Source organism: Oncorhynchus mykiss, chromosome 18 (assembly GCF_057628025.1).
Source record: "Oncorhynchus mykiss isolate SJ-2025 chromosome 18, ASM5762802v1, whole genome shotgun sequence".
NCBI lineage: Eukaryota > Metazoa > Chordata > Actinopteri > Salmoniformes > Salmonidae > Oncorhynchus > Oncorhynchus mykiss.
Window position 1 is genome coordinate 7,275,171 of NC_143039.1, and position 57,330 is coordinate 7,332,500.

General features: G+C 51.8%; 1 protein-coding gene across 7 annotated transcripts; it reads left to right on the forward strand.

Annotated features, from left to right (window-relative positions):
- Positions 1 to 2,573: 2,573 nt before the first annotated feature.
- Positions 2,574 to 33,731, forward strand: LOC110515393 (RNA-binding protein 26). 7 transcript variants are annotated; one of them, XM_090207024.1, is made up of 22 exons: positions 2,574 to 2,992; positions 3,287 to 3,405; positions 4,299 to 4,441; positions 4,711 to 4,799; positions 7,366 to 7,583; positions 7,798 to 8,064; positions 10,623 to 10,874; positions 11,302 to 11,427; positions 11,918 to 12,061; positions 12,826 to 12,931; positions 14,681 to 14,864; positions 15,398 to 15,534; positions 15,574 to 15,631; positions 19,002 to 19,196; positions 19,996 to 20,118; positions 20,804 to 20,878; positions 22,039 to 22,206; positions 27,850 to 27,954; positions 28,650 to 28,853; positions 29,989 to 30,075; positions 30,231 to 30,350; positions 32,915 to 33,731. In XM_090207024.1, the coding sequence occupies exons 1-22, from the start codon at positions 2,934 to 2,936 to the stop codon at positions 33,002 to 33,004; spliced, it is 3,069 nt and encodes a 1,022-aa protein (XP_090063150.1). In that variant the 5' UTR covers positions 2,574 to 2,933; the 3' UTR covers positions 33,005 to 33,731. The 7 variants fall into 7 exon arrangements, with proteins under 7 accessions (XP_090063150.1, XP_090063151.1, XP_090063146.1 ...); XM_090207025.1 differs by having other exon boundaries at positions 19,005 to 19,196; XM_090207020.1 differs by having other exon boundaries at positions 15,398 to 15,631.
- Positions 33,732 to 57,330: the final 23,599 nt, after the last annotated feature.

A 57,330-nucleotide genomic window follows, 5' to 3' on the forward strand; every position in this document is an offset into this window, starting at 1 on the left:
TGGCTTGTTAATTGAGGCAGATGGCTTGTTCATTGAGGTAGGCTTGTTCATTGAGGAAATTGAGGCAGATGGCTTGTTCATTGAGGCAGATGGCTTGTTCATTGAGGTAGATGGCTTGTTCATTGAGGAAATTGAGGCAGATGGCTTGTTCATTGAGGCAGATGGCTTGTTCATTGAGGAAATTGAGGTAGATGGCTTGTTCATTAAGGCAGATGGCTTGTTCATTGAGGTAGATGGCTTGTTCATTGAGGCAGATGGCTTGTTCATTGAGGCAGATGGCTTGTTCATTGAGGCAGATGGCTTGTTCATTGAGGCAGATGGCTTGTTCATTGAGGCAGATGGCTTGTTCATTGAGGCAGATGGCTTGTTCATTGAGGCAGATGGCTTGTTCATTGAGGTATATGGCTTGTTCATTGAGGAAGTTGAGGCAGATGGCTTGTTCATTGAGGAAATTGTGGCAGATGGCTTGTTCATTGAGGCAGATGGCTTGTTCATTGAGGAAATTGAGGTAGATGGCTTGTTCATTAAGGCAGATGGCTTGTTCATTGAGGCAGATGGCTTGTTCATTGAGGCAGATGGCTTGTTCATTGAGGCAGATGGCTTGTTCATTGAGGCAGATGGCTTGTTCATTGAGGCAGATGGCGGGTTCATTGAGGCAGATGGCTTGTTCATTGAGGTAGATGGCTTGTTCATTGAGGCAGATGGCTTGTTCATTGAGGCAGATGGCTTGTTCATTGAGGCAATTGAGGCAGATGGCTTGTTCATTGAGGAAATTGAGGCAGATGGCTTGTTCATTGAGACAGATGGCTTGTTCATTGAGACAGGTGGCTTGTTCATTGAGCAAATTGAGGCATATGGCTTGTTCATTGAGGAAATTGAGACAGATGGCTTGTTCATTGAGGTAGATGGCTTGTTCATTGAGGCAGATGGCTTGTTCATTGAGGAAATTGAGGCAGATGGCTTGTTCATTGAGGCAGATGGCTTGTTCATTGAGGTAGATGGCTTGTTCATTGAGGAAATTGAGGCAGATGGCTTGTTCATTGAGGTTGGCTTGTTCATTGAGGAAATTGAGGCAGATGGCTTGTTCATTGAGGTAGGCTTGTTCATTGAGGTAGATGGCTTGTTCATTGAGGAAATTGAGGCAGATGGCTTGTTCATTGAGGTAGGTGGCTTGTTCATTGAGGCAGATGGCTTGTTCATTGAGGTATATCGCTGACGACTCAAATAAATAACTGACAACCTTAACATAGAGCTCCAGTTAGTTTTAGAACGGGTAACTAGCAATAGGCTGCTGCCAGATAGATATATATATATATATTTTTAAAGTATAAGCATAATTTTTGGAACAAATCCCTCGCTCAACACTAAACCTCGTTTTAGATCTATTATAGAATAATGTGGCTATTGAGCAAGTTGAGGAGACTAAACTGCTGGGTGTTACCGTAGATACCAAGCTGTCATGGTCAAAACACATAGATTCAATGGTTGGTATAAAATGGGAAGAGGTCTGTCCATGTTAGGCCGTTGCTCTGTCTTCTTGACATCTCATTCCACCAGACAGGTCCTACAGGCCCTAGTTTTGTCCCCACCTGGACATAGGTGAATTGCAGTTGGTCCGGAACAAAGCAGCACGTGCCACACTTAGATGTACATGGAATGCAAGTGTCAGTAACAGGCATGTCAGTCTCTCCTGGCTAAAAAAGTTGTGGAGAGATTGACTGCATCACTATTGGTCTTTGTGCGAGGTGTTGATGTGTTGAAGGTACCGAACTGTCTGTTGAAGCAGTTGGCAACACAGTTCAGATCGCTCATCGGTACAACACAAGAGATGTAACCAGAGGTGCTCTTCACAGTCCCCAGGTCCAGAACAGAGGCTGGGAAACACACAGTATTAAATAGAGCCATGACTACATGGAACTCTCTGGTAGCCCAGGTAACATGACTACATGGAACTCTCTGGTAGCCCAGGTAACATGACTACATGGAACTCGCTGGTAGCCCAGGTAACATGACTACATGGAACTCTCTGGTAGCCCAGGTAACATGACTACATGGAACTCTCTGGTAGCCCAGGTAACATGACTACATGGAACTCTCTGGTAGCCCAGGTAACATGACTACATGGAACTCTCTGGTAGCCCAGGTAACATGACTACATGGAACTCTCTGGTAGCCCAGGTAACATGACTACATGGAACTCTCTGCCACTCCAAGCAATACTACCAGTTAAAAAAACACATAAAATAACACCTTACTGCACAAAGGTGACTGTGAAGAGACACCGCCATTTTGTATATCTTGTTTTGTAATTTGCACTGTACTATGTATAAGACCTAGATATTGTGTGTATGTACTGATATGGAGGCTGTGTGTGACATTTTAAATCTATGTATTTCAGTCCTTGACTAATAATGTTCTGTACTATATATTATGTCATGTTTCGTGTGGACCCCAGGAGTAGTAGCTGATGCTTTTGCAGCGGCTCTTTGGGGATCCTAATAAATACCAAGTACGCCAAGTTACAACGTGACATTTCAATTCTCGCGATATCTGCCAGCGAGAGTTCCCCGGAAGTAAATATTCTCAATTTATTTGCAATGAGGGAAGGCCTGCACTGCCTGAACATTCAAACTAGTTGAGGGAATAGTTTACAGTGAACAAATTGTCTTCCCCCCCTCTTTCTATTTGCAATAATTTAAAAAGCAAGAAACACGCTCAAGGCAATCTAGTCTTTTCAACCAAGTCGTTGGTCTTTTTAGTGTTGAATAGCCATGCAGGTTTAATAAGAGAGAGAAGGCGGTAACTAACAGCTAATGTTAGCTTGATGACTTCTTGCCTTTGGACATACAGTATTTTTGTCATTAAGAAACATTACCGAGTGATTATTAACCCTGGCCACCGAGTGGAAGAGAAGTTAACCGGTGTCTGAAAAGATGATTATTGAAAACCTAGATTCATTGAAAACGTGGCTTTTTAAAACCCTCGAACCAATGTAAGTAGCTAACTTAGATGGCTAACGTTTAGCAACATTAGCTTGCCAGCATCAAGATGCAACAACATGACTGAAGACAAGGCTAGTATCATTTGGATGCTAGTTTAATGTTTATATCACGTGCCTAGTTATTTCAAAACAAAATAGCAGTTTTTATAGTTGAGAAATTGTCTGTTATCTTGTAATCGATTGGTCTTAAGGATATATATATATTCTAGCTAATGTGTTGTTGTTGTATAGCTAGAGTTAGCATGGCTAACGGTGTGTTTGTGTTGACACTTTCCCCTGTTCTAGTTGTGATGCGGATCCATCTGCCCTCGCTAAATACGTCGTTGCCTTGGTGAAGAAAGACAAAAGTGAGACGGAACTCAAAGCTCTTTGTGTCGACCAGTTGGACGTATTTCTACAGAAAGGTAACGATACTTATTAAAACACATGTTTATAGTTTTGACAGCAAGTGGTGGTGGTGGTGGTGACGTTTTGTCGTCATCTGCCTCGAAAGTCGAAGAAAATCAGAAGTACTTTTTGACTGACTGTGACTGAATCCTATTCTCTTTTTATCGTGCGTTACTTTAGTCTAAAGTAGTGTACTATATACGGAATAGGGTTCTATAGGGCTCTGGTCTAAAGTAGTGCACTATATATAGGGAATAGGGTTCTATAGGGCTCTGGTCTAAAGTAGTGTACTATATACGGAATAGGGTTCTATAGGGCTCTGGTCTAAAGTAGTGCACTATATAGGGAATAGGGTTCTATAGGGCTCTGGTCTAAAGTAGTGCACTATATAGGGAATAGGGTTCTATAGGGCTCTGGTCTAAAGTAGTGTACTATATAGGGAATAGGGTTCTATAGGGCTCTGGTCTAAAGTAGTGCACTATATAGGGAATAGGGTTCTATAGGGCCCTGGTCTAAAGTAGTGCACTATATAGGGAATAGGGTTATATAGGGCCCTGGTCTAAAGTAGTGCACTATATAGGGAATAGGGTTCTATAGGGCTCTGGTCTAAAGTAGTGCACTATATAGGGAAGATGGTTCTATAGGGCTCTGGTCTGAAGTAGTGCACTATATAGGGAATAGGGTTCTATAGGGCCCTGGTCTAAAGTAGTGCACTATATAGGGAATAGGGTTATATAGGGCCCTGGTCTAAAGTAGTGCACTAAATTGGTAATAGTGTTCCATTTGTAACTATACACAGTGACTGATACTCATTAGTTACCTAATGTGTCGGTGTCGGCCCCACTAATCATGCCCTTGTCCTCCTCCCCTCATCAACCGCCCCTCGTTCCCTACTCCCGTCTTCTCCCAGAGACGCAGACCTTTGTCGATAGACTCTTTGAAGCCGTCAACTCCAAAAGCTACCTACCTCAGCAGGACCATCAGCCAGGTTCCGCGGGCAAAGCGGAGGGTCACCTGACCAGGACGGACAAAGACGACCAGAGGAAAGACGAGGTGACTGGTTGAGTCATGTTGACAAGGCACCAACACTTATAGGGAATGTTTACTTTTTACAGTGATGCTACAGGAAACCGCTGTGGTAGAGTTTTAGTGCCTCCGCATAATTGGCATGGAAGGTTACACACCACAGTCTGACAGTAGAGATCTATTGTCCAATAGTATTCTTTGTAATCGGGAAGTGGGGTTATTTGTAAACAGGATGAGATCAATGCAGTTCATCTAGTGCTACTTTCAGGATCTTAGTTCAAACTTGTGTTTTCCAGCCGAGTCGCGAGGAGGACCGGGACAAGAAGTTCTCCAGGAGAGTGAACTACAGCCCCCCGTCCAGCTCCCGCTACAGTAGGGACAGCAGGTCAGTGTGAACTACAGCCCCCCGTCCAGCTCCCGCTACAGTAGGGACAGCAGGTCAGTGTGAACTACAGCCCCCCGTCCAGCTCCCGCTACAGTAGAGACAGCAGGTCAGTGTGAACTACAGCCCCCCGTCCAGCTCCCGCTACAGTAGGGACAGCAGGTCAGTGTGAACTACAGCCCCCCGTCCAGCTCCCGCTACAGTAGGGACAGCAGGTCAGTGTGAACTACAGCCCCCCGTCCAGCTCCCGCTACAGTAGAGACAGCAGGTCAGTGTGAACTACAGCAGGTCAGTGTGAACTACAGCGGGTCAGTGTGAACTACAGCAGGTCAGTGTGAACTACAGCAGGTCAGTGTGAACTACAGCGGGTCAGTGTGAACTACAGTAGAGACAGCAGGTCAGTGTGAACTACAGTAGAGACAGCAGGTCAGTGTGAACTACAGTAGGTCAGTGTGAACTACAGCAGGTCAGTGTGAACTACAGTAGAGACAGCAGGTCAGTGTGAACTACAGCAGGTCAGTGTGAACTACAGCAGGTCAGTGTGAACTACAGTAGAGACAGCAGGTCAGTGTGAACTACAGCGGGTCAGTGTGAACTACAGTAGAGACAGCAGGTCAGTGTGAACTACAGCCCCCCCTCCAGCTACAGTAGAGACAGCAGGTCAGTGTGAACTACAGTAGAGACAGCAGGTCAGTGTGAACTACAGCAGGTCAGTGTGAACTACAGCAGGTCAGTGTGAACTACAGTAGAGACAGCAGGTCAGTGTGAACTACAGCCCCCCCCTCCAGCTACAGTAGAGACAGCAGGTCAGTGTGAACTACAGTAGAGACAGCAGGTCAGTGTGAACTACAGTAGAGACAGCAGGTCAGTGTGAACTACAGCAGGTCAGTGTGAACTACAGCAGGTCAGTGTGAACTACAGTAGAGACAGCAGGTCAGTGTGAACTACAGCCCCCCCCTCCAGCTACAGTAGAGACAGCAGGTCAGTGTGAACTACAGTAGAGACAGCAGGTCAGTGTGAACTACAGTAGAGACAGCAGGTCAGTGTGAACTACAGCAGGTCAGTGTGAACTACAGCAGGTCAGTGTGAACTACAGCGGGTCAGTGTGAACTACAGCAGGTCAGTGTGAACTACAGTAGGTCAGTGTGAACTACAGCAGGTCAGTGTGAACTACAGCAGGTCAGTGTGAACTACAGCAGGTCAGTGTGAACTACAGCGGGTCAGTGTGAACTACAGTAGAGACAGCAGGTCAGTGTGAACTACAGCCCCCCCTCCAGCTACAGTAGAGACAGCAGGTCAGTGTGAACTACAGTAGAGACAGCAGGTCAGTGTGAACTACAGCAGGTCAGTGTGAACTACAGCAGGTCAGTGTGAACTACAGTAGAGACAGCAGGTCAGTGTGAACTACAGCCCCCCCCTCCAGCTACAGTAGAGACAGCAGGTCAGTGTGAACTACAGTAGAGACAGCAGGTCAGTGTGAACTACAGTAGAGACAGCAGGTCAGTGTGAACTACAGCAGGTCAGTGTGAACTACAGCAGGTCAGTGTGAACTACAGCGGGTCAGTGTGAACTACAGCAGGTCAGTGTGAACTACAGCAGGTCAGTGTGAACTACAGCGGGTCAGTGTGAACTACAGCGGGTCAGTGTGAACTACAGCGGGTCAGTGTGAACTACAGCGGGTCAGTGTGAACTACAGCGGGTCAGTGTGAACTACAGCGGGTCAGTGTGAACTACAGTAGAGACAGCAGGTCAGTGTGAACTACAGCAGGTCAGTGTGAACTACAGCCCCCCAGAGACAACAGGTGAGGGACATAGTTCCCTATTAAATTACTCTACTGGACCTGGTCAATAGTGTATAGGGTGCTATTTGAGATTGATCCATAAATGCTCCTGTCTCTGTTCAATGGGATGTCTGCTTAGTGACTTTATTCTGCCTCCTCTCTCTCTCTCTCTCTCTCTCCCTCCTCTCTCTCTCTCTCTCCCTCCTCTCTCTCTCTCTCTCCCTCCTCTCTCTCTCTCTCTCCCTCCTCTCTCTCTCTCTCTCTCCCTCCTCTCTCTCTCTCTCCCTCCCTCCTCTCTCTCTCTCCCTCCCTCCTCTCTCTCTCCCTCCCTCCCTCCTCTCTCTCTCCCTCCCTCCCTCCTCTCTCTCTCCTTCCCTCCCTCCCTCCTCTCTCTCTCTCCCCCTCCTCTCTCTCTCTCCCCCTCCTCTCTCTCTCTCCCCCTCCTCTCTCTCTCTCCCCCTCCTCTCTCTCCCCCTCCTCTCTCTCTCCCCCTCCTCTCTCTCTTTTCCTCTCTCTCTCCCTCCTCTCTCTGCCTCCTCTCTCTTTCTCCTCTCTCTCTTCCTCCTCTCTCTTTCTTCCTCCTCTCTCTTTCTTCCTCCTCACTCTCTCTTTCCCTCCTTTCTCTCTCCTCTCTCTCTTCCTCCCTCCTCTCTCTCTCTTCCCCCTCTCTCTTCCCCCTCTCTTCCTCCTCTCTCTTCCTCCTCTTTCTCCCCTCTCTCTTCCTCCTCTTTCTCCCCTCTCTCTTCCTCCTCTCTCTCCTCCTCCTCCTCTTCTCTGTCGTTTGTCAGACGAGGGGATGACCGTAAAAGGGACGACCGTACCAGGAAACGGAACGATTACGACCGCATCCCCCCGAGACGGGACTCGTACCGGGACCGTTACAACCGGAGGAGGGGCCGTAGCTACAGCCGCAGTAGGAGCAGGAGCAAGGACCGGGCCAGGGACCGGGAGAGAGACAGAGACCGCGGTAGCAGGAGTCACAGCAGGAGCCACTCCAAGAGCAGAGGTGAGAGGGGAGACCGACAGAACAACTCTGGTTGTGTGCAGGGTTATGCTCCTGGTTTAGACAGAAGACTTATGATTGGTTGATTCATTTTGAAAGTCAGTATGTCTGGCTGTTAGACTAGTGTTGGGTTGGAACAAAAGCAAGCACATCCAACGGCTCAGCTCTAGATATCATGACTGTTTCCTTCTTCCTGCCCTTATCCTTCTGATCACAGAGCGGGATGCTGGGAGGTCAAAGTACGAGCCCGATCGAGGAGACCGGGGGACGGAGGTTGGAGCTGGAGAAGGCCTCCTGCCGATCCCCACGGCAACCGCCACGTTCCCCGTGCCGACCCTCAGCAGCACCATCACGGTGATCGCCCCTCAAGGTAACCACAGCAACAGCATCGCCTCGGTGACGGACAGCTGGTCGGACTTCCACCCGGATCAGTCACTGGACCGGCCCCTTCCGCCACAGAGGAAACGTTGCCGTGACTACGACGGTAAGCAGGAAGGAAGTTGTTTTTTTTTACACCGAGACTGTCTTTTAGTGGCCCGGGATCAGTATGACCGAGAAGGATAATGTTTGGAGTGATTTAGTTTTCTTTCTGTCTGTTTCTGGCCTGGAAAAGGCCTTTTGTATCGAACTGTCCTCTAGCTGTGTTACTATACCGTATTGTGTTGTCTTCCTTCTGTATATCTAACTGTCCTCTAGCTGTTACTATACTGTATTGTGTTGTCTTCCTTCTGTATCTAACTCTCCTCTAGCTGTGTTACTATACCATATTGTGTTGTCTTCCTGAGAAAGCCTTCTGTATCTAACTGTCCTCTAGCTGTGTTACTATACCGTATTGTGTTGTCTTCCTTCTGTATCTAACTGTCCTCTAGCTGTTACTATACTGTATTGTGTTGTCTTCCTTCTGTATCTAACTGTCCTCTAGCTGTGTTACTATACCGTATTGTGTTGTCTTCCAGAGAAAGGCTTCTGTATCTAACTGTCCTCTAGCTGTGTTACTATACCGTATTGTGTTGTCTTCCAGAGAAAGGCTTCTGTATCTAACTGTCCTCTAGCTGTGTTACTATACCGTATTGTGTTGTCTTCCAGAGAAAGGCTTCTGTATCTAACTGTCCTCTAGCTGTGTTACTATACCGTATTGTGTTGTCTTCCAGAGAAAGGCTTCTGTATCTAACTGTCCTCTAGCTGTGTTACTATACCGTATTGTGTTGTCTTCCTTCTGTATCTAACTGTCCTCTAGCTGTTACTATACTGTATTGTGTTGTCTTCCTTCTGTATCTAACTGTCCTCTAGCTGTGTTACTATACCGTATTGTGTTGTCTTCCAGAGAAAGGCTTCTGTATCTAACTGTCCTCTAGCTGTGTTACTATACAGTATTGTGTTGTCTTCCAGAGAAAGGCTTCTGTATCTAACTGTCCTCTAGCTGTTACTATACCGTATTGTGTTGTCTTCCAGAGAAAGGCTTCTGTATCTAACTGTCCTCTAGCTGTTACTATACCGTATTGTGTTGTCTTCCAGAGAAAGGCTTCTGTATCTAACTGTCCTCTAGCTGTGTTACTATACCGTATTGTGTTGTCTTCCAGAGAAAGGCTTCTGTATCTAACTGTCCTCTAGCTGTTACTATACCGTATTGTGTTGTCTTCCAGAGAAAGGCTTCTGTATCTAACTGTCCTCTAGCTGTGTTACTATACCGTATTGTGTTGTCTTCCAGAGAAAGGCTTCTGTATCTAACTGTCCTCTAGCTGTGTTACTATACAGTATTGTGTTGTCTTCCAGAGAAAGGCTTCTGTATCTAACTGTCCTCTAGCTGTTACTATACCGTATTGTGTTGTCTTCCAGAGAAAGGCTTCTGTATCTAACTGTCCTCTAGCTGTGTTACTATACCGTATTGTGTTGTCTTCCAGAGAAAGGCTTCTGTATCTAACTGTCCTCTAGCTGTGTTACTATACCGTATTGTGTTGTCTTCCAGAGAAAGGCTTCTGTATCTAACTGTCCTCTAGCTGTGTTACTATACCGTATTGTGTTGTCTTCCAGAGAAAGGCTTCTGTATCTAACTGTCCTCTAGCTGTGTTACTATACCGTATTGTGTTGTCTTCCTGAGAAAGCCTTCTGTATCTAACTGTCCTCTAGCTGTGTTACTATACCGTATTGTGTTGTCTTCCTTCTGTATCTAACTGTCCTCTAGCTGTTACTATACTGTATTGTGTTGTCTTCCTTCTGTATCTAACTGTCCTCTAGCTGTGTTACTATACCGTATTGTGTTGTCTTCCTGAGAAAGGCCTTCTGTATCTAACTGTCCTCTAGCTGTGTTACTATACCGTATTGTGTTGTCTTCCAGAGAAAGGCTTCTGTATCTAACTGTCCTCTAGCTGTGTTACTATACAGTATTGTGTTGTCTTCCAGAGAAAGGCTTCTGTATCTAACTGTCCTCTAGCTGTTACTATACCGTATTGTGTTGTCTTCCAGAGAAAGGCTTCTGTATCTAACTGTCCTCTAGCTGTTACTATACCGTATTGTGTTGTCTTCCAGAGAAAGGCTTCTGTATCTAACTGTCCTCTAGCTGTGTTACTATACCGTATTGTGTTGTCTTCCAGAGAAAGGCTTCTGTATCTAACTGTCCTCTAGCTGTGTTACTATACAGTATTGTGTTGTCTTCCAGAGAAAGGCTTCTGTATCTAACTGTCCTCTAGCTGTTACTATACCGTATTGTGTTGTCTTCCAGAGAAAGGCTTCTGTATCTAACTGTCCTCTAGCTGTGTTACTATACCGTATTGTGTTGTCTTCCAGAGAAAGGCTTCTGTATCTAACTGTCCTCTAGCTGTGTTACTATACCGTATTGTGTTGTCTTCCAGAGAAAGGCTTCTGTATCTAACTGTCCTCTAGCTGTGTTACTATACCGTATTGTGTTGTCTTCCTGAGAAAGGCTTCTGTATCTAACTGTCCTCTAGCTGTTACTATATCGTATTGTGTTGTCTTCCAGAGAAAGGCTTCTGTATCTAACTGTCCTCTAGCTGTGTTACTATACCGTATTGTGTTGTCTTCCAGAGAAAGGCTTCTGTATGCGCGGGGACATTTGCCCGTTCGACCACGGTATCGATCCAGTGGTGGTGGAGGACGTTAATCTACCTAACATGTTCCAAGCCCCTCCCCCTATCCCGGGGGTCGCCCAGCCCCCTCCCGGCCTACCGCCCCCGCCAGGACCTCCCCCTCTCATGACGCCACCTCCCGTCAACCTCCGTCCCCCTGTGCCCCTGACAGGCAGCCTGCCGCCCGGCCTGCCGCCCAGCCTGCCGCCAGGTAGGAATTCAGTGAATCCGTCTGTCATAACGAGTCCGTGGCTCGAGTCGCATGTGTTGTCATTCCAAATGGAACCCTCTTCCCTATTGGGTGAGCTTCTTTCGACCATAGCCAATCGGGTGTTCGCCTTACCTTTATAAAGATCTCCACAGAGACTATAATTCACGTAGAGTGTGTTGATGTCAGACTTGCAACGTTCTAGAATGTTGTGTTAGTGGCGGCCATCTTGGTCAGGAACCATTCTAGTGTTTTATTTAAATCTGTGCCCCGCCCCCCCAGGTCCCCCAGGTCCCCCTCACCAGGCATCAGGGATGGATGCCCCTCCTAACTCCAGACTTGCATCGTTCTAGAATGTTGTGTTAATGGCGGCCATCTTGGTCAGGGACCATTCTAGTGTTTTATTTAAATCTGTGCCCCGCCCCCCCAGGTCCCCCTCACCAGGCATCAGGGATGGATGCCCCTCCTAGCTCCATCGCCAACTCTGTTCCCACTATTGTAACCACAGGGACACGACCCTCCATCCCCCAGCCCCCGGCTCCTCTCTTCCCACCAGGTAGGGGTGTGTGTGTGTGTGTGTTGACAACCAAGAGGGTTGTCTTAAGTGTCAAATCCTAGGTGCAATCTCCTGCCGTTGTGCCCTTGAGCAAAGCAATTAGTCCTCTTAACAGCTGTACAATGTGGCCTTCAGTTATCTACTGCTCCAACCTGTGTGTCTTTCAGAGGGGAAGGAGACATGTTTTGTCTCTGTTGTTATTGTCTTCATTTAGTCTGTGTTGTGGTCTCTTTAGTCTGTGTTGTGGTCTCTTTAGTCTGTGTTGTGGTCTCTTCATTAAGTCTGTGTTGTGGTCTCTTTAGTCTGTGTTGTGGTCTTCATTAAGTCTGTGTTGTGGTCTCTTTAGTCTGTTGTGGTCTCTTTAGTCTGTGTTGTGGTCTCTGTTGTTGTTATTGTCTTCATTAAGTCTGTGTTGTGGTCTCTTCATTAAGTCTGTGTTGTGGTCTCTGTTGTTGTCTTCATTAAGTCTGTTGTGGTCCCTCTCTCCCAGGCCAGTATGACCCTGACATGTATAACCCTGAGGATCCCAGCCTCACCAACACCTCCAGACCAGTGTATCGCCACAGAGTCAACGCCCAGAGACCCAACCTCATAGGACTGACTATGGGGGAGGACCTGCCTCACAGAGACAGAGGTACCTAAACACAACCTGTCTAGATGTGGATTCGGAGGGAAGGTGGGACTGTAATGTGGTGTTATAGTAGAGGGAGGGAGGGAGGGACTGTAATGTGTTGTTATAGTAGAGGGAGGGAGGGAGAGGGAGGGAGAGGGAGGGAGAGAGAGGGAGGGAGAGGGAGGGAGGGAGAGGGAGGGAGAGGGAGGGAGGGAGGGAGAGAGGGAGGGAGAGAGGGAGGGAGAGAGGGAGGGAGAGAGGGAGGGAGAGAGGGAGGGAGAGAGGGAGAGAGAGAGGGAGAGAGGGAGGGAGAGAGGGAGGGAGAGAGGGAGGGAGAGAGGGAGGGAGAGAGGGAGAGAGAGAGGGAGAGAGAGAGGGAGAGAGAGAGGGAGAGAGGGAGGGAGAGAGGGAGGGAGAGAGGGAGGGAGAGAGGGAGGGAGAGAGGGAGGGAGAGAGGGAGGGAGAGAGAGAGGGAGGGAGGGAGGGAGGGAGGGAGGGAGGGAGGGAGGGAGGGAGGGAGGGAGAGGGAGGGGGAGGGAGGGAGAGGGAGGGAGAGGGAGGGAGGGAGGGAGGGAGGGAGAGGGAGGGAGGGAGAGGGAGGGAGGGAGAGGGAGGGAGGCAGAGGTACCTAAACACAACCAGTCTCGATGTGGATTCAGAGGGAAGGTGGGACTATAATGTGGTGTTATATAGGAGGGGGAGAGAGAGCGATTCTCTATCCTGACTGGTCAAGGTCTCGTCTGATCTCGTCAGTCCAGTCACATAGTTGTTTAATGAATTCCCAGATCAGATGCCCAACAGAATGAGGATTGTTCTGGACTCGGCCTCCAGGAAGAGATCTGCTGTCTCACACCACGGAGCAATGCTCCCCAAGAAACCCTGGTCCGACAAGTAAGAACACACACACACACACACACACACACACGTTGGTCCGACAAGCAAGAACACACACACACACACACACACACACACACACACACACACACGCACACACGTTGGTCCGACAAGCAAGAACACACACCTTGAGACTGTGAGACAGTTGATTTGGCATGAGACACAGACCACAACAGGTAATATACCTGGGGGTTCAGACAGAACATTAAACCATCATAGACCACAACAGGTAATATACCTGGGGGTTCAGACAGAACATTAAACCATCATAGACCACAACAGGTAATATACCTGGGGGTTCAGACAGAACATTAAACCATCATAGACCACAACAGGTAATATACCTGGGGGTTCAGACAGAACATTAGAGAACCATCATAGACCACAACAGGTAATATACCTGGGGGGTCAGACAGAACATTAGAGAACCATCATAGACCACAATAGGTAATATACCTGGGGGTTCAGACAGAACATTAGAGAACCGTCATAGACCACAACAGGTAATATACCTGGGGGTTCAGACAGAACATTAGAGAACCATCATAGACCACAACAGGTAATATACCTGGGGGTTCAGACAGAACATTAGAGAACCATCATAGACCACAACAGGTAATATACCTGGGGGTTCAGACAGAACATTAAACCATCATAGACCACAACAGGTAATATACCTGGGGGTTCAGACAGAACATTAGAGAACCATCATAGACCACAACAGGTAATATACCTGGGGGTTCAGACAGAACATTAGAGAACCATCATAGACCACAACAGGTAATATACCTGGGGGTTCAGACAGAACATTAAACCATCATAGACCACAACAGGTAATATACCTGGGGGTTCAGACAGAACATTAAACCATCATAGACCACAACAGGTAATATACCTGGGGGTTCAGACAGAACATTAGAGAACCATCATAGACCACAACAGGTAATATACCTGGGGGTTCAGACAGAACATTAGAGAACCATCATAGACCACAACAGGTAATATACCTGGGGGTTCAGACAGAACATTAAACCATCATAGACCACAACAGGTAATATACCTGGGGGTTCAGACAGAACATTAGAGAACCATCATAGACCACAACAGGTAATATACCTGGGGGTTCAGACAGAACATTAGAGAACCATCATAGACCACAACAGGTAATATACCTGGGGGTTCAGACAGAACATTAAACCATCATAGACCACAACAGGTAATATACCTGGGGGTTCAGACAGAAGCAGTACGGTAGCTGTTTCTTGTAAACAACAAGCAGTACGGTAGCTGTTTCTTGTAAACAACAAGCAGTACGGTAGCTGTTTCTTGTAAACAACAAGCAGTACGGTAGCTGTTTCTTGTAAACAACAAGCAGTACGGTAGCTGTTTCTGGTAAACAACAAGCAGTACGGTAGCTGTTTCTGGTCAACAACAAGCAGTACGGTAGCTGTTTCTGGTCAACAACAAACAGTACGGTAGCTGTTCCTGGTAAACAACAAGCAGTACGGTAGCTGTTTCTTGTAAACAACAAGCAGTACGGTAGCTGTTTCTGGTAAACAACAAGCAGTATGGTAGCTGTTTCTGGTAAACAACAAGCAGTACGGTAGCTGTTTCTTGTAAACAACAAGCAGTACGGTAGCTGTTTCTGGTAAACAACAAGCAGTACGGTAGCTGTTTCTGGTAAACAACAAGCAGTACGGTAGCTGTTCCTGTAGCTGTTCCTGTAATCTCCATGTGTTCTGTCAGACCTAACTTCAACCAGCAGAACCTCCAGGGTGGGTTCCACAACAAGAACCCTCAGAACCAGAACCAGAAGGCTCCGTTTGGGTCAAACACCAAGCTGTCGGTCCTTCAGATCCCCCAGGGACTCAACAACATCTCCAAGCTTAACCAACACTTCAGCAAGTTCGGGACTATCGTCAACCTGCAGGTTCGACTGATTGGCTAACGATACCGTTCTGCTTTAAGCAGTGTTTTGTTGTTGTTGGCGTTATTGGCACACTACTCCCTATTTAGTGCACTTCTTCTTAGTGAGTGAGGGTTAACATATAACCCTATCTTCCTCACTCCCTTGCTCCTTCCTCTCTTCCCCTGCTCACCCTCCCTCCCGTTTCTCTCTCTCTGTCTCTCTGTCTCTCTGTCTCTCTGTCTCTCTGTCTCTCTGTCTCTCTGTGTCTCTGTGTCTCTGTGTCTCTGTGTCTCTGTCTCTCTGTCTCTCTCTCTCTCTCTCTGTGTCTCTCTCTGTGTCTCTGTGTCTCTCTCTCTGTGTTTCTGTGTCTCTGTGTCTCTGTGTCTCTGTGTCTCTGTGTCTCTGTGTCTCTGTCTCTCTGTCTCTCTGTCTCTCTCTCTCTCTCTGTGTCTCTCTCTGTGTCTCTCTCTCTCTCTCCCTGTGTCTCTGTGTCTCTCTGTGTTTCTGTGTCTCTCTCTCTCTGTCCGTCCATCCATTGTCGTCGTCGTCCCCAGGTAACCTATGGTAATGACCCGGAGGGGGCCCTGATCCAGTTCGACAGTCACGAGGAGGCTAAGCGTGCCCTGCAGAGTCCTGAGGCTGTTCTCAACAACCGCTTCATTAGAGTCCTCTGGCACTGTGAGGACGAGATGGGACAGCAGGGAATGGGACAGCAGGGAATGGGACAGCAGGGACAGCAGGGAATGGGACAGCAGGGACAGCAACACCATCAACCACAGCCACTCATGGTAAGTCCACATCCCAAATATGGCAGCCTATTCCCTTAAAAGTGCACTTATTTTCTACCAGAGCTCTATGGACCCCGGTCAAAAGTGGTGCACTTGGATTTAGGAAGCACCTTTCATTCATTCAGCCATTTTGACCAAATGGCCGTTGGTTATTAGTGGCCTCAGATCCAGAGTTTTTCCTGCTGGTCTTTGACCTAGCCTGTTGCCGTTGACCTAGCCTGTTGTCGTTTGACCTAGCCTGTTGTCGTTGACCTACTAGCCTGTTGTCGTTGACCTACTAGCCTGTTGTCGTTGACCTACTAGCCTGTTGTCGTTGACCTAGCCTGTTGTCGTTGACCTACTAGCCTGTTGTCGTTGACCTACTAGCCTGTTGTCGTTGACCTACTAGCCTGTTGTCGTTGACCTACTAGCCTGTTGTCGTTGACCTACTAGCCTGTTGTCGTTGACCTACTAGCCTGTTGTCGTTGACCTACTAGCCTGTTGTCGTTGACCTACTAGCCTGTTGTCGTTGACCTAGCCTGTTGTCGTTGACCTACTAGCCTGTTGTCGTTGACCTACTAGCCTGTTGTCGTTGACCTACTAGCCTGTTGTCGTTGACCTACTAGCCTGTTGTCGTTGACCTACTAGCCTGTTGTCGTTGACCTACTAGCCTGTTGTCGTTGACCTACTAGCCTGTTGTCGTTGACCTACTAGCCTGTTGTCGTTGACCTACTAGCCTGTTGTCGTTGACCGAGCCTAGCCTGTTGTCGTTTGACCTACTAGTCTGTTGTCGTTGACCTAGCCTGTTGTCGTTGACCTACTAGCCTGTTGTCGTTGACCGAGCCTAGCCTGTTGTCGTTGACCGAGCCTAGCCTGTTGTCGTTGACCGAGCCTAGCCTGTTGTTGTTGACCGAGCCTAGCCTGTTGTCGTTGACCGAGCCTAGCCTGTTGTCGTTGACCGAGCCTAGCCTGTTGTCGTTGACCGAGCCTAGCCTGTTGTCGTTGACCGAGCCTAGCCTGTTGTCGTTGACCGAGCCTAGCCTGTTGTCGTTGACCGAGCCTAGCCTGTTGTCGTTGACCGAGCCTGTTGTCGTTGACCGAGCCTGTTGTCGTTGACCGAGCCTGTTGTCGTTGACCGAGCCTGTTGTCGTTGACCGAGCCTGTTGTCGTTGACCGAGCCTGTTGTCGTTGACCGAGCCTGTTGTCGTTGACCGAGCCTAGCCTGTTGTCGTTGACCGAGCCTAGCCTGTTGTCGTTGACCGAGCCTAGCCTGTTGTCGTTGACCGAGCCTAGCCTGTTGTCGTTGACCGAGCCTAGCCTGTTGTCGTTGACCGAGCCGAGCCTGTTGTCGTTGACCGAGCCTGTTGTCGTTGACCGAGCCTGTTGTCGTTGACCGAGCCTAGCCTGTTGTCGTTGACCGAGCCTAGCCTGTTGTCGTTGACCGAGCCTAGCCTGTTGTCGTTGACCGAGCCTAGCCTGTTGTCGTTGACCGAGCCTGTTGTCGTTGACCGAGCCTGTTGTCGTTGACCTAGCCTGTTGTCGTTGACCGAGCCTAGCCTGTTGTCGTTGACCGAGCCTAGCCTGTTGTCGTTGACCGAGCCTGTTGTCGTTGACCGAGCCTGTTGTCGTTGACCGAGCCTGTTGTCGTTGACCGAGCCTGTTGTCGTTGACCGAGCCTGTTGTCGTTGACCGAGCCTGTTGTCGTTGACCGAGCCTGTTGTCGTTGACCGAGCCTGTTGTCGTTGACCGAGCCTGTTGTCGTTGACCGAGCCTGTTGTCGTTGACCGAGCCTGTTGTCGTTGACCGAGCCTGTTGTCGTTGACCGAGCCTGTTGTCGTTGACCGAGCCTGTTGTCGTTGACCGAGCCTGTTGTCGTTGACCGAGCCTGTTGTCGTTGACCGAGCCTAGCCTGTTGTCGATGCCCTACTAGCCTGTTGTCGTTGACCGAGCCTAGCCTGTTGTCGTTGACCGAGCCTAGCCTGTTGTCGTTGACCGAGCCTAGCCTGTTGTCGTTGACCGAGCCTAGCCTGTTGTCGTTGACCGAGCCTAGCCTGTTGTCGTTGACCGAGCCTAGCCTGTTGTCGTTGACCGAGCCTAGCCTGTTGTCGTTGACCGAGCCTAGCCTGTTGTCGTTGACCGAGCCTAGCCTGTTGTCGTTGACCGAGCCTAGCCTGTTGTCGTTGACCGAGCCTAGCCTGTTGTCGTTGACCGAGCCTAGCCTGTTGTCGTTGACCGAGCCTAGCCTGTTGTCGTTGACCGAGCCTAGCCTGTTGTCGTTGACCGAGCCTAGCCTGTTGTCGTTGACCGAGCCTAGCCTGTTGTCGTTGACCGAGCCTAGCCTGTTGTCGTTGACCGAGCCTAGCCTGTTGTCGTTGACCGAGCCTAGCCTGTTGTCGTTGACCGAGCCTAGCCTGTTGTCGTTGACCGAGCCTAGCCTGTTGTCGTTGACCGAGCCTAGCCTGTTGTCGTTGACCGAGCCTAGCCTGTTGTCGTTGACCGAGCCTAGCCTGTTGTCGTTGACCGAGCCGAGCCTGTTGTCGTTGACCGAGCCTGTTGTCGTTGACCGAGCCTGTTGTCGTTGACCGAGCCTGTTGTCGTTGACCGAGCCTGTTGTCGTTGACCGAGCCTAGCCTGTTGTCGTTGACCGAGCCTAGCCTGTTGTCGTTGACCGAGCCTAGCCTGTTGTCGTTGACCGAGCCTGTTGTCGTTGACCGAGCCTAGCCTGTTGTCGATGCCCTACTAGCCTGTTGTCGTTGACCGAGCCTAGCCTGTTGTCGTTGACCGAGCCTAGCCTGTTGTCGTTGACCGAGCCTAGCCTGTTGTCGTTGACCGAGCCTAGCCTGTTGTCGTTGACCGAGCCTGTTGTCGTTGACCGAGCCGAGCCTGTTGTCGTTGACCGAGCCTAGCCTGTTGTCGTTGACCGAGCCTAGCCTGTTGTCGTTGACCGAGCCTAGCCTGTTGTCGTTGACCGAGCCTAGCCTGTTGTCGTTGACCGAGCCTAGCCTGTTGTCGTTGACCGAGCCTAGCCTGTTGTCGTTGACCGAGCCTAGCCTGTTGTCGTTGACCGAGCCTGTTGTCGTTGACCGAGCCTGTTGTCGTTGACCGAGCCTGTTGTCGTTGACCGAGCCTGTTGTCGTTGACCGAGCCTAGCCTGTTGTCGTTGACCGAGCCTAGCCTGTTGTCGTTGACCGAGCCTAGCCTGTTGTCGTTGACCGAGCCTGTTGTCGTTGACCGAGCCTGTTGTCGTTGACCGAGCCTAGCCTGTTGTCGTTGACCGAGCCTAGCCTGTTGTCGTTGACCGAGCCTAGCCTGTTGTCGTTGACCGAGCCTAGCCTGTTGTCGCTGCCCTTTGTTTGTTTATTGTTGACGTTGTTGTTGTTGTGAACTCCAGCAGGTGCAGCAGCCAGCCACTAGTCTGAAACAGTCCGTCAAAGACCGTCTGGGCCCTCTGCCTGCCGACTGCTCAGAGCCCAACCAAGACTCTCGTGTTGCCTCACAGAATGACTTTAAATCCAACCTATCAATGAAGGAGAGGCTGGGCTTCGCCTCTAAACCAGGAAGTACCCCTAGTGGACCGGCAGGAAAGGTGAGAAAACAAGTCCACTGTATCAACAAATCTAAATATAGTTTTTGACTTGAGTTTTCCTTTAAGTTGACCTCCTCTCCACCAGGTGTTCTCCTATATGAGTCTTCTCTACCAGGTGTTCTCCTATATGAGTCCTCTCTACCAGGTGTTCTCCTATATGAGTCCTCTCTACCAGGTGTTCTCCTATATGAGTCTTCTCTACCAGGTGTTCTCCTATATGAGTCCTCTCTACCAGGTGTTCTCCTATATGAGTCCTCTCCACCAGGTGTTCTCCTATATGAGTCCTCTCTACCAGGTGTTCTCCTATATGAGTCCTCTCTACCAGGTGTTCTCCTATATGAGTCCTCTCCACCAGGTGTTCTCCTATATGAGTCCTCTCCACCAGGTGTTCTCCTATATGAGTCTTCTCCACCAGGTGTTCTCCTATATGAGTCTTCTCTACCAGGTGTTCTCCTATATGAGTCTTCTCCACCAGGTGTTCTCCTATATGAGTCTTCTCCACCAGGTGTTCTCCTATATGAGTCTTCTCCACCAGGTGTTCTCCTATATGAGTCCTCTCTACCAGGTGTTCTCCTATATGAGTCCTCTCTACCAGGTGTTCTCCTATATGAGTCTTCTCTACCAGGTGTTCTCCTATATGAGTCTTCTCCACCAGGTGTTCTCCTACATGAGTCTTCTCTACCAGGTGTTCTCCTATATGAGTCTTCTCTACCAGGTGTTCTCCTATATGAGTCTTCTCTACCAGGTGTTCTCCTATACAAGTCCCCAGTAATAATAACATGGTCCTCCTCTCCACCAGGTGTTCTCCACCTCTACGGGGCTGACTAAGACAGTGTACAACATGGCTGCTCTGAAAGCAGCTCAGAAGACGGCTCTGTTCGCTGGGGTCACTGCTACAGAGGAGGCTATGAAGAATAAACAGGTGAGAGGGGGGAGGGATGGGGGAGAGGGATGGGGAGGGAAGGAGGAGAGGGAAGGGAGGGAAGGAGGAGAGGGATGGGGAGGGAAGGAGGAGAGGGAAGGGAGGGAAAGATGGGTGGGAGGAGGAGGGGGTGGGTGGAGGAGAAGGAGAGGGTGGGACTAAGGAGGAAGAGATGGATGGAGGAGAAGGTAGGACTAGGGGGGAAGAGATGGATGGAGGAGAAGGTAGGACTAGGGGGGAAGAGATGGAGGAGAAGGTAGGACTAGGGGGAAGAGATGGATGGAGGAGAAGGTAGGACTAGGGGGGAAGAGATGGATGGAGGAGAAGGTGGGACTAGGGGGGAAGAGATGGATGGAGGAGAAGGTGGGGCTAGGGGGGAAGAGATGGATGGAGGAGAAGGTAGGACTAGGGGGGAAGAGATGGATGGAGGAGAAGGTAGGACTAGGGGGGAAGAGATGGATGGAGGAGAGCGTGGGACTAGGGGGGAAGAGATGGAGGAGAAGGTGGGGGTCTGTAATATAAGTGTTAGGGAAGAGGGGTCACGTTCATCTCTAATCCTGTTAGGAGACTCCTGGGAAAAGAGTCTGAACGTAACGGTTGTCTTCATGTAGATTTTCCAGACGCTCAGAGCACTTTACCGTGGTTGTGGAAGAGGTGAATTACCACTTTAATATTCCCCTGACAGGAAGCCCTGCGGCTCCAACAGGAAATGAGGAAGAAGAAGCAGGAAATCCTGGAGAAACACATCGAGACTCAGAAGGTGAGTTTTTTTTCACCCCCCCATAGAGAATGATAGAGGTCTCTAGTGGCCAGCAGGCTGTTTAAACATGGGCAGCACCATTAAGGGCCTCCACCATGCTTCTGCCATTTTAAAGTAGCCAACGGCGTGGTGTTTTCCTATGGGTTGTTAAAAGCCCTGCCCATGCTGTCACAGACGCTGCCAACGGCACAGATATAAAGATGAGTCCTCTATCCATCCCTATGATTTTACCCTCACCGCGGCTCAATCCATCTGTCCTTGATTCCTCTCTCCTTTCCTTCGTCAAAACCCATTGGTCTGAGGTAGAGGAGATGTAAAATGAATCCTCTCTGGTCCCTAGAAGGTCTGAGGTAGAGGAGATGTCAAATGAATCCCTCTGGTCCCTAGAAGGTCGCTAGTATGATGTTTTTCCTAGGTCTGAGGTAGAGGAGATGTAAAATGAATCCTCTCTGGTCCCTAGAAGGTCAGAGGTAGAGGAGATGTCAAATGAATCCCTCTGGTCCCTAGAAGGTCGCTAGTATCATGTTTTTCCTAGGTCTGAGGTAGAGGAGATGTAAAATGAATCCCCTCTGGTCCCTAGAAGGTCGCTAGTATCATGTTTTTACCTAGGTCTGAGGTAGAGGAGATGTAAAATGAATCCCCTCTGGTCCCTAGAAGGTCGCTAGTATCATGTTTTTCCTAGGTCTGAGGTAGAGGAGATGTAAAATGAATCCCTCTGGTCCCTAGAAGGTTGCTAGTATGATGTTTTTCCTAGGTCTGAGGTAGAGGAGATGTAAAATGAATCCCTCTGGTCCCTAGAAGGTCTGAGGTAGAGGAGATGTAAAATGAATCCCTCTGGTCCCTAGAAGGTCGCTAGTATCATGTTTTACCTAGGTCTGAGGTAGAAGAGATGTAAAATGAATCCCCTCTGGTCCCTAGAAGGTCGCTAGTATCATGTTTTTCCTAGGTCTGAGGTAGAGGAGATGTAAAATGAATCCTCTCTGGTCCCTAGAAGGTCTGAGGTAGAGGAGATGTCAAATGAATCCCTCTGGTCCCTAGAAGGTCGCTAGTATCATGTTTTACCTAGGTCTGAGGTAGAAGAGATGTAAAATGAATCCCCTCTGGTCCCTAGAAGGTCGCTAGTATGATGTTTTTCCCTCTCTCGTACTCCCGCGTTCCAGCTGTTGATCTGTAAACTGGAGAAGAACAAGACGATGAAGGCAGGAGACAAGGCGGTGATCATGACAACGCTGGGAACGCTGACCAAGAGTATTACCAAACTACAGCAAGAGATTAAAGGACTCTCGAACCCTTCGGGAGTACGGGGGGCGCCCAAGAGCAAGGCTCAGGTACACACACACACACACTATACCTCAATCATCATGACTCATGACTGTCAGGTAGAGAGAAGGGGGGGGGGGGGGGGTTAGCTCTCAAACAGCCTATAGATAATCTGTCAGGTAGAGAGAAGGGGGGGGGGGGGGGCAGCTCTCAAACAGCCTATAGATAATCTGTCAGGTAGAGAGAGGGGGGGGGGGGGGCAGCTCTCAAACAGCCTATAGATAATCTGTCAGGTAGAGAGAGAGAGGGGGGGGGGCAGCTCTCAAACAGCCTATAGATAATCTGTCAGGTAGAGAGAAGGGGGGGGGGGGGGGGGGGTTAGCTCTCAAACAGCCTATAGATAATCTGTCAGGTAGAGAGAGGGGGGGGGGGGGGCAGCTCTCAAACAGCCTATTGATAATCTGTCAGGTAGAGAGAAGGGGGGGGGGGGGGCAGCTCTCAAACAGCCTATAGATAATCTGTCAGGTAGAGAGAGAGAGGGGGGGGGGCAGCTCTCAAACAGCCTATAGATAATCTGTCAGGTAGAGAGAGAGAGGGGGGGGGCAGCTCTCAAACAGCCTATAGATAATCTGTCAGGTAGAGAGAGAGAGGGGGGGGGGCAGCTCTCAAACAGCCTATAGATAATCTGTCAGGTAGAGAGAGAGAGAGGGGGGGGCAGCTCTCAAACAGCCTATAGATAATCTGTCAGGTAGAGAGAGAGAGGGGGGGGGGCAGCTCTCAAACAGCCTATAGATAATCTGTCAGGTAGAGAGAGAGAGGGGGGGGCAGCTCTCAAACAGCCTATAGATAATCTGTCAGGTAGAGAGAGGGGGGGGGGGGGCAGCTCTCAAACAGCCTATAGATAATCTGTCAGGTAGAGAGGGGGGGGGGGAGGCAGCTCTCAAACAGCCTATAGATAATCTGTCAGGTAGAGAGAGAGAGAGAGAGGGGGGGGGGCAGCTCTCAAACAGCCTATAGATAATCTGTCAGGTAGAGAGAGAGAGGGGGGGGGGCAGCTCTCAAACAGCCTATAGATAATCTGTCAGGTAGAGAGAGAGAGAGAGGGGGGGGGGCAGCTCTCAAACAGCCTATAGATAATCTGTCAGGTAGAGAGAGAGAGAGAGGGGGGGGGGGCAGCTCTCAAACAGCCTATAGATAATCTGTCAGGTAGAGAGAGAGAGGGGGGGGGCAGCTCTCAAACAGCCTATAGATAATCTGTCAGGTAGAGAGAGAGAGAGAGAGGGGGGGGGGCAGCTCTCAAACAGCCTATAGATAATCTGTCAGGTAGAGAGAGAGAGGGGGGGGGGCAGCTCTCAAACAGCCTATAGATAATCTGTCAGGTAGAGAGAGGGGGGGGGGGGGCAGCTCTCAAACAGCCTATAGATAATCTGTCAGGTAGAGAGAGAGAGAGAGAGGGGGGGGGGCAGCTCTCAAACAGCCTATAGATAATCTGTCAGGTAGAGAGAGAGAGGGGGGGGGGCAGCTCTCAAACAGCCTATAGATAATCTGTCAGGTAGAGAGAGAGAGGGGGGGGGGGCAGCTCTCAAACAGCCTATAGATAATCTGTCAGGTAGAGAGAGGGGGGGGGGGGGGGCAGCTCTCAAACAGCCTATAGATAATCTGTCAGGTAGAGAGAGAGGGGGGGGGGCAGCTCTCAAACAGCCTGTAGATAATCTGTCAGGTAGAGAGAAGGGGGGGGGGGCAGCTCTCAAACAGCCTATAGATAATCTGTCAGGTAGAGAGAGAGAGAGGGGGGGGCAGCTCTCAAACAGACTATAGATAATCTGTCAGGTAGAGAGAGGGGGGGGCAGCTCTCAAACAGCCTATAGATAATCTGTCAGGTAGAGAGAGGGGGGGGGGGCAGCTCTCAAACAGCCTATAGATAATCTGTCAGGTAGAGAGAGGGGGGGGGGGCAGCTCTCAAACAGCCTATAGATAATCTGTCAGGTAGAGAGAGGGGGGGGGGGCAGCTCTCAAACAGCCTATAGATAATCTGTCAGGTAGAGAGAGAGAGAGAGAGAGGGGGGGGGGCAGCTCTCAAACAGCCTATAGATCATCTGTCAGGTAGAGAGAGAGAGGGGGGGGGGCAGCTCTCAAACAGCCTATAGATAATCTGTCAGGTAGAGAGAAGGGGGGGGGGCAGCTCTCAAACAGCCTATAGATAATCTGTCAGGTAGAGAGAGAGAGAGAGAGGGGGGGGGGCAGCTCTCAAACAGCCTATAGATAATCTGTCAGGTAGAGAGAGAGAGAGAGAGGGGGGGGGGGCAGCTCTCAAACAGCCTATAGATAATCTGTCAGGTAGAGAGAGAGAGAGAGAGGGGGGGGGGCAGCTCTCAAACAGCCTATAGATAATCTGTCAGGTAGAGAGAGAGGGGGGGGGGGGGCAGCTCTCAAACAGCCTATAGATAATCTGTCAGGTAGAGAGAGAGAGAGAGAGGGGGGGGGGGCAGCTCTCAAACAGCCTATAGATAATCTGTCAGGTAGAGAGAGGGGGGGGGGGGGGCAGCTCTCAAACAGCCTATAGATAATCTGTCAGGTAGAGAGAGAGGGGGGGGGCAGCTCTCAAACAGCCTGTAGATAATCTGTCAGGTAGAGAGAGGGGGGGGGGCAGCTCTCAAACAGCCTATAGATAATCTGTCAGGTAGAGAGAGAGAGAGGGGGGGGCAGCTCTCAAACAGCCTATAGATAATCTGTCAGGTAGAGAGAGAGAGGGGGGGGGGGGGGCAGCTCTCAAACAGCCTATAGATAATCTGTCAGGTAGAGAGAGAGAGAGGGGGGGGCAGCTCTCAAACAGCCTATAGATAATCTGTCAGGTAGAGAGAGGGGGGGGCAGCTCTCAAACAGCCTATAGATAATCTGTCAGGTAGAGAGAGGGGGGGGGGGCAGCTCTCAAACAGCCTATAGATAATCTGTCAGGTAGAGAGAGAGAGAGGGGGGGGCAGCTCTCAAACAGCCTATAGATAATCTGTCAGGTAGAGAGGGGGGGGGGGGGGCAGCTCTCAAACAGCCTATAGATAATCTGTCAGGTAGAGAGGGGGGGGGGGGGGGGCAGCTCTCAAACAGCCTATAGATAATCTGTCAGGTAGAGAGAGAGAGGGGGGGGGCAGCTCTCAAACAGCCTATAGATAATCTGTCAGGTAGAGAGAGGGGGGGGGGGGGGCAGCTCTCAAACAGCCTATAGATAATCTGTCAGGTAGAGAGGGGGGGGGGGGCAGCTCTCAAACAGCCTATAGATAATCTGTCAGGTAGAGAGGGGGGGGGGGGGGGCAGCTCTCAAACAGCCTATAGATAATCTGTCAGGTAGAGAGAGAGAGGGGGGGGGCAGCTCTCAAACAGCCTATAGATAATCTGTCAGGTAGAGAGAAGGGGGGGGGGGGGCAGCTCTCAAACAGCCTATAGATAATCTGTCAGGTAGAGAGAGAGAGGGGGGGGGCAGCTCTCAAACAGCCTATAGATAATCTGTCAGGTAGAGAGAAGGGGGGGGGGGGGCAGCTCTCAAACAGCCTATAGATAATCTGTCAGGTAGAGAGAGAGAGGGGGGGGGGCAGCTCTCAAACAGCCTATAGATAATCTGTCAGGTAGAGAGAGAGAGGGGGGGGGGGGCAGCTCTCAAACAGCCTATAGATAATCTGTCAGGTAGAGAGAGGGGGGGGGGGGCAGCTGTCAAACAGCCTATAGATAATCTGTCAGGTAGAGAGAGGGGGGGGGGGCAGCTCTCAAACAGCCTATAGATAATCTGTCAGGTAGAGAGAGAGAGGGGGGGGGGGGCAGCTCTCAAACAGCCTATAGATAATCTGTCAGGTAGAGAGAGGGGGGGGGGGCAGCTCTCAAACAGCCTATAGATAATCTGTCAGGTAGAGAGAGAGAGGGGGGGGGGGGCAGCTCTCAAACAGCCTATAGATAATCTGTCAGGTAGAGAGAGAGAGAGGGGGGGGCAGCTCTCAAACAGCCTATAGATAATCTGTCAGGTAGAGAGAGAGAGGGGGGGGGCAGCTCTCAAACAGCCTATAGATAATCTGTCAGGTAGAGAGAGAGAGAGGGGGGGGCAGCTCTCAAACAGCCTATAGATAATCTGTCAGGTAGAGAGAAGGGGGGGGGGGCAGCTCTCAAACAGCCTAGGTTATAACAGGTAGACATAGACTACTCTGGATCCTGGTTATAACAGGTGGACATAGACTACTCTGGATCCTGGTTATAGCAGGAGGACATAGACTGCTCTGGATCCTGGTTATAACAGGTGGACATAGACTACTCTGGATCCTGGTTATAACAGGTGGACATAGACTACTCTGGATCCTGGTCATAACAGGTGGACATAGACTACTCTGGATCCTGGTTATAACAGGTGGACATAGACTACTCTGGATCCTGGTTATAACAGGTGGACATAGACTACTCTGGATCCTGGTTATAGCAGGTGGACATAGACTGCTCTGGATCCTGGTTATAACAGGTGGACATAGACTACTCTGGATCCTGGTTATAACAGGTGGACATAGACTACTCTGGATCCTGGTTATAGCAGGTGGACATAGACTGCTCTGGATCCTGGTTATAGCAGGTGGACATAGACTACTCTGGATCCTGGTTATAGCAGGTGGACACAGACTACTCTGGATCCTGGTTATAACAGGTGGACATAGACTACTCTGGATCCTGGTTATAGCAGGTGGACATAGACTACTCTGGATCCTGGTTATAACAGGTGGACATAGACTACTCTGGATCCTGGTTATAACAGGTGGACATAGACTACTCTGGATCCTGGTTATAACAGGTGGACATAGACTACTCTGGATCCTGGTTATAACAGGTGGACATAGACTACTCTGGATCCTGGTTAGGACGGACATGTAATAAGCACACAGAAAATATGCCAATTTAGAAGAGAAGTCTGAAATGTTTTCTCCTGTCTGTCTGTCTACTGTCTGTCTGTCTCCTGTTTGTCTCTGTCTCCTGTCTCTCTCTCCTGTCTCCTGTCTGTCTCTCTCCTGTCTCCTGTCTGTCTCTCTCTCTCCTGTCTATATGTCTCCTGTCTGTCTCCCTGTCTCCTCTCTCCTGTCTGTCTCCTGTGTCTGTCTCCTCTCTCCTGTCTCTGTCTCCTCTCTCCTGTCTCTGTCTCCTGTCTGTCTCCTCTCTCCTGTCTCTCTCTCTCCTGTCTTCCTGTCTGTCTCTCTCCTGTCTCCTGTCTGTCTCTCTCCTGTCTCCCTGTCTCTGTCTCCTGTCTGTCTCCCTGTCTCCTCTCTCCTGTCTGTCTGTCTGTATGTCTGTCTCTCTGTCTCCTGTGTCTGTCTGTCTCCTGTCTCCTCACTCCTGTCTGTCTCCTGTCTGTCTCCTGTCGCCTCTCTCCTGTCTCCCTGTCTCCTGTCTGTCTCCCCTTCTGTCTCCCTGTCTCCTGTCTGTCTCCTGTCTGTCTCCTGTCTCCTCTCTCCTGTCTCTCTCCTGTCTGTCTCTCTCCTGTCTCCGTCTCCTCTCTGTCTCTTCTCTCCTGTCTGTCTGTATGTCTGTCTCCTGTGTCTGTCTGTCTCCCTGTCTCCTCTCTCCTGTCTGTCTCCTGTCTGTCTTCTTTCGCCTCTCTCCTGTCTCTCTCTCTCTCCTGTCTCTCCTGTCTTCCTGTCTGTCTCCCTGTCTCCTCTCTCCTGTCTGTCTGTCTCCTGTCTGTCTGTCTGTAGGCTCAGAAGGAGTTGCTGGACACAGAACTGGACCTGTATAAGAAGACCCAGTCTGGAGAAGATACCGTTCAGCTGAAGATCAGATACACACAACTACAGTTAGAGGTAGGGGTCACCTGGAGGTCAGATACAACTACAGTTAGAGGTAGGGGTCAACTGGAGGTCAGATATACACAACTACAGTTAGAGGTAGGGGTCAACTGGAGGTCAGATATACACAACTACAGTTAGAGGTAGGGGTCAACTGGAGGTCAGATAAAACTACAGTTAGAGGTAGGGGTCAACTGGAGGTCAGATATACACAACTACAGTTAGAGGTAGGGGTCAACTGGAGGTCTGATACACACAACTACAGTTCGAGGTTGTGGTTCAACTGAAGGTCAGATTTGAGCCCTACATCTAACTAGTTGTCTGATTGATACATTTATTTCTGGCGCTCTCTGTTCAACCACCAGGGGGTGCTGTCATGCTGTCAGATGTGTTTCATCTTTATATTTACTGTCTGTTGTCTCTCTGTTCAACCACCAGGGGGTGCTGTCATGCTGTCAGATGTGTTTCATCTTTATATTTACTGTCTGTTGTCTCTCTGTTCAACCACCAGGGGGTGCTGTCATGCTGTCAGATGTGTTTCATCTTTATATTTACTGTCTGTTGTCTCTCTGTTCAACCACCAGGGGGTGCTGTCACACTGTCAGATGTGTTTCTGCTGTGTTTCATCTTTATAGATCGTCTCTTCTAGATTGCATTGTGTGTGTTGAGGTAACGTTGATCATCCTGTCGTTGTCCGCCTTCCTCTCCAGGCAGCTAAGAGGGGGATCCTGGCTCCAGGGCGGGGCAGAGGGGCCCATGCTCGAGGCCGTGGGGGCCTGAGAGGCAGGGGGAGGGGAAGGGGTTGCCGGGGGAGGGGTCTCCCTGTCCACTCTACAGTAGACCACAGACCCAGAGCCCTGGAGATCTCTGGCTTTACTGAGACGGACCTCCAGGACCTACTGCCACACTTTGCTGTGAGTTGAGCTTCTTCAACTGGTTTTAAATGAACCCGGTCTGGTTTTAAACTAGTTTTAATGAACCCAGTCTGGTTTTAATGAACCCAGTCTGGTTTTAATGAACCCAGTCTGGTTTTAAACTGGTTTTAATGAACCCTGTCCTGGTTTTAAACTTGTTTTAATGAACCCTGTCCTGGTTTTAAACTCGTTTTAATGAACCCTGTCCTGGTTTTAAACTCGTTTTAATGAACCCTGTCCTGGTTTTAAACTCGTTTTAATGAACCCTGTCCTGGTTTTAAACTCGTTTTAATGAACCCTGTCCTGGTTTTAAACTCGTTTTAATGAACCCTGTCCTGGTTTTAAACTTGTTTTAATGAACCCTGTCCTGGTTTTAAACTCGTTTTAATGAACCCAGTCTGGTTTTAAACTTGTTTAAATGAACCCTGTCCGGTTTTACACTAGTTTTAATGAACCCAGTCTGGTTTTAAACTCGTTTTAATGAACCCAATCTGGTTTTAAACTAGTTTTAATGAACCCAGTCTGGTTTTAAACTCGTTTTAATGAACCCAGTCTGGTTTTAAACTCGTTTTAATGAACCCAGTCTGGTTTTAAACTCGTTTTAATGAACCCAGTCTGGTTTTAAACTAGTTTTAATGAACCCAGTCTGGTTTTAAACTGGTTTTAATGAACCCAGTCTGGTTTTAAACTGGTTTTAATGAACCCAGTCTGGTTTTAAACTGGTTTTAATGAACCCAGTCTGGTTTTAAACTCGTTTTAATGAACCCAGTCTGGTTTAAACTGGTTTTAATGAACCCAGTCTGGTTTTAAACTGGTTTTAATGAACCCAGTCTGGTTTTAAACTGGTTTTAATGAACCCAGTCTGGTTTTAAACTAGTTTTAATGAACCCTGTCCTGGTTTATATGAATTACATTTGGAATGTTTGTTGGAGGGCTTTATGTGATGTTTTTGGGGCGAAAAATTGAAAATAGCTGTTGAATTTTTGAAAACAAAATGGTCGCCAGCAGTGCTCTGACATCTGTTTGCCTGGGTGAAGGAATGAGTTCAGACTCTGGGACGAAGAGACCAGCGTGTTTTCACCTTACTCCCATCTTTCATCTTATTCCAGTCTTGTTGTTTTTCCCTTTTCTCAAGCAATTTGGAGAGTTGGAGGACTGTCAGATAGACGAGACATCCTGTCTGGCTGTTATCACCTACAGGAGCAGACCAGAGGCTGAACAGGTAAAACGCCTTTCAGCCTCGTGACTCAAACTGGATGTTTTGAACCCAGTGCTGCCACGCTTGGACAGTCATTCTCCACCTCGTTCTCTCATATGTCTTCCTCTCTTCCTGTTCCCCCCCTGTGTTCCCTCTGTCCGTCCTCCGCCCTCCGGTAGGCTGCGCTACACAGTGTCCGTCTGAACGGCAGTGACCTGCGTCTGTCCTGGCATAAGCCTGCCGTCTCCCTGACCTCCCAGGAGCCTGATGAGCAGGAGACGGATCATGACGAGGTGAAGGTGGAATGTTGTTTTTCGCCAGTTGTGGACTACAATGTGTTGCTAATGGTTGGGGGAAGTGTTTTTCAGGATGAGTGTGTGTGTGTGTGTGTGGGCACAGCGCTTCACAGCTAAGGCTTTTCTCCAGCAGCAGACCACCCTGCATACCACTGCTGGCTTACTTCTGAAGCTAAGCAGGGTTGGTCCTGGTTAGTTCCTGGATGGGAGACCAGATGCTGCTGGAAGTAATGTTGGAGGGCCAGTTGGAGGCACTCTTTCTTCTGGTCTAAAAAAATAACCCAATACCCCAGGGCAGTGATTGGGGACATTGCCCTGTGTAGGGTGCCGTCTTTCGGATGGGACGTTAAACGGGTGTCCTGACTCTCTGAGGTCATTAAAGTTCCCATGGCACTTACAGTAAGAGTAGGGGTGTTAACCCTGGTGTCCTGACTCTCTGAGGTCATTAAAGATGCCATGGCACTTATCGTAAGAGTAGGGGTGTTAACCCTGGTGTCCTGACTCTCTGAGGTCATTAAAGATCCCATGGCACTTATTGTCAGAGTAGAGGTGTTAACCCCGGTGTCCTGGCTAAATTCCCAATCTGGCCCTCAAACCATCACGGTCACCTAATCATCCCCAGCTTCCAATTGGCTCATTCATCCCCCTCCTCTCCCCTGTAACTATTCCCCAGGTCGTTGCTGTAAATGAGAACGTTTTCTCAGTCGGTTTACCTGGTCAAATAACGGATAAATTAAAAAGGCCATAAGAATCCAATGAAAATGAGACGATGGGAGGCAAAAAAAATATGTTTTGTCTCTTTATTAGCCCGAGGCCTCGGGATCTTCCTCTGCTCTGTCGCTCGTTTACGTTCTTCAGTCTGAGACTGCCGTCGTTCGCTACGTTCTTCAGTCTGAGACTGCCGTCGCAGAAGTCCTTTTGTGGTGACGAGGGACAGGAGAAGTCATCCGTCGATATGAAGTCCTCCGTCGATATGAAGTCCTCCGTCGATATGAAGTCCTCCGTCGATATGAAGTCCTCCGTCGATATGAAGTCCTCCGTCGATATGAAGTCCTCCGTCGATATGAAGTCCTCCGTCGATATGAAGTCATCCGTCGATATGAACCGTCTCCAAAACAGATCAGATCAAAGCCAGATGTGCTTTACCCCAACGTGTTGTTCTGGCTCTGTGCCAACCCATTAGTTTCTGGACCAATCAGACAGTCCCCAACGTGTTGTTCTGGCTCTGTCCAAAGCCATTAGTTTCTGGACCAATCAGACAGTCCCCAACGTGTTGTTCTGGCTCTGTCCCAAGCCATTAGTTTCTGGACCAATCAGACAGTCCCCAACGTGTTGTTCTGGCTCTGTGCCAACCCATTAGTTTCTGGACCAATCAGACAGTCCCCAACGTGTTGTTCTGGCTCTGTCCCAACCCATTAGTTTCTGGACCAATCAGACAGTCCCCAACGTGTTGTTCTGGCTCTGTCCCAAGCCATTAGTTTCTGGACCAATCAGACAGTCCCCAACGTGTTGTTCTGGCTCTGTGCCAACCCATTAGTTTCTGGACCAATCACAGTCCCCAACGTGTTGTTCTGGCTCTGTCCCAACCCATTAGTTTCTGGACCAATCAGACAGTCCCCGACGTGTTGTTCTGGCTCGGTCCCAACCCATTCGTTTCTGGACCCCAACGTGTTGTTCTGGCTCTGTGCCAACCCATTAGTTTCTGGACCAATCAGACAGTCCCCAACATGTTGTTCTGGCTCTGTCCCAACCCATTAGTTTCTGGACCAATCAGACAGTCCCCAACGTGTTGTTCTGGCTCTGTCCCAACCCATTAGTTTCTGGACCAATCAGACTGTCCCCAACGTGTTGTTCTGGCTCTGTGCCAACCCATTAGTTTCTGGACCAATCAGACGGTCCCCAACGTGTTGTTCTGGCTCTGTCCCAAGCCATTAGTTTCTGGACCAATCAGACAGTCCCCAACGTGTTGTTCTGGCTCTGTGCCAACCCATTAGTTTCTGGACCAATCAGACAGTCCCCAACGTGTTGTTCTGGCTCTGTCCCGACCCATTAGTTTCTGGACCAATCAGACAGTCCCCAACGTGTTGTTCTGGCTCTGTGCCAACCCATTAGTTTCTGGACCAATCAGACAGTCCCCAGCGTGTTGTTCTGGCTCTGTCCCAACCCATTAGTTTCTGGACCAATCAGACAGTCCCCAATGTGTTGGCTTTCCAGGGAAGGCTTGAGGAGGTACTCCGTTTCAGACTCATTGAGGAGAAGAGGGCAACAAGGTAGCATAACGGTTGAGAGCGTTTGATCAGTAAACCCGAACGGTTGCTGGTTCGAAACCCACAGCCGACTAGGTGAAAAATCTCTGTGCCCTTAAGAGCAAGGCATTTAACCCTAATTTCTCCTGTTAGTCGCTCTGGATAAGAGTGTCTGCTAAATGACTCCAATGTGAAGAAACTAATGTCCTGTGGGCGTAACTTGTGGCCAGATCAAAGAGTTTAGGATGGCCAGAGATGATCTACTCTCTTGTTTTTCTTTCTTTATAAAAGTGTCGTTTTGTCTTGTCTCTTTTTTTGTAGTTCCAGGAAGAGTCGCTGATTGATGATGCGTTGCTCCAGGACGACGACGAGGAGGATGACGACAACGAACCCCGCCCCTGGCGCAGATGAAGACGGCCCCTGATTGGACGAAATGCTAACGCAATTTTTTTTTTTTTTTTTTTGCTTTGCAGTTTCTGATTGGCTGTTTTACTAGACGCATTTCACAATAGGTCAGAACCTAAACAGGTAATTCATTCTGTTGTGGCGATTCAGAAGATTACTAGACAAAGTCACGTGGGAGTTTCATGTAAATATAGTGGTTATTTTTCTTCCTACTTTTAATTTGTAAAAGTAGTTTAACATGAAGATTGGTACAGTTTTTTTTTTTAAATAATTATTTGCTTATTGGATTGTAATGAAAAATGATACTAGATTACTTTTAGGGGGAAAAAAACAACTGTCGTTGACTGATCAGATCAAAATGAGGCCATAAAGAGCCGTTGTGTTGAAACGCCTGATGTTTATTGACGGTGAGAGTCGCAGAACGACGGGGGGAAGAGTTTTTTTGACTGTGTGATATTAGATTTGTTTCTTGTGTAAATATTTTCTGTGTGGGTTTTAATGATTTGTATGACCGCTTTGCTTCGGGATTCTTTCTTGGATTTATTTTTGAAATGTCATTAAAAAAATAAAATAAAGACTTTCAAATGGTCAAAAATAAAAATAAATCAGCTGGGGAAAAAAAAACCCTGCAGCTGTGATGAAACAAAACCAGCTGATAAAAAACATCCCACAAAACCAGCTGATAAAATAAAGACCATTAAAAAAATACATTAAAATAAATGTTTCACAAAAAGAGCATATTTCCATGTGGTTTTCCATTTACCATTAAAACACAATGTTTTAAGGCAAGAACTATTTTCCATGTCCACACTTGGTGAGGCTCGGCGTCAGAAAGACGGTGTGGTATCTCCGTAACGGTAAGTTCTGTTTATCTCTTGGTGTGGTATCTCCGTAATGGTAAGTTCTGTTTCTCTTGGTGTGGTATCTCTGTAATGGTGAGCTGTGTGGTATCTCCATAATGGTGAGCTGTGTGGTTATCTCTTGGTGTGGTATCTCCGTAACGGTGAGCTTTGTGGTTATCTCTTGGTGTGGTATCTCCATAACGGTAAACTGTGTGGTATCTCCATAATGGTGAGCTGTGTGGTATGTCCATAATGGTAAGCTGTGTGGTTATTTCTTGGTGTGGTATCTCCATAATGGTGAGCTGTGTGGTATCTCCGTAACAGTAAACTGTGTGGTTCTCTCTTGGTGTGGTATCTCCATAATGGTGAGCTGTGTGGTTATCTCTTGGTGTGGTATCTCCGTAACGGTGAGCTTTGTGGTATCTCCATAATGGTGAGCTGTGTGGTATCTCCGTAACAGTAAACTGTGTTGTTATCTCTTGGTGTGGTATCTCCATAATGGTGAGCTGTGTGGTTATCTCTTGGTGTGGTATCTCCATAATGGTGAGCTGTGTGGTTTCTCTTGGTGTGGTAATGGTAAGCTGTGTGGTAATGGTAAACTGTGTGGTTATCTCTTGGTGTGGTTATCTCTTGCTGTGTTGTAATCTCTTGCTGACCCAAGGTTACTACGTCTCCATCTGCTTTTGTAGGGTTGCATGCATCCCAAGTGGCACCCTACTCCCTATATAGTGCACTACTAGGGAGTTTTTCCTAGCCATCGTGCTTCTACACCTGCATTGCTTGCTGTTTGGGGTTTTAGGCTGGGTTTCTGTTACAGCACTTTGAGATATCAGCTGATGTAAGAAGGGCTTTATAAATACATTTGATTTGACTTGGGCTCTGGTCAAAAAATAGTGCACAATATTAGGGAATAGGGTGCCATTTGGGATGCACCTATTCCCTGTCCTCACTACTCAGTCCTGATGTTATATACGTCTCAGTAGTTATTCCCTGTCCTCACTACTCAGCCCTGATGTTATATACGTCTCAGTAGTTATTCCCTCTCCTCACTACTCAGTCCTGATGTTATATACGTCTCAGTAGTTATTCCCTGTCCTCACTACTCAGTCCTGATGTTATATACGTCTCAGTAGTTATTCCCTGTCCTCACTACTCAGTCCTGATGTTATATACGTCTCAGTAGTTATTCCCTGTCCTCACTACTCAGTCCTGATGTTATATACGTCTCAGTAGTTATTCCCTGTCCTCACTACTCAGTCCTGATGTTATATACATCTCAGTAGTTATTCCCTGTCCTCACTACTCAGTCCTGATGTTATATACGTCTCAGTAGTTATTCCCTCTCCTCACTACTCAGTCCTGATGTTATATACGTCTCAGTAGTTATTCCCTGTCCTCACTACTCAGTCCTGATGTTATATACGTCTCAGTAGTTATTCCCTGTCCTCACTACTCAGTCCTGATGTTATATACGTCTCAGTAGTTATTCCCTCTCCTCACTACTCAGTCCTGATGTTATATACGTCTCAGTAGTTATTCCCTGTCCTCACTACTCAGTCCTGATGTTATATACGTCTCAGTAGTTATTCCCTCTCCTCACTACTCAGTCCTGATGTTATATACGTCTCAGTAGTTATTCCCTGTCCTCACTACTCAGTCCTGATGTTATATACGTCTCAGTAGTTATTCCCTGTCCTCACTACTCAGTCCTGATGTTATATACGTCTCAGTAGTTATTCCCTCTCCTCACTACTCAGCCCTGATGTTATATACGTCTCAGTAGTTTGATGGTCATGGTTCGCTTTGGAGGGAATTAGCCTTTTTCTGTTTTCACATTCTGTCTCTTAGATCTGGGACAACAGGACGTGATGTCTCTTAGATCTGGGACAACAGGACGTGATGTCTCTTAGATCTGGGACAACAGGACGTGATGTCTCTTAGATCTGGGACAACAGGATGTGATGTCTCTTAGATCTGGGACAACAGGACGTGATGTCTCTTAGATCTGGGACAACAGGATGTGATGTCTCTTAGATCTGGGACAACAGGACAACAGGACGTGATGTCTCTTAGATCTGGGACCAGAGGACAACAGGACGTGATGTCTCTTAGATCTGGGACCAGAGGACAACATGACGTGATGTCTCTTAGATCTGGGACCAGAGGACAACATGACGTGATGTCTCTTAGATCTGGGACCAGAGGACAACGGGACGTATTGTCTCTTAGATCTGGGACCAGAGGACAACGGGATGTGATGTCTCTTAGATCTGGGACCAGAGGACAACGGGATGTGATGTCTCTTAGATCTGGGACCAGAGGACAACGGGATGTGATGTCTCTTAGATCTGGGACCAGAGGACAACGGGATGTGATGTCTCTTAGATCTGGGACCAGAGGACAACGGGATGTGATGTCTCTTAGATCTGGGACCAGAGGACAACGGGATGTGATGTCTCTTAGATCTGGGACCAGAGGACAACGGGACGTATTGTCTCTTACATCTGGGACCAGAGGACAACGGGATGTGATGTCTCTTAGATCTGGGACCAGAGGACAACGGGATGTGATGTCTCTTAGATCTGGGACCAGAGGACAACGGGATGTGATGTCTCTTAGATCTGGGACCAGAGGACAACGGGATGTGATGTCTCTTAGATCTGGGACCAGAGGACAACGGGATGTGATGTCTCTTAGATCTGGGACCAGAGGACAACGGGATGTGATGTCTCTTAGATCTGGGACCAGAGGACAACGGGACGTATTGTCTTAGATCTGGGACCAGAGGACAACGGGACGTATTGTCTCTTAGATCTGGGACCAGAGGACAACGGGACGTGATGTCTCTTAGATCTGGGACGAGAGGACAACGGGACGTGATCGGCAGGCAGCACACTTCCTCTCCTGATTTAACATTTAGGATTTAACTTTTTGAAATGTAATGACAAGATTTGTAATACATTTGTGGTCAGTTGTGTGTGTGTATATAAAACATCAATACATGGTCACTTCTGAATATCTGGGTCACTTCTGAATATCTGGGTCACTTCTGAATATCTGAGTCACTTCTGAATATCTGGGTCACTTCTGGATATCTGGGTCACTTCTGAATATCTGGGTCACTTCTGAATATCTGGGTCACTTCTGAATATCTGGGTCACTTCTGAATATCTGGGTCACTTCTCTGAGTAATGATTAGACCGTTTCAATGGAGGTCCTGTAGCACTTTTAATATGTCAAGGTTGTTGAGGCTGTTCTCCTGCCTGAACACCTACCTGTCCTGACCCATCTACACACCTACCTGTCCTGGCCGTTCTCCTTCCTGTCCTGAATGTACACCTACCTGTCCTGACCCATCTACACACCTACCTGTCCTGGCTGTTCTCCTACCTGTCCTGACCCATCTACACACCTACCTGTCCTGACCCATCTACACACCTACCTGTCCTGACCCATCAACACACCTGCCTGTCCTGACCCATCTACACACCTGCCTGTCCTGGCCCATCTACACACCTACCTGTTCTGGCCCATCTATACACCTACCTGTCCTGGCCCATCTACACACCTACCTGTCCTGGCCCATCTACACATCTGCCTGTCCTGGCCCATCTACACACCTACCTGTCCTGGCCCATCTACACACCTACCTGTCCTGGCCCATCTATACACCTACCTGTCCTGGCCCATCTATACACCTACCTGTCCTGGCCCATCTATACACCTACCTGTCCTGGCCCATCTATACACCTACCTGTCCTGGCCCATCTATACACCTACCTGTCCTGGCCCATCTATACACCTACCTGTCCTGACCCATCTACACACCTACCTGTCCTGGCCCATCTACCTGTCCTGACCCATCTACCTGTCCTGACCCATCTACACACTTACCTGTCCTGACCCATCTACACACCTACCTGTCCTGGCCCATCTACCTGTCCTGACCCATCTACACACCTACCTGTCCTGGTCCATCTACCTGTCCTGACCCATCTATACACCTACCTGTCCTGACCCATCTACACACCTACCTGTCCTGGCCCATCTACACACCTGTCCTGACCCATCTACACACCTACCTGTCCTGACCCATCTACACACCAACCTGTCCTGACCCATCTACACTCCTACCTGTCCTGACCCATCTACACACCTACCTGTCCTGACCCATCTACACACCTACCTGTCCTGACCCATCTACACTCAACACCCCATAATGACAAAGTGAAAACATGTTTTTAGATGCCATTGTATTGGTTGTATTACAGAAATACAGTAATATCTCATTTACATAAGTTCTCACAGCCCCCAGAGTCAATACTTTGTAGAAGCACCTTTTGGCGGTGATTCCAGCGGTGAGGCATTCTGGGTAAGATTCTAAGAGATTGTGGAACATTTTATTATTTTCAATCTTCAAGCTCTGTCAAATTGGTTGTTGATCATTGCTACTCAACTATTTTCAGGTCTTGACATAGATTGTGAAGTAGATTTAGGTCATCTGTAACTCGACAACTCAGGAACATTCACTGTCTTCTTGGTAAGTAACTCCAGTGTAGATTTTGGCCTTGTGTTTTAGGTTTATTGTTCTGATGAAACGTGAACTCCTCTCCCAGTGTCTGGTGGAAAGCAGACTGAACCAGGTTTTCCTCTAGGATTCTTCCTGTGTTTAGCTCCAGTCTGTTTATTTTTTTTATCCTGAAAAACTCCCCAGTCCTTAACGATTACAAGCATACCCATAACATGCTGCAGCCACCCCTATGCTTGAAACTATGGAGATGGTACTCAGTAATGTGTTGTATTGGATTTCCCTAAACGTAACACTTTGTATTCAGGACAAAAATGTAATTTCTTTGCCACATTGTTTTGCAGGACCCCTGTATCTCTGTAGTGACTGGGTGTATTGATACACCATCCAAAGTGTAATGAAGAACTTCACCGTGATCAAAGGGATATTCAATGTCTGCTTTTTACATTTTTACCCATCTACCAATAGGGGACCTTCTTTGTGAGGATTGGAAAACCTCCCTGGTCTTTGTGGTTGAATCCGTGTTTGAAATTCACTGCTGGACTGAGGGACCTTACAGTTATCTGTATGTGTGTTGTACGGAGATGAGGTAGTCATTCAAAAATCATGTTAAACACTTTTATTGAACACAGACTTGAGTCCATTAAACTTTATTATGTGACTTGTTGAGCACATTTTTACTCCTGAACTTATTTAGGCTCCTTTCTGTAACAAAGGAGTTGAATACTTGACATTTCAGTTTTCATTTTTTTATTAAATTTATCAAAGAAACTGCTTCATATTTTATTTAACCTTTTTTATTTAAATAGGCAAATTAATTAAGAACAAATTGTTATTTTACAATGACGCCCCAAACCCTTCCCAAACCCGGACGGCGCTGGGTCAATTGTGCGCCGCCCGCTATGGGACTCCCGATCACGGCCGGGTGTCACACAGCCCGTGATCGAACCCTGGGTCTGTAGTGACGCCTCTAGCGCCCGCGCCATGCATTAGCAAACACTTTGTGAAGGCGCTGTACCTATACTGTACACACCTACCTGTCCTGTACACCTACCTGTCCTGCCGTGAAGGACCTGTAACGGGCTGCTTGTCCTGTACACCTACCTGTCCTGCTGTGAAGGAGCGTCCCACTCGACTGCTCCCAGCAGCCTCTGTCCCGTCTCATTTGCATAAGAGCGGACAAATAACCCAATCAGGGAGCAGAAGCCGTCTGATGATATTGCCTCTCCTCTCCGGTGCCTGTCATGGTCGCACGGATAATGATGAGAAATGACGTTTGCTCATGTACCTATTTTCTGTTAGCGTTTATCAGTTAGCCCTCTCTCTCTGTAGATTCTATTGTAACACCCGTCTGTCTCCCAGCGTGGCACCCTTAAACAGGCCCCCTCCCTCGCCATGGTCCACCTCCCTCTGAACCCTCATTTACCCCCTAAAGCTTTGCTCTCTCACACACACAGGAGATAAACTGCCCCGCCCTCCACTCTCTGTACCCCCTGGCCTCAGCCCAGTTCCCTCAGTCTAACATTCCAGTCTTGTAGGGTTCTAAAAGATCCAGTCCTGTGGGGTTCCTAAAAGATCCGGTCCTGTGGGGTTCCTAAAAGATCCGGTCCTGTGGGGTTCCTAAAAGATCCGGTCCTGTGGGGTTCCTAAAAGATCCGGTCCTGTGGGGTTCCTAAAAGATCCAGTCCTGTAGGGTTCTAAAAGATCCGGTCCTGTGGGGTTCCTAAAAGATCCGGTCCTGTGGGGTTCCTAAAAGATCCGGTCCTGTGGGGTTCCTAAAAGATCCGGTCCTGTGGGGTTCCTAAAAGATCCGGTCCTGTGGGGTTCCTAAAAGATCCGGTCCTGTGGGGTTCCTAAAAGATCCGGTCCTGTGGGGTTCCTAAAAGATCCGGTCCTGTGGGGTTCCTAAAAGATCCGGTCCTGTGGGGTTCCTAAAAGATCCGGTCCTGTGGGGTTCCTAAAAGATCCGGTCCTGTGGGGTTCCTAAAAGATCCAGTCCTGTGGGGTTCCTAAAAGATCCAGTCCTGTGGGGTTCCTAAAAGATCCGGTCCTGTGGGGTTCCTAAAAGATCCGGTCCTGTGGGGTTCCTAAAAGATCCGGTCCTGTGGGGTTCCTAAAAGATCCGGTCCTGTGGGGTTCCTAAAAGATCCGGTCCTGTGGGGTTCCTAAAAGATCCGGTCCTGTGGGGTTCCTAAAAGATCCGGTCCTGTGGGGTTCTAAATGTCCACCATTGATCAGCCCTACAGCAGAGAATGGCTACTGTTACCATGGAGGAGCAGCCTCATTGGTTATCTGTTACCATGGAGGAGCAGCCTCATTGGTCATCTGTTACCATGGAGGAGCAGCCTCATTCAGACATGACAGAACTAGCAAAGCTACAGACCAGGGTCCTTATTCACAGAGCTACAGACCAGGGTCCTTATTCACAGAGCTACAGACCAGGGTCCTTATTCACAGAGCTACAGACCAGGGTCCTTATTCACAGAGCTACAGACCAGTGTCCTTATTCACAGAGCTACAGACCAGGGTCCTTATTCACAGAGCTACAGACCAGGGTCCTTATTCACAGAGCTACAGACCAGGGTCCTTATTCACAGATCTACAGACTAGGGTCCTTATTCACAGAGCTACAGACCAGGGTCCTTATTCACAGAGCTACAGACCATAGTCCTTATTCACAGAGCTACAGACCAGGGTCCTTATTCACAGAGCTACAGACCAGGGTCCTTATTCACAGAGCTACAGACCAGGGTCCTTATTCACAGAGCTACAGACCAGGGTCCTTATTCACAGATCTACAGACCAGGGTCCTTATTCACAGATCTACAGACTAGGGTCCTTATTCACAGAGCTACAGACCAGGGTCCTTATTCACAGAGCTACAGACCAGGGTCCTTATTCACAGAGCTACAGACCAGGGTCCTTATTCACAGAGCTACAGACCAGGGTCCTTATTCACAGAGCTACAGACTAGGGTCCTTATTCACAAAGCTACAGACCAGGGTCCTTATTCACAGAGCTACAGACCAGGGTCCTTATTCACAGATCTACAGACTAGGGTCCTTATTCACAAAGCTACAGACCAGGGTCCTTATTCACAGAGCTACAGACCAGGGTCCTTATTCACAGAGCTACAGACTAGGGTCCTTATTCACAGAGCTACAGACCAGGGTCCTTATTCACAGAGCTACAGACCAGGGTCCTTATTCACAGAGCTACAGACCAGGGTCCTTATTCACAGAGCTACAGACCAGGGTCCTTATTCACAGATCTCCAGACTAGGGTCCTTATTCACAAAGCTACAGACCAGGGTCCTTATTCACAGATCTACAGACCAGGGTCCTTATTCACAGATCTACAGACTAGGGTCCTTATTCACAGAGCTACAGACCAGGGTCCTTATTCACAGAGCTACAGACCAGGGTCCTTATTCACAGAGCTACAGACCAGGGTCCTTATTCACAGAGCTACAGACCAGGGTCCTTATTCACAGAGCTACAGACTAGGGTCCTTATTCACAAAGCTACAGACCAGGGTCCTTATTCACAGAGCTACAGACCAGGGTCCTTATTCACAGAGCTACAGACCAGGGTCCTTATTCACAGAGCTACAGACCAGGGTCCTTATTCACAGATCTACAGACTAGGGTCCTTATTCACAAAGCTACAGACCAGGGTCCTTATTCACAGATCTACAGACCAGGGTCCTTATACACAGCTACAGACCAGACACTGGGCTACAGATTCACATCAGGCATCACACTTTACACTGGGCTACAGAGTTACATCAGGCATCACACTTTACACTGGGCTACAGATTCACATCAGGCATCACACTTTACACTGGGCTACAGATTCACATCAGGCATCTCACTTTACACTGGGCTACAGAGTTACATCAGGCATCACACTTTACACTGGGCTACAGATTCACATCAGGCATCACACTTTACACTGGGCTACAGATTCACATCAGGCATCACACTTTACACTGGGCTACAGATTCACATCAAGCATCTCACTTTACACTGGGCTACAGATTCACATCAGGCATCACACTTTACACTGGGCTACAGATTCACATCAGGCATCACACTTTACACTGGGCTACAGATTCACATCAGGCATCACACTTTACACTGGGCTACAGATTCACATCAGGCATCACACTTTACACTGGGCTACAGATTCACATCAGGCATCACACTTTACACTGGGCTACAGATTCACATCAGGCATCACACTTTACACTGGGCTATAGAGTCACATCAGGCATCACACTTTACAATGTATTTATTCACAGTCATTTGAATAACAGCATCACATTTCACAAGACTGGATTTTTTTTTTTTTGCATATCAATTAATGAATTGCATCTGTTTTGTAGAAAGAAGTCAAACCAACATATGGAAGCTCCCTTCCTCTGATGTCACGAGGAAGGAGACCCCCTCCTCCTCATCCTCCACCCTCCTGCCAGTTGTCAGGGAAACATAGCTGTTAATATTTGATGTGATCACGGGCCTCAATAAGCACATTTCAGCAGAGGCCCCGCACACACACACACACCACACACCACACACACACACACACAGCAGAGGCCCCGCAAGTTGAGCCAAAACATGATTAATTTAGTATTTATACCCCAGCATCCTTTAACAAGCAGAGCCCTGCACACACACACACACACACACACACACACACACACACACACACACACACAGCCTCTGCCCCGCAGCGCACACACACACACAGCCTCGGCCCCGCAGCGCACACACACACACAGCCTCGGCCCCGCAGCGCACACACACACACACACACACAGCCTCGGCCCCGCAGCGCGCGCACACACACACACACAGCCTCAGCCCCGCAGCGCGCGCACACACACACACACACACACACAGCCTCGGCCCCGCAGTGCGCACACACACACACACACACACACAGCCTCGGCCCCGCAGCGAGCACACACACACACACACACATACACACACACACACAGCCTCGGCCCCGCAGCGCACACACACACACACACACACACACACACAGAGCCTCGGCCCCGCAGCGCACACACACACACACACACACACACACAGCCTCGGCCCCGCAGCGCACACACACACACACACACACACACACACACAGCCTCGGCCCCGCAGCACACACACACACACACACACACACACAGCCTCGGCCCCGCAGCAGAGCAGACACAGTTTGAGACAGGAGTAGTGGCCCTAAATCATCAACGTTCCGCTGCCAGAATCATGCGAGGTCGGGGGGGACGACGACGACATGTTTTCACGTAATACAACAGTGTTTATAAGGAATTAGTGTCTGTGTGAGGATTAGTTTCCCTGTCAGCCCACCAGTCAACAGCAGGGTTATGAGAAACTGCTGTAATTGTTGAGCCAACGGAGCCAAAATGACCTCTTTTTTTTTGGTTGTTGTCATTGTGTGTCTTAATGGGGTTCAAAACTCTCCATCAATCTCTGCATGGAGGCTGACAGGAGGGTGTTTTACAAGGACCTGCTACTGGGTCTATTGGGTCCTGTTACTGGGAACAGGGAAACAACGTGAATAATTCACATCCCGTGTGTCCTGTCTCACTCTGACCCCCTGGTCGCCAGACCATAATGTCCTTCTGTCTGTCGCCGTGACGTCATCAGCTCCACCCACAGCCTCGTCATCAATTCCTCCATTGTGAATCCTTGACACCAGAATGACTTAAAGGGGGGGGATCTGGGGTTGGTACATCCATGTTTGTTATTGTTTTGTTGGAATCGTAGATCGTCCTTTTTGAATAATGACATCGACAATGACGTATTAATTAGAGCGTTGGACTAGTAACCGGAAGGTTGCAAGTTCAAATCCCCGAGCTGACAAGGTACAAATCTGTCGTTCTGCCCCTGAACAGGCAGTTAACCCACTGTTCCTAGACCAGTTAACCCACTGTTCCTAGATCGTCATTGAAAATAAGAATTTGTTCTTAACTGACTTGCCTAGTTAAATAAAGGTTAAATAAAAAATAAATTGACATAGGTGTTTTTTAAATTTCATCTTTATTTAACCAGGTAAGGTAGTTGAGAACAAGTTCTCGTTTACAATTGCGACCCTGGCCAAGATAAAGCAAAGCAGTTCGACACAAACAACAACACAGAGTTACACATGGAGTAAACAAAACATACAAACAACAACACAGAGTTACACATGGAATAAACAAACAGACAAACAACAACACAGAGTTACACATGAAGTAAACAAACACACAAACAACAACACAGAGTTACACATGGAGTAAACAAACATACAAACAACAACACAGAGTTACACATGGAGTAAACAAAACATACAGTCAATAATACAGTAGAGAAAAAAGAAAACAAAAAGTCTGTAATGACGTCTACAGTTTGACGTTTTAGTTCTTGACATTGGGTTGGTTTTGAATTCTTTGCTTAAATTAATATTACAACACGATTCACATTATGGAGGACAAACTATGACGTAATAGTTTGTCTGAACACTGGAGGGCGCTGTGGTTCATTCTACCCCATTTATGTCCCCCTGTTACTGACGGAGAGACGAGACAGCCAACAGACCTTACAGACCATCATGAATCTAATACAATGGATTTAAAAACTAGTTTTGATGTATGTTTCCCAGGCAGAAATGTCTGAGAGCGGCTTCAACTGGTGTGATCGGGAGAAACACGGAGGAACAACCCAGAGAGATGTGAAGCCTGTTCTCCTTGATTTAAACCCTTGGCTCCTACAGGAAGTCACTGTTTCCCTTGATTTAAGCCCTTGGCTCCTACAGGAAGTCACTGTTCTCCTTGATTTAAGCCCTTGGCTCCTATAGAAGCCTGCTCTCCTTGATTTGAGCCCTTGGCTCCTATAGAAGCCTGTTCTCCTTGATTTAAACTCTTGGCTCCTACAGGAAGTCACTGTTTCCCTTGATTTAAGCCCTTGGCTCCTACAGGAAGTCACTGTTCTCCTTGATTTAAGCCCCTTGGCTCCTATAGAAGCCTGTTCTCCTTGATTTGAGCCCTTGGCTCCTATAGAAGCCTGTTCTCCTTGATTTAAACTCTTGGCTCCTACAGGAAGTCACTGTTTCCCTTGATTTAAGCCCTTGGCTCCTACAGGAAGTCACTGTTCTCCTTGATTTAAGCCCCTTGGCTCCTATAGAAGCCTGTTCTCCTTGATTTGAGCCCTTGGCTCCTATAGAAGCCTGTTCTCCTTGATTTAAACTCTTGGCTCCTACAGGAAGTCACTGTTTCCCTTGATTTAAGCCCTTGGCTCCTACAGGAAGTCACTGTTCTCCTTGATTTAAGCCCTTGGCTCCTACAGGAAGTCACTGTTTCCCTTGCAGCAGACATCACTCCCCCCTTGTCTGTTATCTGTTGTCCATCTCTGTCTCTTCTACTGTCAGTCCATCTGTCTGGTGGCCAACTGGACTCCAATACTGTTCCTGATCCTAGTTACAATGTTACAATACTGTTCCTGTTCCTAGTTACAATGTTACAATACTGTTCCTGTTCCTAGTTACAATGTTACAATACTGTTCCTGGTTACAATGTTACAATACTGTTCCTGTTCCTAGTTACAATGTTACAATACTGTTCCTGTTCCTAGTTACAATGTTACAATACTGTTCCTGTTCCTAGTTACATTGTTACAATACTGTTCCTGTTCCTAGTTACAATGTTACATTACTGTTCCTGTTCCTAGTTACAATGTTACAATACTGTTCCTGTTCCTAGTTACAATGTTACAATACTGTTCCTGGTTACAATGTTACAATACTGTTCCTGATCCTAGTTACAATGTTACAATACTGTTTCTAGTTACAATGTTACAATACTGTTCCTGTTCCTAGTTACAATGTTACAATACTGTTCCTGTTCCTAGTTACAATGTTACAATACTGTTCCTGTTCCTAGTTACAATGTTACAATGTTACAATACTGTTCCTGTTCCTAGTTACAATGTTACAATACTGTTCCTGTTCCTGGTTACAATGTTACAATACTGTTCCTGTTCCTAGTTACAATGTTACAATACTGTTCCTGTTCCTAGTTACAATGTTACAATACTGTTCCTGTTCCTAGTTACAATGTTACAATACTGTTCCTGTTCCTGGTTACAATGTTACAATACTGTTCCTGATCCTAGTTACAATGTTACAATACTGTTTCTAGTTACAATGTTACAATACTGTTCCTGTTCCTAGTTACAATGTTACAATACTGTTCCTGGTTACAATGTTACAATACTGTTCCTGATCCTAGTTACAATGTTACAATACTGTTTCTAGTTACAATGTTACAATACTGTTCCTGTTCCTAGTTACAATGTTACAATACTGTTCCTGTTCCTAGTTACAATGTCACAATACTGTTCCTGTTCCTAGTTACAATGTTACAATACTGTTCCTGATCCTAGTTACAATGTTACAATACTGTTCCTGTTCCTAGTTACCATTTAAAATCAAGTTGTATTACCCCCTCCCGTCTGTTATCTGTTCTTCATCAGTCTCTTCCTCTCTCTCTCCATCATCCCTCTCTTCCTCTCTCTCTCCATCCATCTCTCTGTTCTCCTTCAGTCTCTTCCTCTCTCTCTCCATCCATCTCTCTGTTCTCCATCTCTCTGTTCTCCTTCAGTCTCTTCCTCTCTCTCTCCATCCATCTCTCTGTTCTCCATCTCTCTGTTCTCCTTCAGTCTCTTCCTCTCTCTCTCCATCCATCTCTCTGTTCTCCATCTCTCTGTTCTCCATCAGTCTCTTCCTCTCTCTCTCCATCCATCTCTCTGTTCTCCATCAGTCTCTTCCTCTCTCTCTCCATCCATCTCTCTGTTCTTCATCAGTCTCTTCCTCTCTCTCCATCCATCTCTCTGTTCTCCTTCAGTCTCTTCCTCTCTCTCTCCATCCGTCTCCCCCCGTCTCCCCCCGTCTCCGTCTCCCCCCGTCTCCGTCTCCGTCTCCCCCTCCGTCACCCCCCGTCTCCGTCTCCGTCTCCCCCTCCGTCTCCCCCTCCGTCTCCCCCCGTCTCCCCCCTTCTCCGTCTCCCCCCGTCTCCCCCCGTCTCCGTCTCCACCCGTCTCCCCCCGTCTCCGTCTCCCCCTGTCTCTGTCTCCGTCTCCGTCTCCCCCCGTCTCCGTCTCCCCCCGTCTCCGTGTCCGTCTCCCCTGTCTCCGTCTCCGTCTCCCCCCATCTCCCCCGTCTCTGTTTCCCTCCGTCTCCGTCTCCATCTCCCCCGTCTCCGTTTCCCCCCATCTCCGTCTCCCCCCGTCTCCCCCCGTCTCCGTCTCCCCCCGTCTCTGTCTCCCCCTCCCCCTCCCCCCGTCTCCCCCGTCTCCCCCCTTCTCCGTCTCCCCCATCTCCCCCGTCTCCCCCCGTCTCCCCCCGTCTCCCCCCGTCTCCGTCTCCACCCATCTCCCCACGTCTCCCCCCGTCTACGTCTCCCACTGTCTCCGTCTCCGTCTCCCCCCGTCTCCGTCTCCCCCCGTCTCCCCCCGTCTCCCCCCTGTCTCCGTCTCCCCCCATCTCCCCCGTCTCCGTTTCCCTCCGTCTCCGTCTCCCCCCGTCTCCGTCTCCCCCCGTCTCCGTCTCCCCCGTCTCCGTCTCCGTCTCCCCAGTCTCCGTCTCCCCCCGTCTCCCCCTGTCTCCCCCCGTCTCCGTCTCCCCGTCTCCCCCCGTTTCCGTCTCCCCCCGTCTCCGTCACCCCCCGTCTCCATCTCCGTCTCCCCCCGTCACCCCCCTGTCTCCCCCTTCTCTCCCCCCGTCTCCGTCTCCCCCCGTCTCCGTCTCCCCCCGTCTCCGTCTCCCCCCGTCTCTGTCTCCCCCCGTCTCTGTCTCCCCCCGTCTCCGTATCCCCCCGTCTCCGTCTCCCCCCGTCTCCCCCCGTCTCCCCCTGTCTCCCCCCCGTCTCCCCCCGTCTCCGTCTCCCCCCGTCTCCCCCCGTCTCCGTCTCCACCGTCTCCCCCCGTCTCCGAACGTCTCCCCCCGTCTCCGTCTCCCCCCGTCTCCCCCGTCTCCCCCCGTCTCCGTCTCCCCTGTCTCCCCCCGTCTCCCCCGTCTCCCCCCGTCTCCCCCTGTCTCCCCCTGTCTCCTCCCGTCTCCCCCCATCTCCGTCGCCCCCTGTCTCCCCCCGTCTCCCCCCGTCTCCGTCTCTCCCTGTCTCCCCCCGTCTCCGTCTCCGTCTCCCCCCGTCTCCCCCTGTCTCAGTCTCCCCCCGTCTCCCCCCGTCTCCGTCTCCCCCGCCTCCGTCTCCACCCGTCTCCCCCCGTCTCCCCCTGTCTCCCCCCTGTCTCCCCCCTTCTCCGTCTCCGTCTCCCCCTGTCTCCCCCCTGTCTCCCCCCGTCTCCCCCTGTCTCCCCCTGTCTCCCCCCGTCTCCCCCCGTCTCCGTCTCCCCCGTCTCCCCCTGTCTCCCCCCGCCTCCGTCTCCCCCTGTCTCCCCCGTCTCCCCCCATCTCCGTCGCCCCCTGTCTCCCCCTGTCTCCCCCCGTCTCCCCCGTCTCCCCCCGCCTCCGTCTCCCCCCGTCTCCGTCTCCCCGTCTCCGTCTCCGTCTCCATCTCCGTCTCCCCCGTCTCCGTCTCCCCCGTCTCCCCCCTTCTCCGTCTCCCCATCTCCCCCGTCTCCCCCCGTCTCCGTCTCCCCCGTCTCCGTCTCCCCCCGTCTCCGTCTCCCCCCGTCTCCCCCTGTCTCCCCCTTGTCTCCCCCCGTCTCCGTCTCCCCCCGTCTCCGTCTCCCCCGTCTCTGTCTCCCCCCGTCTCTGTCTCCCCCCGTCTCCGTCTCCCCCCGTCTCCGTCACCGTCTCCCCCGTCTCCCCCTGTCTCTTTCTCCCCCCGTCTCCCCCTGTCTCCCCCTGTCTCCCCCCCGTCTCCCCCCGTCTCCGTCTCCCCCCGTCTCCGTCTCCACCGTCTCCCCTCGTCACCATCTCCCCCCGTCTCCCCCCCGTCTCCGTCTTCCCCCGTCTCCCCCTGTCTCCCACTGCCTCCGTCTCCCCCTGTCTCCCCCCGTCTCACCCTGTCTCACCCGTCTCCCCCCATCTCCGTCGCCCCCTGTCTCCCCCCGTCTCCCCCCGTCTCCGTCTCTCCCTGTCTCCCCCCGTCTCCCGTCTCCGTCTCCACCCGTCTCCCCCCGTCTCCCCCCGTCTCCCCCCGTCTCAGTCTCCCCCCGTCTCCGTCTCCCCCAGTCTCCCCCCGTCTCCGTCTCCCCCGTCTCCAGCTCCCCCGTCTCCGTCTCCCCCGTCTCCAGCTCCCCCGTCTCCGTCTCCGTCTCCGTCTCCCCCCGTCTCCGTCTCCGTCTCCCCCCATCTCCCCCCGTCTCCCCCGTCTCCAGCTCCCCCGTCTCCAGCTCCCCCGTCTCCGTCTCCGTCTCCGTCTCTCTCCGTCTCCGTCTCCCCCCATCTCCCCCCGTCTCCCCCCGTCTCCGTCTCCCCCCGTCTCCGTCTCCCCCCGTCTCCCCCTGTCTCCCCCCGTCTCCCCCTGTCTCCCCCCGTCTCCCCCTGTCTCCCCCTGTCTCCTCCCGTCTCCCCCCATCTCCGTCGCCCCCTGTCTCCCCCTGTCTCCCCCCGTCTCCCCCCGTCTCCGTCTCTCCCTGTCTCCCCCCGTCTCCGTCTCCCCCCGTCTCCGTCTCCGTCTCCCCCCGTCTCCCCCCGTCTCCGTCTCCCCCCATCTCCCCCCGTCTCCCCCGCCTCCGTCTCCACCCGTCTCCCCCCGTCTCCCCCTGTCTCCCCCCTGTCTCCCCCCTTCTCCGTCTCCGTCTCCCCCTGTCTCCCCCCTGTCTCCCCCCGTCTCCGTCTCCCCCCTGTCTCCCCCCTGTCTCCCCCCTGTCTCCCCCCGTCTCCCCCCGTCTCCGTCTCCCCCGTCTCCCCCTGTCTCCCCCCGCCTCAGTCTCCCCCTGTCTCCCCCGTCTCCCCCCATCTCCGTCGCCCCCTGTCTCCCCCCGTCTCCCCCTGTCTCCCCCCGCCTCCATCTCCCCCCGTCTCCGTCTCCCCCGTCTCCGTCTACAATCAAATTTATTTTATATAGCCCTTCGTACATCAGCTGATATCTCAAAGTGCTGTACAGAAACCCAGCCTAAAACCCCAAACAGCAAGCAATGCAGGTGAAGAAGCACGGTGGCTAGGAAAAACTCCCTAGAAAGGCCAAAACCTAGGAAGAAACCTAGAGAGGAACCAGGCTCCCCCCGTCTACGTCTCCGTCTCCGTCTCCCCCGTCTCCGTCTCCCCCCGTCTCCCCCCTTCTCCGTCTCCCCATCTCCCCCCGTGTCCCCCCGTCTCCGTCTCCCCCGTCTCCGTCTCCCCCCGTCTCCGTCTCCCCCCGTCTCCCCCTGTCTCCCCCTTGTCTCCCCCCGTCTCCGTCTCCCCCCGTCTCCGTCTCCGTCTCCCCCCGTCTCCGTCTCCGTCTCCCCCCGTCTCTGTCTCCCCCCGTCTCTGTCTCCCCCCGTCTCTGTCTCCCCCCGTCTCCGTCTCCCCCCGTCTCCGTCACCGTCTCCCCCCGTCTCCCCCTGTCTCTTTCTCCCCCTGTCTCCCCCCCGTCTCCCCCCGTCTCCGTCTCCCCCCGTCTCCCCCCGTCTCCGTCTCCACCGTCTCCCCTCGTCACCATCTCCCCCCGTCTCCCCCCCGTCTCCGTCTTCCCCCGTCTCCCCCTGTCTCCCACTGCCTCCGTCTCCCCCTGTCTCCCCCCGTCTCACCCTGTCTCACCCGTCTCCCCCCATCTCCGTCGCCCCCTGTCTCCCCCTGTCTCCCCCCGTCTCCCCCCATCTCCGTCTCTCCCTGTCTCTCCCCGTCTCCCCCCGTCTCCGTCTCCCCCCGTCTCCCCCCGTCTCAGTCTCCCCCCGTCTCCGTCTCCCCCAGTCTCCCCCCGTCTCCGTCTCCCCCGTCTCCAGCTCCCCCGTCTCCGTCTCCGTCTCCGTCTCCCCCCGTCTCCGTCTCCCCCCATCTCCCCCCGTCTCCCCCGTCTCCAGCTCCCCCGTCTCCGTCTCCGTCTCCGTCTCCCCCGTCTCCGTCTCCGTCTCCCCCCATCTCCCCCCGTCTCCCCCCGTCTCCGTCTCCCCCCGTCTCCGTCTCTCCCCGTCTCCCCCTGTCTCTCCCCGTCTCCGTCTCCCCCCGTCTCTCCCCGTCTCTCCCCGTCTCCGTCTCCCCCCGTCTCCCCCCGTCTCCGTCTCCGTCTCCCCCGTCTCCGTCTCCGTCTCCCCCCATCTCCCCCCGTCTCCCCCCGTCTCCGTCTCCACCAGCCTCCCCCTGTCTCCCCCCGTCTCCGTCTCCGTCTCCCCCCGTCTCTGTCTCCGTGTCCCCCCATCTCCCCCCGTCTCCCCCCGTCTCCGTCTCCACACGTCTCCCCCCGTCTCCGTCTCCGTCTCCGTCTCCCCCCGTCTCTGTCTCCCCCCGTCTCTGTCTCCGTCTCCCCCCGTCTCCCCCCGTCTCCGTCTCCACCAGTCTCCCCCTGTCTCCCCCCGTCTCCGTCTCCCCCCGTCTCTGTCTCCGTCTCCCCCCATCTCCCCCCGTCTCCCCCCGTCTCCGTCTCCACCCGTCTCCCCCCGTCTCCGTCTCCGTCTCCCCCCGTCTCTGTCTCCGTCTCCCCCCATCTCCTCCCGTCTCCCCCCATCTCCGTCGCCCCCTGTCTCCCCCCGTCTCCCCCCGTCTCCGTCTCTCCCTGTCTCCCCCCGTCTCCGTCTCCCCCCGTCTCCCCCCGTCTCCGTCTCCGTCTCCCCCCGTCTCCCCCCGTCTCCGTCTCCCCCGTCTCCGTGTCCGTCTCCCCCCGTCTCCGTCTCCCCCGTCTCCGTGTCCGTCTCCCCCCGTCTCCGTCTCCGTCTCCCCCGTCTCCGTCTCCACCCGTCTCCCCCCGTCTCCCCCGTCTCCGTCTCAGTCTCCCCCCGTCTCCGTCTCCCCCCGTCTCCCCCGTCTCCGTCTCCCCCCGTCTCCGTCTCCGTCTCCCCCCGTCTCCCCCCGTCTCCGTCTCCCCCCTTCTCCCCCCGTCTCCGTCTCCACCCGTCTCCCCCTGTCTCCCCCCGCCTCCGTCTCCCCCCGTCTCCGTCTCCCCCGTCTCCGTCTCCGTCTCCGTCTCCCCCGTCTCCGTCTCCCCCCGTCTCCCCCCGTCTCCGTCTCCCCATCTCCCCCCGTCTCCCCCCGTCTCCGTCTCCCCCGTCTCCGTCTCCCCCGTCTCCGTCTCCCCCCGTCTCCGTCTCCCCCCGTCTCCCCCTGTCTCCCCCTTGTCTCCCCCCGTCTCCGTCTCCCCCCGTCTCCGTCTCCGTCTCCCCCCGTCTCTGTCTCCCCCCGTCTCTGTCTCCCCCCGTCTCTGTCTCCCCCCGTCTCCGTCTCCCCCCGTCTCCGTCACCGTCTCCCCCCGTCTCCCCCTGTCACTTTCTCCCCCCGTCTCCCCCTGTCTCCCCCTGTCTCCCCCCCGTCTCCCCCCGTCTCCGTCTCCCCCCGTCTCCCCCTGTCTCCGTCTCCACCGTCTCCCCTCGTCACCATCTCCCCCCGTCTCCCCCCCGTCTCCGTCTTCCCCCGTCTCCCCCTGTCTCCCACTGCCTCCGTCTCCCCCTGTCTCCCCCCGTCTCACCCTGTCTCACCCGTCTCCCCCCATCTCCGTCGCCCCCTGTCTCCCCCTGTCTCCCCCCGTCTCCCCCCGTCTCCGTCTCTCCCTGTCTCCCCCCGTCTCCGTCTCCACCCGTCTCCCCCCGTCTCCCCCCGTCTCCCCCCGTCTCAGTCTCCCCCCGTCTCCGTCTCCCCCAGTCTCCCCCCGTCTCCGTCTCCCCCGTCTCCAGCTCCCCCGTCTCCGTCTCCGTCTCCGTCTCCCCCCGTCTCCGTCTCCGTCTCCCCCCATCTCCCCCCGTCTCCCCCGTCTCCAGCTCCCCCGTCTCCGTCTCCGTCTCCCCCCGTCTCCGTCTCCGTCTCCCCCCATCTCCCCCCGTCTCCCCCGTCTCCGTCTCCCCCCGTCTCCGTCTCTCCCCGTCTCCCCCTGTCTCTCCCCGTCTCCGTCTCCCCCCTTCTCCCCCCGTCTCCGTCTCCCCCCGTCTCCCCCCGTCTCCGTCTCCCCCCTTCTCCCCCCGTCTCCGTCTCCACCCGTCTCCCCCTGTCTCCCCCCGCCTCCGTCTCCCCCCGTCTCCGTCTCCCCCGTCTCCGTCTCCGTCTCCGTCTCCCCCGTCTCCGTCTCCCCCCGTCTCCCCCCGTCTCCGTCTCCCCATCTCCCCCCGTCTCCCCCCGTCTCCGTCTCCCCCGTCTCCGTCTCCCCCGTCTCCGTCTCTCCCCGTCTCCGTCTCCCCCCGTCTCCCCCCATCTCCCCCCGTCTCCCCCCGTCTCCGTCTCCACCAGCCTCCCCCTGTCTCCCCCCGTCTCCGTCTCCGTCTCCCCCCGTCTCTGTCTCCGTGTCCCCCCATCTCCCCCCGTCTCCGTCTCCACACGTCTCCCCCCGTCTCCGTCTCCGTCTCCGTCTCCCCCCGTCTCTGTCTCCCCCCCGTCTCTGTCTCCGTCTCCCCCCGTCTCCCCCCGTCTCCGTCTCCACCAGTCTCCCCCTGTCTCCCCCCGTCTCCGTCTCCCCCCATCTCCCCCCGTCTCCCCCCGTCTCCGTCTCCGTCTCCCCCCGTCTCTGTCTCCGTCTCCCCCCATCTCCTCCCGTCTCCCCCCATCTCCGTCGCCCCCTGTCTCCCCCTGTCTCCCCCCGTCTCCGTCTCTCCCTGTCTCCCACCGTCTCCGTATCCCCCCGTCTCCCCCCGTCTCCGTCTCCCCCCGTCTCCGTCTCCCCCCCCGTCTCCGTCTCCCCCCATCTCCCCCCGTCTCCCCCGTCTCCGTCTCCACCCGTCTCCCCCCGTCTCCCCCGTCTCCGTCTCCCCCCGTCTCCGTCTCCCCCCGTCTCCCCCTGTCTCCCCCCGTCTCCGTCTCCCCCCTTCTCCCCCCGTCTCCGTCTCCACCCGTCTCCCCCTGTCTCCCCCTGTCTCCCCCCGCCTCCGTCTCCCCCCGTCTCCGTCTCCCCCGTCTCTGTCTCCGTCTCCCCCGTCTCCGTCTCCCCCCGTCTCCCCCCGTCTCCGTCTCCCCATCTCCCCCCGTCTTCCTCCGTCTCCGTCTCCCCCGTCTCCGTCTCCCCCCGTCTCCGTCTCCCCCCGTCTCCCCCTGTATCCCCCTTGTCTCCCCCCGTCTCTGTCTCCCCCCGTCTCTGTCTCCCCCCGTCTCTGTCTCCCCCCGTCTCCGTCTCCCCCCGTCTCCCCCTGTCTCTTTCTCCCCCCGTCTCCCCCTGTCTCCCCCTGTCTCCCCCCCGTCTCCTCCCATCTCCGTCTCCCCCCGTCTCCCCCCGTCTCCGTCTCCACCGTCTCCCCTCGTCACCATCTCCCCCCGTCTCCCCCCGTCTCCGTCTTCCCCCGTCTCCCCCTGTCTCCCACTGCCTCCGTCTCCCCCGTCTCACCCTGTCTCACCCGTCTCCCCCATCTCCGTCGCCCCCTGTCTCCCCCTGTCTCCCCCCGTCTCCCCCCGTCTCCGTCTCTCCCTGTCTCCCCCCGTCTCCGTCTCCACCCGTCTCCCCCCGTCTCCGTCTCCCCCCGTCTCCCCCCGTCTCAGTCTCCCCCCGTCTCCGTCTCCCCCAGTCTCCCCCCGTCTCCGTCTCCCCCCGTCTCCAGCTCCCCCGTCTCCGTCTCCGTCTCCGTCTCCCCCCGTCTCCGTCTCCGTCTCCCCCCATCTCCCCCCGTCTCCACCCGTCTCCGTCTCCACCCGTCTCCCCTTGTCTCCGTCTCCCCCGTCTCCCCCTGTCTCCCCCCCGTCTCCGTCTCCCCCCGTCTCCCCCCGTCTCCGTCTCCCCCCGTCTCCGTCTCCCCCGTCTCCCCCATCTCCGTCGCCCCCTGTCTCCCCCCGTCTCCGTCTCCCCCCGTCTCCGTCTCTCCTCGTCTCCCCCTGTCTCCCCCCGTCTCCGTCTCCCCCCGTCTCTCCCGTCTCCGTCTCCGTCTCCCCCCGTCTCAGTCTCCCCCCGTCTCCCCCCGTCTCCTTCTCCCCCCGTCTCCCCCCGTCTCAGTCTCCGTCTCCCCCGTCTCCCCCCGTCTCCGTCTCCCCCCATCTCCCCCCGTCTCCCCCCGTCTCCGTCTCCCCCCGTCTCCCCCCGTCTCCCCCCGTCTCCGTCTCCCCCCGTCTCCCCCTGTCTCCCCCCGTCTCCGTCTCCCCCCGTCTCCGTCTCCCCCCGTCTTTGTCTCCGTCTCCCCCCATCTCCCCCCGTCTCCCCCCGTCTCCGTCTCCACCCGTCTCCCCCCTTCTCCGTCTCCGTCTCCCCCCGTCTCCTTCTCCACCCGTCTCTGTCTCCCCCCATCTCCCCCCGTCTTCACCCGTCTCCCCCCGTCTCCCCCCGTCTCCCCCCGTCTCCGTCTCCCCCTGTCTCCCCCCGTCTCCCCCCGTCTTCACCCGTCTCCCCCCGTCTCCCCCCGTCTCCGTCGCCCCCCGTCTCCCCCCGTCTCCCCCCGTCTCTCTCCATCTCCCCCCATCTCTGTCTCCGTCTCCCCCCATCTCCACCCGTCTCCCCCCGTCTCCCCCGTCTCCCCCCGTCTCCCCATGTCTCCCCCCGTCTCCGTCTCTCCCCGTCTCCGTCTCCGTCTCCCCCCGTCTTCGTCTCCCCCTGTCTCCCCCCGTCTCCGTCTCCCCCCATCTCCCCCGTCTCCCCCTGTTTCCCCCTGTCTCCGTCTCTCCCTGTCTCCCCCGTCTCCCCCTGTCTCCCCCCATCTCCGTCGCCCCCTGTCTCCCCCCATCTCCGTCTCTCCCTGTCTCCCCCCGTCTCCTCCTGTCTCCCCCCATCTCCGTCGCCCCTGTCTCCCCCTGTCTCCCCCCGTCTCCCCCATCTCCGTCGCCCCCTGTCGCCCCCTGTCTCCCCCTGTCTCTTCCCATCTCCGTCGCCCCCTGTCTCCCCCCGTCTCCCCCCGTCTCCCCCTGTCTCCCCCGTCTCCCCCTGTCTCCCCCCATCTCCGTCGCCCCCTGTCTCCCCCCGTCTCCCCCTGTCTCCCCCCATCTCCGTCGCCCCGTCTCCCCCTGTCTCCCCCCATCTTCGTCGCCCCCTGTCTCCTCCTGTCTCCCCCTGTCTCCCCCTGTCTCCCCCCGTCTCCGTCTCCCCCATCAGATAGAAGGTATTGATTAGCCTACTGATTTGCGGTCTCTCGGTAATACCATGGAGAATGTGCTGGCACTGTGACAATTCGTATCTGCAGTTTGAAACGGACGATTTAACAATGTGTCAGAGGTCACGTTAAGGCTCGACACTTAACCTCTGACCCCTAGCCTGAGGCTATAGTACTGATTAGTGTGACCTCAACGTTCTTTATTAGTTGATAGATTTGTATTATTAGAGGAGATATGGACGGGAGAGAAGTAAACTATCAGTCTGCTGACCTCGTGACCTCTTAACTAATAATAGGTTTATATATATGAGGTTTCTACTGACCTCGTGACCTCTTAACTAATAATAGGTTAATATATATGAGGTTTCTACTGACCTCGTGACCTCTTAACTAATAATAGGTTTATATATATGAGGTTTCTACTGACCTCGTGACCTCTTAACTAATAATAGGTTTATATATATGAGGTTTCTACTGACCTCGTGACCTCTTAACTAATAATAGGGTTATATATATATGAGGTTTCTACTGACCTCGTGACCTCTAACTAATAATAGGGTTATATATATATAAGGTTTCTACTGACCTCGTGACCTCTAACTAATAATAGGGTTATATATATGAGGTTTCTACTGACCTTGTGACCTCTAACTAATAATAGGGTTATATATATGAGGTTTCTACTGACCTCGTGACCTCTTAACTAATAATAGGGTTATATATATATAAGGTTTCTACTGACCTCGTGACCTCTTAACTAATAATAGGTTTATATATATGAGGTTTCTACTGACCTCGTGACCTCTTAACTAATGGTTTATATATATGAGGTTTCTACTGACCTCGTGACCTCTTAACTAATAATAGGTTTATATATATA

Excerpts from the sequence above, each read along its gene's own strand:
- LOC110515393 (XM_090207020.1), top strand. The coding sequence starts at position 2,934 with ATGATTATTGAAAACCTAGATTCATTGAAAACGTGGCTTTTTAAAACC. Across the intron at positions 27,955-28,649 it reads ACACACAACTACAGTTAGAG|GCAGCTAAGAGGGGGATCCT; the intron begins GTAGGGGTCACC and ends CTTCCTCTCCAG. Across the intron at positions 28,854-29,988 it reads ACCTACTGCCACACTTTGCT|CAATTTGGAGAGTTGGAGGA; the intron begins GTGAGTTGAGCT and ends CCTTTTCTCAAG.